Source organism: Falco peregrinus, chromosome 4 (assembly GCF_023634155.1).
Source record: "Falco peregrinus isolate bFalPer1 chromosome 4, bFalPer1.pri, whole genome shotgun sequence".
Classification (NCBI taxonomy): domain Eukaryota; kingdom Metazoa; phylum Chordata; class Aves; order Falconiformes; family Falconidae; genus Falco; species Falco peregrinus.
Window position 1 is genome coordinate 5,892,361 of NC_073724.1, and position 71,396 is coordinate 5,963,756.

At 42.1% G+C, this 71,396-nt stretch overlaps 1 protein-coding gene and 1 long non-coding RNA gene across 3 annotated transcripts; both read left to right on the forward strand.

Moving 5' to 3' along the window:
* The first annotated feature begins 2,851 nt into the window (after positions 1-2,851).
* Positions 2,852-21,936, forward strand: NSUN3 (NOP2/Sun RNA methyltransferase 3). 2 transcript variants are annotated; one of them, XM_055802582.1, is made up of 7 exons: positions 2,881-3,004; positions 3,743-3,821; positions 4,040-4,144; positions 5,775-6,118; positions 7,742-7,896; positions 8,370-8,491; positions 21,286-21,936. In XM_055802582.1, exons 3-7 carry the CDS (start codon positions 4,131-4,133, stop codon positions 21,554-21,556), a joined length of 906 nt encoding a protein of 301 aa, XP_055658557.1. In that variant the 5' UTR covers positions 2,881-3,004; positions 3,743-3,821; positions 4,040-4,130; the 3' UTR covers positions 21,557-21,936. The 2 variants fall into 2 exon arrangements, with proteins under 2 accessions (XP_055658556.1, XP_055658557.1); XM_055802581.1 differs by lacking the exon at positions 3,743-3,821 and having other exon boundaries at positions 2,852-3,004; positions 4,040-4,149.
* Positions 21,937-26,757: 4,821 nt separating this feature from the next.
* Positions 26,758-52,825, forward strand: LOC114012620 (uncharacterized). Its single transcript, XR_008747053.1, has 4 exons — positions 26,758-40,174; positions 40,575-40,676; positions 52,343-52,439; positions 52,713-52,825. It is a non-coding gene; the product is annotated as an uncharacterized LOC114012620 (long non-coding RNA).
* The last annotated feature ends 18,571 nt before the right edge of the window (positions 52,826-71,396 follow it).

The window sequence follows — 71,396 nt, forward strand, 5'->3', positions numbered from 1 at the left end:
TTTTAATAGTAGGTGTAATTTGAGATAAGTTTGTCTTAGGACAGAAGAATCTTTTCCTTGTTTGGTGGTTTTGTGAAGGTTTTTGTGGGTGGGTTTGGTGGTGGCGTTTGGGTTTTTTTTTTTCCCTATTTTCTTCCCTTACTGTTCATATAAGCTGTATTTTCTTAGGATTGCTTTGCCAATTGCTCTATAATAACAAAATCTGTGCTTTCCAGAACATTTTAAAAAAGCAGACCATGGAACGATTAGCAATCTATGTGTATTCCCCGGTGAATATGAATTTCAGATCACTTCAGAATCTCTTAATGCTGGGATGGTGGAAAGGCTGAGAAAGGAAAAAGTCTGGAGAGGATGAGTAACAAGAAATCAAATCCTCACTTCAAGCAAAGTATGTGGGTTAGACTTGTGAAGACCAGCAAAGCCAGGTGAGTCTGGATAAGGTAGCCATGCTACTGAAATCGTGATCCACTGATAAGCACCTAGATAATAGGCTGAGGGACTGAAGAGAAGGAGACTCAGGATTTTGAAATGTATACATACACATAAAACTTTTCATCAGAAGGTAATAAGCTTTGCAGACCTCAAACTGATGCTTGGTCAGTCTTCCCACCGTGTTTGCATTTGCCACTGCAAAAAGCAATGTCCTCAAATTTATCATACAAAAAATTAGTCTTTAAAAAGTTTCACGAAGAGTACTACATCCCAATAGCATTAATTTACGTGCTCTTCTAATCTACTACTTTTTTATCCTAAAAGTCATGCCGTCCATGACTTTCATCTCCGTAACACCTGGCAAGATTTTGTTGTCTGTCTTAACATAACAAACAAACAGAATATCGTTTGCTTGTGTATTTCTAAATTACCGTATAATAATAGTGAAGGCTCAATATGTGCTTGCTCCAGGAAACTGTAGACACCTGAAACTGAACAGTGGAAGTCACGTGAGTGGTCCATCTTTTCTGTTCTCTGGGCCTGGAGGATGTTGATGTGCTGCTGGTGGTATTTCTGATTACTGACTTGCTAATTTTAAGACATTTTAGTCATCCTCCCTCTCTGCAAGTATCTCGGCGCCATAAAGCATACACTGTGTCCTCTTCCTCTGCTTCCCTGAATGCAAGGACATGCTTAGAAAACACAAGTTTGAAATAAGGAAACTTGGGTTTCAAGGAAATCTGTTAGCGTCAGAGAATTGTGGACTGAGGTTACAGTGGGGATAACAATGGATTCTGCAGAAATGAGCTACAGCTTGTGGCGTAACAGGGCATCTGGGTGTGCGCATGGTCGCTTAACCATGGCAAGCGTAGTTGCTTTGGTGGCAGAAATCACATAATTTTGGATAACTATTAAGAGAAACAGCAGCCTGCCTTTCAACATGTACTGAAGCTATTTCCCCCCCGAGTCAATCCGTCCCTCCAGTAGCCCATGGGGGAGGTACAGGGTGCAGTGGCGTTTGTACTGGTTTGTTACAGCCTGCCTGTCTGTGGTGGTGGTGTTGCTAGTGAACAAACCTCACTGAAGTCCGTTCTTTGCTTCTGCCGTGTTGCAAATCTCGCTGGTTTCGGACACATTAAGCAACGCTGGCAGCACCATCTACAAGGGGAACATAGCCTGGATCTTTAGTGTACTGTAGTGGTACCACTTTTTAGTGGAACAGTGAAATTCAATTATTATCTGTATTTTCCTGTATGTTACTGGTCTTGGCAGAATTACAGCTGCAGGGAATTGTACTTTTTTTATCAGTTTTGTTCTGTATCTGTTGGTACAACTCATTTATCAAAAAGCTGTTTCTGGTTTCCTTCCGTTTTGCCTACTGGCTCTTCGTCAGGATCCCGATTGAAACTTTTCAAACAAGCTTTCAAGTTCGATGGTAATTTGCATGGGGTTTGCATAAATGTTCTCGGGCTTCATTATTCAGTGCTTGAAACTCAAATATTTATTGATAACGATAGCACTCCTGCCTTTACCTTTGCACCCTTTTCCAGGCTGGGGCTGAGAGGCCGGTTCCACGTGGGCAGGCTTTAATCGAAACTGTTGCTGAGCAAACTGGCCGTTTCCACAGGGGTTGTTCTTCAGCTGGGGGTGTCGGCAAATGCTGATGGATGCGCCAGTTTTGCGGGAGGGGAGGGGGTGACTGTTTCGCTGTTGCGATGGTTGCAGGCAGGGATGGCTGGTGGGGCAAGATGCCCTTGCTCAGAGGGGGGGTTGCAGGTCCCGGCGCTTCTGTTGGGATGAGGGACTGCCCGAGCTCGGCACAGCTTCAGGTTGTAGTGCTGCTCACTCAGTTTGGTGGTTCTGGTGGCCGTTCCCCAGGAACGGCTCATCTGGAAATGCACCTAAGACGTTTGTGTGAATAATTGTCACATTTCTAGCCGTTTGTTTTCGTTGCAGTAGCAGCAGGGTGAGCTAGAGCTGGTCTAGCTCTAGGGTGCTGAGCAGCAGCCGGCCGCCTGCGCTCAGCCTGGGCTGGTGGGAGCTGTTAATTAGCAGAGGCCTGATGGTGGTGGCGTGGGTGGCAGCAGCACCTCGCGCAGGCTCTGGGAATGAGGATCCATCTGTTTTATAAGGTGATAAACGGAGGGCCCAGTTGCTGCCTAAGCCCAGTTTGTCTCCTGGAGGAGGCAGGGGAGACTGGAGGACAGTACAGCCTGCCAAGGTGAAAAAAGGGAAATGGAAAGAGGAAAGGGGAGGCCAGGGAAAGAGGAAAGGGGAGGGCAAGGAAGAAAAACCCCAAACCAAACCAAAACAAAAAAACGCAAAGCCACAACCAAACAACTACCGCAACACAAACCAACCCAAAGTAACTCCCACCAAAGAAACCAGCCCCCGGGCAGGGCCGGCGGGCCCGGGGGGCGCAGCTGCCCCGTCAGCCGCCAGGGGGCGCCGCGGTGCCCCGGCTCCGGCCATGCGGCTCCCCCCGCGCTCGGCGGCCCGGCTGCTGCCGCCCCCCGCCGGGGCCGCGCTCCTGCTCCTGCCGCGCTGGGCGGCCGCCCGCGCCCCGGGCCAGGTGAGGCGCAGCCGGGGGGCGGCCGGGGCCCTCCCCGGGGCGGGTGGGCTCGGGGCTGCACACCGGGCCGGGGTGGGCCTTGCCGCCGGGCCTTGCCTGCCGGCGGGAGCGGGAGGCCCGGCTGCGGGCCGGCGGTGGGTGCCCGGCGCCCCGGGGGGGTCGCAGCTGCAGGGGAGCTCGGCGGGGCCCGGGCCGGCTCTGCGGGCCCCTCCCCGGCTGCACCGCCCGGTGCGTGTCATGTTAACGCGCGTACCGGGAGGGCCCCGCGCCGCCGGGAGGGGAGGCCGGGCCCGCCGCCTGCCGCCGGGGGGGGGGACGCGGAGACGCGCGGTGTGTAATTAACAAATGAAGGAACCGGAGAAGCGACTCGGAGCTTGGGGTGCCGCCTTCCGCCGGTGTTTGTGCGGGGGCTGCAGCAAGCCCTGCGGAGCGGAGCCCCGCACAGCCGGGCGTTTGCCTTCGGGGGTTCCTTCTGAGCAGCACAACTTCGAAGCCAAACTTTCTTCCTCTCCGTATCCAATACAAGATTTCCATAAATTAAAAAAAAAAAAAAGTGTAACCATTTTTTTTCCCCCTTACTCTTGAAGTATATTAGCTATCGCAGTGCTTTGCAGCTCAACTCCAGCTGAATTACACAAGGATTTAAATTAATTTCTTCCTTTTATTTAACTACATGGGTACAACGTGGCGGTGCGTGGTTGCCATCACACCTTGCTTATTTTGCTCCTGGTGTACCAGGGTCCCAGGAACCATGGTATGAGCACAGTGGGCACGGAGAAGGAGTAGTATCAGCAGGTTCTGAATAACCTTTTTGCAGGTAGGGACGAAGAGAGCGTGCTCGCTCAGCTTGTTTGTTCTCTGTGACATTTCTGTTACATCCTGATCACCTTTGTGGTGTGACCTGGATACTTGAGCATCCTAGTATCAGTAAGTTGTTTTAAATTGATAAAATCTTCTTTTAAGAATTCTAGTGAGAAGAAGGGAGGGTTCCATTTGTTTGTCTTTACTACTTTTATCTTCCTTTTCTCTCTGAAGCTGGAAAATAAAACAAAGGGGAGAATTGAAAAGCAGATTTGTCAAGTTGTTCTGGATCATTTTGAGAAGCAGTACACAACGGAACTGGGAGATGCATGGACCAGGGTCAGGTCTGTTTTTTCGGAGAGATGGGGGAGGGAGGGGAGAGGGGGAAAGGTTCTGTTATTTTTTTAAGTGCTTCATAAAATAACTTTTGAAAGAGTCAACTGTAACTTTGTTGTAACAACAGTAACAACTGTAAAAAAAAAAAAAGACTGTAACAACTGCTTCAGGTTTTTTCCAGTTTAGAACTAGCATAAAAGCATGAAATAACAGAAGTCTAAAACTTGGAATTTTTTAGGGTTTTTTAGTTGAGATGTTTCTTTTGGCATGTGAAGTTTATGTTCTCCTGTATGCATATGCACTGCAAGGAGACTACCATCTTATGTGTTTGTGACTGTTTTGTAAAAACATGGTCCAAAAAGCATCCTTTTATATTTAACAGCTGCTGTTAGTGTTTTTTCTACAGCTTTATAGTATCTTGAGAAACTGGGACAAAGATGTTAGAAGTACATCCCCTGATTTCTTTCCTTAGAGGAGATTGAATATTAACGCCATGTACTGAACAGTCTGTCACTTAATTTGGGCGTTGATCCTGCAGCCGCTAAAGAACTGGCTGTGGTACTGAGCGAAGACGTCTTCCCTTCCTTGCTCGCAGGGAAGCCAGCAGAAGAGCCCTTCTGGAGAAGTGCCTTGCTTAGCTTATATACTTTTCAACAGGAGTTTGAACAAAAGCAGTTGACTTTGACTTCAAGTGCATGACAAGTGCTCCCGTCATCAGTGCCATGTTATTTGGAATGAAAAAGCATCTTACGGGATCTTATGTGATCACAGTCTTGCAAACCATGTCGCTCCCGTGAGCGCCCTTTTTGGAGTAAAAAGTAGTTTAAAATAAGTGTCTCAGTTGTTTTAAGGAAAAGAAAAAGACCCATAGACATATAGCATTAGTTTAAGTGAATCAAATCAAAAACTCTTTTAGGTTGAATCAATGTGTATTTCATTTTTAGGCAACGAATGTTCCCGAGTAGTATTTTTTGAGACTAAATGAAAAAGTCCTGAGAGGAATTCAAATAGAAAATAGGGGAAATCCATGCAAGAAAGGTCTAAAAAAGTTAACTGAAAAACAAACAAGCCTGTTCCTACCATATAAGCACTTCTTTTTGACTGTCTTCCAGGAATATTTATTAGTTTAATTTCTTCTGGCCCAGTGTTTGCAGAACTTACAAGGAAATTTAGAAAAAAAACACTTGTAAAACCCGCATATTATGGTGTTGGCTGGAATAACTGTTGCAAAGCCAATGTGATTCTTTTTGTTGCAATATTTACAACTAATATTTCAGTTGGTCTTTGTCCCCAGGGAAATACTTTATAGTCAGGAAGAGCATCACCCTTCATCATTTATAACTTCTGCAGTTGTTTTGCTAAAGAATTAGGAAAACAGAGAACATCTTGTTTCAGAAGAAGTTAGTGCCTTAAGTACAATAATTAGAGAAAATGGTGGCTTGATTTTTCTCTTAAAATTATTTACCTGCATACTTTTCTTAATCTTATCTAATCAAAATATTTCCTTTTTGATTATACTGGAATCATCCAATGGTGAGATTGTTATCCTTACATAAGAAAAGGCTTCCTGTGCTGTGGAATGCTAATTTTATTTGTCAAGTTCTTAAATAGCTTTTTTGGTTTTTCAATTTAGAGACGTACTCACATACCCATTGTGCTGGCAGTACGCCATTCTGCTTAACAAGTTCAGCCAGTCCGCTGAACTGGAGACCACCTTGCCTGCGAGGGGATATCATCCTGCCTTTCCAAGAAGTTTGCCCTATCTTCCAGCATCCTTTAAGTGTTACATCAGGAGAGCCCCTGGGAGATTCCCTGCACAGAAACACCAGGCTGGTAAACTGAAAGAGTATTATCTGCTGAACGCTGCTTCGCTGTTGCCAGTGTTGGCGTTAGAAGTGAAAGACGGGGAAGATGTTTTGGATCTCTGTGCTGCGCCAGGGGGTAAATCAGTAGCTATCCTGCAGTGTGCCTGTCCAGGTAACGGAGCGAGGTGTGCTTAGAAGCTGATCCCTGGCTCTGTGCCTGGGCCGTTTCAGTTGTGCCTGTTGTCTGTGCTAGATTTGGAATGGGGGCAAAACCAGAACAGTTTATATTCCAGGTAGTTCCATGCTGTTTAGTAAGATTTTTATGAAGTCTTTTCGCTTAAGAGGATGAAAAATATGGTAGTTAAAGTATAGGTTACTACAGACTGACAGACAAAAGTGAAGTACATTACATGTTTTTCTTTCTCCACTGGTTCCCTTATTGTTAATTCTTGAGAAGTTTCTTAAAATCACATAGATTTGTTGGTACGTGGAGGTCAGTAATCTGCAATCTTGCAATACTTGTACTTTTTTTTTTTTTTTTCTCCTCTGCTACCTCTCTGGCCAGTGCTGTGCAGTAGTATAAGTAAATTTAAGTTTACTGATGTAAAACAGAGCATAACAAATTAAATATGCAAGATCTAGGCAGAGGGAGAAAGGTTATGATGAGGAATTGGTTTGTATCAGTATTTGATAAGCTCTGTGCCTCAATCTACCTAGATATTGTGGAGGGGCACTAAGATAATCACAGTGTTTAGAAGGTAACAGCAAGCAGCCGCTCAGTTCTTCCAGGCCAGGGAGTTAAAGCAAGCTGTGATTGCTGTTTCCAAGTTTATATGTTAGCTTGGGTAGTAGTTGTCTCAAAATGTTCACAGCACCTTATGTTCTTACTGATTGAGACCATTACTATAACCACTAGCACCTGTTGATTCCAGCTGGTTTTCCTTCCCTCTTCTAGAGGAATGAGGTGATGCCAATGAGATAAATTAAGTATGGATTTTCCTTTCAAAAGATTTAGAATAATAAAAAAATAAACCAACAAAACACTCATCTCATGGCTGTTTCTGAAGATACCAAATTGTTGCTAAGAACATAAGATGTAAGGAGGTTGATTCTTAATATACCTCAGCAAATGCTAAAATGTACTGTATTGTGCGTGGCAAATACAGTGTAGGACATCCTGTGGAGATACGGAATTAGAAATTTTTTGAAATTAGAAAATAGGACTAAGAGAAAAAAATATCACGCCGTTTTTTCCGGTCTGGGTACAAGCAACAGCGGTAAGGGATAATTATTCTGGCTACATTGTTAAAAGTAAGTGCAACCAGAAAGCTTTTGTTAAAACACTTCTAGCTTAAATTTCAAATAAGGGATTGAACTGCTCGGCTTAGGATACACGAAACTGGTGTTTTATTTGAAGGCAGTTCGTTAATTAATAAAGGGCATGTACCTCATATAGGAGCCCAGAAAGGCATTTGGCACTGGTCTTTGGATATGGACCATGTTTAAAGTTGGTTTTATTGTGGAAGTCTATTGCTACAGGAAGTACTTACTACTAAATATTTATGGATTGTTCGGTAGGAGCATGTTGAAATTTACTCTTGTGTATAAAAATTCAGCAGTGTTATAAAATGTGCAATAACATAAGCAGGTAAGGTGTAAACTCTGTGGCAGTCATGGCAAAACAGTAGTACTTCTGAACTCAGTGTAAATCTTTATATTTGTAAAAAAAAATGGAAAACCAGAAATATTGGCTTTAGGGTGTTTAATTCTTTTTTGTTTGCTTTAATTCTCTAAGGTCAGTTTCACTGTAATGAAAACGATGATTTGAGGTCAACATGGTTGAAACAGACAATAGAATCCTTCATCCCAGATCCTTTCATTAACTTAATAATGATCACTAAAATGGACGGTACACAGATTGGAGATCTTAAGCCTGAATTATATGACAAGGTAATGTTATTACTTATTATAAAATTATATTTCTGCATTCTGCTTCTTTCTCTTCCTATGCTGTGCTCTTTTTAGTTTTCTTTTTGTTTTCTGGCCCCCACAAAAATATCTGACCTATCGAGGGGAACCAAGACCATTCGGCCTTGGTAGTGAATTCTGAAGACCTTGTAGCTGTGTTCTTTGCATGATGTGTACTTAGGAGTGGGGGGAACAAGTGAGAGCAATTCAGATAGAGAATACTTTTGGAGCAGTAATTTCTTATTCCCCACCCCCTGATAGAAACATCTCAAAATAGTAATTAGATCATTTTTACCTCTGAACATGGACATAAAAAAAAATCAAATAAAAAAAGAAAAAGAACATGGAAAATAAAGTGTTGTGTTTGCAAAAGTTGAGTAGATTTTTTTTGTACACAGTGTTCAGAAAGTGAGTATCTTGTGAATTGTCTTTATTTGCTCTTATTTATGGTATAGGTACTGGTTGATGCTCCTTGTTCAAATGACAGAAGTTGGCTATTCTCTTCTGATATTCAGCAAGCTACACTTAGGCTAATACAAAGGAAAAAGTTATCATCTTTACAATTCCAGCTGCTAAGGTGAGAAGTGCAAAGGAAAGCTATTAAGGGAGCTTTTCATAATTAAGAAAAATTACATGGGGGCAAGATTTGTCATATTTAATAACCAAAACCAGGTTTCAGCATGTGAAAAGAATGTGAATAGTATGTTGTTGCAATGCTGTTTAGAAGAAACAGCTGGTCTAGGTTAATGTGAATATGGAAATTTGTATGGGGTAACATAAGCAGTAAGGCCCAGATGCTCTGCTACCTTACTGCTGTACAGTCCTCGTGAGTTGCTTATCCACGTATGTGTCCGTTTTCACATGACTCTGCACAGTCTGGTACCATATCAAAATATTTTTTGTAGGCACAGCTAAAATGGCTGTAGATATATTCCCCGGCTGGAGCAAAAAACATGTGCATTAACTTTTAGTAGTGTGGGGGTATTTTTTACTACCTGTGAAAATAGTCTGTAGACCTGCCCAGCTGGGCATTCTTCCCCACACTCCTTGTGGTGGTGGTGGTGGTGGTGGTGGTGATGCTTGTTCATAGAATTGTCCCTTATGGTTCTTTGTTACAGTCTTTTTAATAACTGAGCTGTAAGTCAAGACAGGTTACCTACCATCACTTAGGTCATTATTTAATGCTGCTTCAGAATTTGCTTTCTGGTCTGTTCATATGAAGAGTTTGAGTTGCCTATTGCACATTCTTACGTGCTGCTTGAATTTAATACCTGTTTGACTATTTGTGGCCCAGAAAGACTACTGATTATAATTGATAGGGTAAAAAAGTAAAAGATTGTGGGATTTGGTGGGGGAGAGAGGATTGTTTGTTTATTTTTCAATAATAATCCAAATGGACGTCATTATGTATTACACTTTTTCACGATACCAGCCATAGGCTAGCATTTGTGAAAGGGTTTCAGACTCTGCCGTTTTTCTTGTTGGGCAAAAAATAAAGTGACTTCCCAATAATACCTTCTAGACTTGAGTGTTTTTTGAAAAGAAACAGTCACATCCAAGTCCATCTGTCAAAGCAAATTGAGGGAAAAAATAACATATTACAAAAAAGAAAGAAAGTTTTTGTGGAAAGTTCCCATTGCAGCAGTTCAAGATAGTTTTGCATGACTTCCAGTTGAAAAAGGCCTAGCAGGAGCCAATGATTTATAACAGAAATATGAGTATCTTATTGCAGTAATGCATCATGTCACCCATTTCCTTTGAAGAAATCAATCACATTTAAAACACTGACCTGTTTCGGTTTTCCCTTTTCAATATTTGACATATAAAATGCAATTTGTGAACCCCTACCAAAAGAAAGCATATATCATGCAGAGAAATTTTGAGAATCTGCATAAATCATTCCAGATTGTAATCCTGAAGTGGAGAACTGATGACAGCATGAACCTTGTTTTTAAAGAAAGGAGAGGTTCCTGTTGGCCCAAATCAGATTTAATTAAATTATTATTAAATCAAGAACTTTGCTTTTGTTGAAAGTGTACTTTACTATAGCAACAGCAGTAAGAATTAGATTTGTAAGGAGAAATTCTTTTGAAATGTAAATTGAAGTAGAAGGATGCAAATTTCAGTTTCATTGCTCAACATAGGTTGGAGTAGTTCTGTAGATTGACCAATCTATTGTTATGTGCACTGGATTTCTTTTCCCCCCGTCTTGTAAAAGATTTTGAATTGTCTGAAATAAATGGTTAGGTTCAAGTGTTAGAGGTTACAAGCATTCTCAGTTAAAATATTTGATATATGCTTAGTAAATGGTATAGCTGTCCACAGTATTTTTATTGTGCCTTTTATCTGATCACTTTAGAATGAATTTCCAGTACTAAAGACATCTCAGATCCTGTGTCAGAAGGGAAAAAGGAAATGATAAAATGAGACCAGGAAAGCCTATAGGTGGTTCCTCCAAGTGCATTAGAATTTGGTGAAACTAAAATTGTGGAATGCTACCCTATTCAAGGCTTTGCTTTATGGCTACAGTGCCCAATTATAAATAAAATATTGAGTTTGAATCCCATCTCTGATACTTCCAGTTTAAATTCAGGAAGGCTGAACCTACATTGATCCAGCTGTGCTGCACCTTATGTGAGTCAGCTCATGCAGAGCTACCTCAGGTTTATCTGTTCAGATTACTTGGTACTTTATGCTCGTGGGCGTATCTCACCTTGCCTCCTGTATCTGTAAAACAAAAAAAAGTATAAAGCTGGAACCCAGCAATTTTGTTGAAAGTAGTTTATGTAATATTGTGTGATTTTAAGATGAAGCTTAAAAGTATGAGGACCAAGCATTATTGCTGTTCAGCAGTCGTATTAAATATAAGGATAACACAAAAATGAGAAAGATAAAATGCAAAGGGGAGTTCTATTTTCATTTCTATCAAGTGACACACAGCCCAGAATTTGAGTTTTCCTCTTTCTTAATTGAGGAGATGTTTCACTTGCAATCTTGTAATCTGTTTTTCTGGGTTTGGACATCAGAGAGGAAGCAGAGGAAGGAAAATTATTTTTTGCAACACAGTGTGATTTATTAAATACATAGAGGCTTCAAAGCATGAAGATCTGGAATAAGTATTGAAACTGGTGCAGTGATCTTCCTATGCCAATCTGAATAGAATCTGAAATGTAAATAAGGGGCATAAATTCTGACCAGCACATTTTGTAAGCAGTGAGGGCATCACTGATTTGAAGGAAATTGAGATTGTAATGTTTGTTAATACTAAAACCAAAGCATCCCCGCTGAGTGCTATAATCCGAGAACACGCTGCAAATCTTGTTATTATTCGGAGTGTTCATGCAGAAAACAAATTGCAAAGTAAGGAAGGAATGTTCAGTTCCTGATACTGAATGCTAGCACAAAATACAGTGGTTCCCATAAGAGAATTTACCAGTGTTGCCAGTTCTCAGATAGAAATTAAATTTTGGGTTAAACTTGAGTGCATAGTTACTTTTAAACTCTTATGGATGTCGTAATTATTCCTAGACGAGCTGCTGCTGCAGAAAGAAACTCTGTTAGGGTTCAGCTGAAAATAAATCCAACAGGATCCGATTTCGAAAACACAGCAAAGGCATTCAGACTACTGTAACATGACTGTACACAACATCTCTTAGTAATTAAACAGCTCTAATTGGTGGTTAATAGAGTTCTGGTTCACAGGAGCTCAGACTAGCTTTAAAAGATACACGTTGGCTGAGTTTCCTTTTTCACCGCTTTTTTCCCCTAGTAGTTAGCTACGGGGGAGGTTGTTTTGAATACCTAAGACGTGCACACACAAAGTTAAGAGATTAGGGGGAATCTGGGGTGCATGAGAACTTTGAAGTATGCTTTGGGTTACTGGTGGCAAAGCAAGCCATACGAAACGGTTGTTTTCTTGGTTGATCTCTTTTGAGTTGTATGGTTTTTTTTCAGAACTCTGGATGGAGCATTAAACTTGGCTTGAGAAATCCAAAAAAACCCTTTATTCTTCCTAGTTAACGAAATGTTTCAATCCCTATCTTACAAATACAAAGATTTTTTAAGGAACCACGTCTGGTTCTGTATAACATGCGTATATCTTTTTACAAACCCTATGCAAGTGGGGCACAGTAGTGAGATAAAAAGAACTTTTTTGCTTTGAATATCAGTTATAACATGGAATTTGAAATTGCTGATCTTGTTGAAGAAAATGTTACCAGAACTTTTGACGTTATGTTGGGGGTTTTTTTCTTTCTCATTGAATAGTTTGGGCAGCAGGAGGGTTGTGCACATGCACTTGGAAAGAAAAATAAAACAAGAAAAACCTCCACCCAAATATTCGGAACCTGTTTTTCCGAATTAAAGGGTGCTTAAACCATTAGTTAATATCATATATCTAAGTAACCAGGTGTTGCGCAAGTGGCTTCATAAAGCTTTTGATCTGTTTGCCTTGCTGCTTCGGTCCCCGAGCAGACTGCTGAGCGTGCAGCCGCGCTGTGCGCTGGATTAGCGGTCTGCACCCATGGGAAGTTGGCAGGTTGACAGTTTTCCTCGAGTTATCAGGTAGAATTGGCAACCGAAGTCTCTAAAGGTTAATCTACATGACACAGGACCTGCTTTATTTTCTCCGGTCCAGACCTTTGGAAATATATCTTACTTAGAATAAACATTAAAACTTCTGTTGGAAAGGTAGGATGCAAATGTAACAAACCTTAAGTTACAAGCTGCTCTGTGTTCTCTGGTATGTTAAAATTAGTTACATGGTTTTATAGAATATATATAGTCATAGATTTATTTGTTGAAAAAGAGTCTTTTTCACATAGCGTATAGTAAATGCTACAATTTGCTAGAAAGATCCCAATTCTCCTCTTCCCGCTTTCGGTGTCACCTTTATATTTTCACTGAAATGTAGTTTTCTACATGTACCTAGAAGAGGAACTGTGAGCTCTTAATTGTGGGGTTTGGGTTTTTTTTTTGTTGTAGAGTGAAGGCAAAAAAAATTTTTTATAACTATGCCATCATGTATTTAGTATATGGTACCACTGTACCATTTCTGCTTTGATTTAGACAAAAGCCTTTATAGCACATAGACATGTAATGATGAAGTAAAAAGATACTCGGAATTAGCTAGTGGTTCTGTCCAGGCCAAGTGATTCAGTTTTCTTTGTGACTTGCTACTGATGAAAAAAATCTCAGCTGTTAATGTTAATTGCAAAGGCAAGGAGAGCCAGTGTCTTGAACATTTTAAAAAAAATTACTGTTATAGAAGTTGCTTGAATTTTAGTGTCAAGCATTGAAAGGATGGCAGGGCTGAATGTTGGGGGGGGGAGGAGAAGCACAAGAGGGTCCCCCCAGAAACACGGCAGCTGTCTTGTGCCACAGGTTTCTGTCCCGGCATGTGCTGGATTCCTGCACAGGAGCTCCCTGGGTGTTCAGGGGCGTTTTAGAGTGACACAAAGGAGTTCTGAACCACGGTACTGGAGCTGAGGAAAGAAGTGCATGCCATGTTCTGTGGACAAGGGAAGAAGGCATGTAGAAAAGTGGAGGAAATCTTACTGAGGATTATTTCATCACACTACTCATCTCTTTCCCTGGAATTTTTCCCTTTGCTCCTCTGTAGCTGACCATTTAATACACTTGTTATTCATAACTGTCTAATCCTTTAACTCCACTGGGAACTTTTTAGATTTGCAACTGTTCCACTAGCAAATCTTCTGTGGGTTATGTGAATGATTCCCCCTTTAACGACTTTCTATCTTAGAAAAGCCAAATAGTTTATATAGGCTGGGAGCCCCAGGCTCCAAACTGGGCATGCTGTCCTGGGCGCCTTGCTGTGCAAACCGTGTTCCCTCTCTGTGCATCCTTGCCCCCGCTCCAGGTGAAACGGTTATATAGCTGCTCCCTGGACAAGGGGACTTGGGGTTTTGTTCCAATTTCAAGTCCTTGAATGTGGCACGTTTGTGCTGTGCCATTCCCCAAAACACTGTTGGTTATGTTAGTGGAGGTACGAGTCATTTTACTCAGTTTTTTAGACTCGTGGTTGGTTTGAATTTCTTCACGGTGAGTGCACGCTGTGGCCATTGTTGTGGCTCGATGTTGTCTTCCATCAGAGGTGTTAAAATAAATAGTTTCTGATTTTAAGTACTGCCTGGTTCCTTAAGCCTTTGGCAGTGCCCTGTGAGTCAAGTCCCTTACAATATGTTGCAAAACCAAGTTTATTGAATTAATAAATAACTGCACGAATAAACAAATAAACTACCCAGCAGCTAGACATTTGTTTGGGGATTACAGATTTAAATTAGAGCACAACTTTTGCTTTAATTCCACCTCCAGTCCTTTCTATGTGTACCCGTGTTTCATAAGCTGTAAGGAAGAACAACACAAGCTGTGTGGCAAAGTCTGTAGTGGGCTTCAAAGGTCTTTTGTTCTCCCTTCTGTAGCTGAGAAGGTTCTGCTTGGTTTATGTATGTTTCTCTTTTTGCAAATAATAAGTTTTAAGTTGGGCAGAGGGCTGGACCTCTGAGAGTATATGAGGTACGAAGGTAATTCTGGGATGACTAAAACGATGGAACGATTGAAGGTTTGTCACAGTGGACTACCTGTGGCTGCTGGAGGCTAGCCAGCTAGAAGCAGCCTTGCTGATAAAATGATGCTGAGTGTGTGAAGACCCAGCAGGCCAGCACGCGGGGCAGCTGCAGCGTTGAGAGTGGAAGCAAGATTCATAGGTGTTGCATTGGCACTTGTGGCCCTGAAGTGTGAGAACAGGAAATAAACCGATCTGTTCCCATGAGAGAGGCGCTGCAGTCCTGGTGTTGCAAAAGATGTCTCACAGCCCCGGTTAATAGCGTGAGTATTTCAGAAGTCATCACGCATCAAAGGAGAAAGCCTGATAATGTTAACCAAAGGTTTGATCTTTGCTGTGTAAGAATTGAAAATTATTGGCTATCCATATGTTATTTATAAGAATTTTCAGGACAGATTTTGGCTACAGCAGAACAGGGGGGGGTTGGGGGGTTTGGTTGGTTGTTTTTTGGTTGTGTGGGTTTTTTGGTGGTTATGCCCCCTTTTACTTACAGTCAGTCTAGTGCTGAAAAAAAGCAGTTAAGTCACTTCATGTTTCTCCTGTTGCTACTGTGTTATTCTGAACTGCAGAGTCTCCACCACAGGAGCGCAAGGAGTACATGCTTGGGGTATGGAGAGAATACTTCAACTAGTGTCTCTGTCTCCTGTGCACCTCTGTCACCACCCATCACAAAGAATTAGAAAATTGGTATTTTGACCAAGGAGGCATTTCCTTATCATTTTGGCTCGGTTTGGATAAATACAAGTAAAACCTTTTAACGTGCAGGCCATATTACCACAATGTATCTGGACTCTTGTAAGAGGAAGAAAGAAACGTGTGGTATCTTTAGTCAATAAAAATAATAGGATTGAGGATAAAAGCAAATGCATCTTGAGATGCTTTGTTTCTTGAATAGGTTATGAAAGGGTTGACAGTTTTTATTCTGATCAGACATTATCTCATGTATTGAGCAGAAATACATCCCAATTGCCAAGAGATGGCACTGTTGAAGTGTTGTATTATTTTAAAATTGCCCTAAAATATGTGTAATCTTTTTGCTTTAATAGTGAAAATGGTTGAATGATTAACATAATTAATGCTGACCCTTCCGATGGCATGCAACGTAAACCCAAGCACAGGAGGAGTAGGTTGGACATGCAGGTGCTAGCTGTAGTATGAAATATATATTTATTGTCTGCCTATTTTTAAAAGGATGTTTGAGACACCGAGACTTTTAGAATGAACAAAATGTCACCCTGTCACGTTTAATTTTCTGTAAGTGTGAAAAATCCTCTTTTTGGGTTATGGCTAACAACATTTTACTTGCATGTAAGAGTGTTTTGGTTTTAGAAGTTCTCGTGTGGCTCTGGACTGGTCTTTTTACACTGAGCTATTAAATAATAATAGTGCTGTGTTTTCGCTAATTTATTGTTAGCATAGTCTCCATTGTTAGGTTTAAAGTTACTCTTGGGAAATAAACTAAATAAAACTCCTTTAAAATAATATATTTCTTTAAAAAAATCTAATCCGGTACTCTTGTAATATGAGGTGTTAGATTGCTGTAAATCATCTTCTGTACATCTGACTTCCATAGCACAATATGTAAAACCTAATTTAAAACGAGGAGGGGAGCAGTCTGCATGTGTTGAATTGTTTCAGAGTTCTTCCTGAACAGGGTGAACATCAGCCACCCTTATTTTTGGATTACAGATGTGTCTTGCACTAATGTGGTGGAAAGATTGAAGTGTGGATTCAGTGGCTATAAACTGATTATGTCAGTAGTTCAAAGCAAGTGTGGAGAAGCATCCCACAAGTTTCTACAGAATAATGTGCCAGTGAATCTCACACTATCTGCAGTTTTCCAGCTATTGGAATTCCAAGCTATTGATGACATTTTCAAATCATCAAAATTTTAGACTGTTTGATGTCACTGAAGTCTCCTAAGCTGCGATCTGCTGATACATACTACAGTTGTGTGCAGAACCCCAGAGAAGAGCTGACTTTATTTTTTTCTTTGATTTAGCATGTACGTTGTCTTGTAATGTGCAATAGTACTTGCAGTTCTGTAATGTAATTACTACTTTTGCACACCATTTGGTGTCATCTCCTGGAAGAACTAACCTTGGAGATCTTGTATATAGGCCATCATACCTGATCAAACGGGCATGGCAATGGATTGTCATGCATTTCACTGATTTTAGGCTTTTCTGCTGTGCCTTGACTATCTTACGGCGCTAAAACAGTAACCTCACACCTGCAGTGGTGTAGTATGATAGCATGCAACAGAAAAGCTTGAATTACACATATCGGGTGCCGACAATGGTGCTGCTTTAGGGTCTTGATTGCAAGTACTAAAGCAAACATGGTTGTAGGGAAAAGGGAACAAGTCATGAGTATCCCTTCAGGAAAAGTTTTTTGAGCTTTTAATATTTGCTCTTATGCTTCTTTATATGAAGCTTGAAACTCTGCAATATTAGTGCCTCTAACATGTAAAATTCATTATGGTAAATGTACATGCCTGAATCTAAAATTAGGAAATTAAGTACAACTGGATCTGTATTTAAACTGGAAGTTGTAGTTCTTTAATAAACAGGAACGTCGTCTGTACCACCGAGAGAATAACTGCAGATTAATTAACTTTAAGTAATGTATTTTATTTTTAAACAATGGATCATAATAAGAGGAAGGTGAAAAAATATTTTAGGGTCGTTTGCCCTAGCCTCATTTTTAATCGTTCCAGATTTAGAGACCATTTTTGGAAGTTACAGGGTACCTTATAAACAGGCACCAGATTCTTTCAGCTAAGAGCTGACCTTACACTAAGAATTTGGTGTGAGGATAATCAAGATACCAAATGTAAGAGGAATCTTAAGTTCTTAGCTGATGCAGTCATAGTAGCAGTGGGGGGTCCTGTTAAGTGTCCGTTAGTTATACTACAGCTCCGACCCATCCCTTGGATAAGCTTGCTTCCCTCCATTGGGTACAGAGGAAGATTAGTTTCTTAAATTACTTGAACAAATTCTCTTTTGAACGAATTCTCTGTCGTGCTGATGACGGGGGGACCAAACTCTGTGAATCTGCTTAGCCCAGCATGGTATCACCCTGTGACTTTGAGCCCAGCACTACTTCACTTTGAATTTTGCAGCTCGGTGCAGGTTTATCAAAAGCCAAGCACGGTTTAATCAAGGATGGCGTTCGGTTGACTTTGAACACAGCCACTGAAACAACTGTTGCTGCACTTGACAAGATGGATAGATACATTGATTAACCTTGCAGCATAAAGTAATCCTCCTTAGATATTTTAATTCATAACTTGGATTCAGAATAAAGATAACTGCACTAGGCAGCCTGACCTTTTTGGGTCATGGGCCGGTGAAGATTCCCAAGCTAAGGAGGCTTAGATTTAGGGGGGGGGGGGGTTAATGTGAGATTTTCGGGATTTCATTCAGAAGAATCCTGTGCTGCTCTTTCCTCTGAATCACTGCCCCAGTGACAGTTGCAGGAGCGTGGTGCCTTTGAAAGTGTTTTCTTGAATGGTTGTTGCTTTATATATGGTAAGAAAAGGACACTTCCCAAGTGTCTAGGCTGTTAATCCTGTAAGCTGTAGCTATATTTACATTCTTGCTATATCCCTTTGCCTTTTACCTTTTCCACTTTTACATGGTAGGAATACCTTCTCACTTGTTTAAATATTCACATAGAATCCATCTTACAGGTAGGAAAGCAGTTGCCATTATCTGCGGCTGTGGGTAAAGTTATCATGCTAAAAGTACATCCTGATTGTTATGCAAAAACACTTTCACATTTTCAAGTCAGCTAGCTGTCCTTTCCTGGCTGGGCATTCCTGTATGCATGGAAATGGTGTAGCTGGAGGGCGAAGCTCCACGACAAGGAGTAAAGTAGGTGATTTCTAATAATACTGTGAAGATCAGCTTACCTTCATGAGAGCCCATTTAGACTTCAGCCCTGTTCACTTCGAATTCCACTGTGAAAGCTAGAAAGCAACTCTTTGCATGGGGAGGGGGGGGGGCGGCAGGAAAATGGTTTTATGTTTTCTGGAACTGGTGTGAGGTCAAGGAGACAAGGGATTAGAAGGTTGTACGTTCCTGTTCTGCTTTACAATAGTTACCGTCCCGTATCTGGGCTCTCTGTGGTTGCTCGGACCAGCCAGAGAGCAGCCCTGCCCTTTGAAATGGACGGCGGGACGGGAAGGGAGCTGGAGAGACGCGGGGGCAGCCTGGAGCAGCGCGTCCAGTGCTGGTGCTCTTGTAGCCTGCTATGGAGCGCCTGCGTGCTGGGGTGCAGAGGGGAAGAAGGATGTGCTGGGGTGCAGAGGGGAAGAAGGATGTGCTGGGGTGCAGAGGGGAAGAAGGATGACTATCCGGAGGCAGGCAATTCAAATGCGTGCTGGTAACTCTATGAAGTTTTAGAAAATGAGGTCTGGAAGGGACATTAGGATGGCACCTGCTCTGTTGTACTGTCTCAGGGTGGCATTGTAGATTTTTTCCTATATCAACCTGTGTCTAAAACGTTCTCAAACATTTCTACAGCCTCTCAAAAGCTGCTCAAGAGGTCTGAGAGAAGCTTGTGGGTTCGTGATGGCTTTAGTTAATTTTGGAAGTATCCTAGAATGGGTCCATTACGCCCAGTTAAACTGAAAGTATTCAGACTATCAAAGTACTCTGTAACCTGCTCTTTACCTATAAGAGGCTGAACTTGAACTGCTCACTCACTCAGGCTAAATGTGCTAGCCATCTGCTCACTCTCCATCTTTTTACTGAAGATTGATACAACAAAGGCATTAAGCACTGATTTTTCTTTGAGCATCATCAGTTGAGAGGGCTACGCTAAAATTGGAGTAGTATAGATTCCAGTAAGATACGTACTTGGCTTGCTGATTAATGTAACCGAGATTCATAGAAGAAACGAGCGTGATAATGTGTACTCTCCCCAGAGAAACAGACGGGGTATGATATGCAGGAGTTTTCACCTGGGAAGGTGAACGGAGTTGTATTATCTCTGGCTGAAACAGTCATTTTTCCTGGTGTTTCCTCATTATTTCAGACAGGACTTTCAGAATAGCTTTGATCTGTGATCTTCTTTGATCCTGCTTGTGATTAGGCTTTTCTTTATTGATTCTTTTCCTGAAAAGGCCCAATCCAGTTAAAACGACTTACCTTTTTCCCCTTCTATTTTCTTCTTTTCTTTTTTCTACTGTTTTTGTTCAGATATCACCCTTGGCAAGTCCTCAGCCTGTCTCTGGAGGAATGGCTCTTTCAGTGGCATTGTGTTTGTTTATCTGGGCTCGGAATCAGGTTCACTGATCGAACAGTGTTTGGGGGATGCACACCTCAACTGGTTTGAGGATATGTTGTGCGTTTGGGGTTTTTTTCCCATAGATTTTTTTTTTTTTTTTCCTAGGGGGCAGGGGAAGGCAATGCAGTATTGTCAGTACTATCTACCAATCTAGGATTATTCAGTGCCTTTCCATACAGCATGACTCTGTGTGTCATTGTGCTCCCCAAATCCATGCTTCCAGTATCTGCCCTGCCCTCGTGCACCTGCTGAATTCCCCGTGACACACCTGCAGTCCCTCGAGTGTCTATCTTGTGCTCTCTCTGATACTCACAAGCTGAGTAACAACATGCACTTGTGCAGATTCTCTTTGTTTTAAACAAAAGAAGTTTTGTTTAGGGAACAATTGTATTTTAGTGTATTATTTGCTTCAGCGCAGTAGTATCTGTTTTCCAGAAGCAGCGATGTGTCTGAATATTAGCTTACAGCTCAGTCTTCGAGCCGTTATGTCCTTGAAGGCTCCAAAGTGTATGATTAAAAGGGATTATCTTAAGAGAGCATTTTAATGGCAAGTGAACCTTTAGTGCAGCTGCCTCTCTCTGTTATGTGGTGGTACCAGATTTGAAGAATGCTCTTCTGTGGTGCCAGGTGTAGGAATTTTCTCCTTACTCTTAATTTGCAGTAGGTGAATATGGATGACATATCTCATTTCTCTACTCTCACAGGTTATATTTTATCTGTCTGAAAAAGGGCCTTGCAGGTCTGTTTTAGTGGCAAGTAAAAAAATGAAAAGTTTGTTTCAACTCAGTTTCAGTGGGGAAGTGAAAAAGAACCTCTGTTCTGTCTGTCTACCAGTAGTCATGAAGCTTTCAGGATACTTGAAATCTTAAGCCACTATTTTGCCTTTTAGTCAAAATTTGTCAACAGGTAAAGGGCACATAAACAAACGGTATGGTCCGATACATCACACTTCATTAAGAAATCCGGTTGAAAAGTAGTGGCTCAGTGAAACCCCCAAGTTCTCTTACCTGCTAAATAAGCTGCAGGATTTGCAGAAATGTTGGTAGAATTACAGCTCAGTAGTTAGTTTGGGCTATTACTGCAGTTGGACATTCTGATACTTGTTCTGCAAGCAGCTAGCTAAGTATCTAACTAGCACTTTTGATGTGGTGTAACCCATTTTGTATGCACAGTTGTAGCATTTCCACAGTTGTGCTGCGCATATGAATGTTTGAAGTATGTACTGCAGCTCTGAATGGATGCTGCTTTCTTTGTGTCACTGTTCTATAAAAAATACCTTCTGTTAACTGAGATTGAATTAGTAAATGAGAAGGGAAAAATGCATTGCAGGTAGTTTCCTGAACTGTCAATTATATACTGTTAAGATGCTTTGATTATGTTATTTATCTTTATGCCTATTTGTAATGCTAGATTTGTAAGTCTTCTCATGTTCCGCCACCCCCAGTATGTTGCTTCTTACGTTGAATTTTTTTTTTTTTTTATGTTATTTGCAGGTCTGCTATTAAAGCATTGCGTCCTGGTGGATCGCTGGTCTATTCTACGTGCACTCTCTCAAAGGCAGAAAACAGTGATGTGATAAATCTCGTTCTAAATTCCTGCAGTGATGTTATGCCTGTAGACATAAGTGAACTGGCCACAGCTGTTTCTCAGGAATTTGCTTTTCTCAGTGGTATGCAAAAGCATGAACTTCTGGTTCTCCCAGAGAAAGGGAGAGCGTGGGGTCCAATGTACGTAGCTAAATTAAAGAAAATTTCGTCTGTCTGATGCCTGTTAGTTTTTTATAAGCGATATGTGATAAATTAATATTCCTAGTACCATATGTGTATATGAACGTGTCCAAGGGAACTGAATTTAGAGTGTTGCAGTTCGGTATAGCTGCTGCCTGATCAAAAGGAAGCTAGACACCTGATTTTGTTTAACTTAAAATACTGAATGTCTCTTCAAACATGGACTTGTGGGCCTCTGTGAAGTCCTTATGAAGTCAAGGGAGCTTTGTATTGTTTTCAAGGTGATGCTCTTAAATGGATTTTTGTCCTGGAATAGGGGCCTAATGTGATGGGTTTTGCACAGGTTTTTTGGGGTTTTAATTTCTAATTTGGTTTTAATACAGTATGGTTTAAAATAAATGGTTTCAATGGTCTGAAGTCAAGGAGCTCCTGCATTCTTTCTGAAACACATATAGAAATCTGTTTTTCTGTAGGAATCGATTTGTATGCAGAGTCTGTCATCTTAAGCACTGACTATTCCAAGCACTGGCAAAACAGGTTTCATATTTGCTAAGTTGTTTACTGGTTAAAAATTGCCTTTTGTTTACAGTTTGCAAAGGTCAGTGGCTGTATCGACACCAACTTCTTCTTTTTTTTTAATATTTTTATATTTTTGAGCTTACAAAAATACAATTTGAGAGAGTAAATTATGTTGAAATGTCCTTAAAACAGGAGATTTAGATGTGTTTAGCTTTGGTACTCAGTTCGTGGCATGATGCAGTATATCCAGCAGTCTCTAGAGCACATATTTGAAACAGAAGCAGAATGATTAATAACCGCAATAATAGCACAGTATTCGGAGAGTTTTGTTACGTAGTGACAGTCACGACAAGCAGAACGGACAATCTGGAGTTAAGAAATGAGAGAAGAAATACTACATGGATTCGTCATGTTGTATCTGTGGTGTGTGAGGGAAGAGTGGCAGTGAGAAGGTGTACTGGTGGTGTTTGTAGGTTCCTCAATTCTGCTCCACAGTGCTGTGGATATAGACATGTGTGCACGTGTTCACGCATATGCATGTGCCCTCTTACATCTTCCTGTGCCTATCAGTGGATCATGTAGTGGGGTATATATTAGGTCAGATGCTTGTCTTGATGTAGAATGGGCCCCTTTCATCCCTCTCCGAGCAAGGAGTCCTTTCCCTGATAGAAGCATATAATAATTGCTTTTTAAAGAATCGTGGTTTGTTTTCTAGTAGATGCGTGGCTCATGGAAATGTGTGTGAGACTGTGTACATATATATATATCTTTCATATGTTTTGTGTGTACGTATTTGAATATATGTAATTGCACATTTTTTGCAATCACAAATAGGACTCGTTAATGCAGGTTTTTGGTTGGGTTTTTTTCTGAGTACAAAAGAACATCAGCTTGTAAATACTTGTTGAGAAAGGCAGGAATAATGTTGGTTGCGTGAGGCCATCTTTAAGGAGCTCCATGTAACCATGCTGGAAATGCAGTAAACTACAGATTCTCCAGTGATTCTGTTGCCATGAGCTCACACGTACTTATTACAACCGTGACTGAACTGCCTTTTGTCTCTGAAAAATTCAGTTGACTTATCACTGCCTTTATTCTTTGCTCACCTTGTGACGCCGATGGGGCTCGACTGCGTTCACAGCGGTTCTGGCGGTACACCCGTGGTCGCAGAGCACTTGACATTTGTTCCTGCTCTGAACGTTGTGGCTGCGGGGAGGGTCCTGGCCGTAGCATCTAGAGCAGTGAGAGGGCAGCGCTCAGAAGAACGGCCCCTGAACTGAAGAAAATAGTAGTTGCCTAAAAGCAGATGCTGATCATGAGCAGTAGCTTTGGTTCTTCAGGCTTCTGTGATGAAGAGGGGGATGGGTTAGGCAATTCGCCCTCACAACAGTGTCTCGCCGCTGCACCGTTTGCTGCAGGAACTAAAGCATGATGTACTCTGCCCCATCGGTGCGTGAGCTTCCACCGTTATCACTTCCCCTTACTTTGTGATGAAAAATGTTTGAGGTGCCCCTGTAGTCTTAAATTGTCAGCAATGTCTCTGAAAAGAGGATATAAAGCGTATGCAACTTGAGGCACAGTAGTTACTAATGTATGCAGATGATACTGTGTTCCTATGAAAAGACCTAACAGCATCTGTCCCAGAAACATTAAATGTAATATCCAGATTTGGAGTCATCTCAGGCTACTGGATGAAATAACAATACCTTTGTCAAAATGCTTTCCATCAGTTTTATTTGCCCTGTGGAAATTGAAATGGAAAGCCAAGAATGTAACTTACTCAGGAATGGAATTAAAATACGTGGTTAAACTGCGCGGCTGAGGAGAACGTGGGCTAGGTAATCACAGAAAGAACAAAGGGATCCTGGAAAACTGAACTTCTCTCAGTCGTAGCATATGGGTGAGTCCCTGTGAACTGCATTGCGTTAGACCTAAATTATGCAGCGAGGCCTCCTGATGGATGTAAAAGCTGCACTGAGTTCTGCATAACCCTTTGCTGATCTCCTGGAGTTCCTTTTCAACTAGTCTAAAAATGCACCCAAAAAAAAAGAGAGGAAAAAATGAGGCTAATTAATAAGTGGTACTTATTTTGCGCTGTAGCAGATGAATGCTAGTCCAGAGTGCTGTGGAGTTTAATTTGTTCTGTTCTAATCGGTTCTGACTGATGACAGGGATTTAGTAAGTACATGTGGAGGGAGAGGGGGTGAGAAGGGAGAAGCAGAAAGGATGGGGGCATGCCTGTAGGCATAAGGGGCAAGCTGCGCACGTGTTGGGAAGCAGCATCCACTGAAGGGTACTTCTTGAAAAGGTTCTGTGTCCATTCAGGTACCTCTTGGATACTTCTGATGGCGTAAGATGACTCCTGTTCAGCAAGGCTGCAACGTTTTCCCTTTTCACACCTTTTTCCCAGGGAAGTGTAGTTGATTTCCTTGCGGTGCCCTGCAGCACTGATGAGAGCGGGGTAGCAGTCAAGTCAGCCTCTCTATCTTTAGAGGAAATTGCAGCCCCGGGGAAAAGGCAGGTGAGCAAGACGAGGGCAAGGAATTGACCGTTTCTGGCGGATTGTGGAGTCGCCAGAGAAATCTTCATGATCTCTAATGAAGGCAAGCAGCAGAGTCTTTGTGCAGCTGCTCATGATCATACGCGTAGCACACACCAGTGCCAGCGTACCTCGGAGGCAGCAGAGATAACTGGAGCTCAAATACTCTTGTGCTTTTTCTGCCGTTCCCTTTTCAAACATACAAAAAGTAATTTCCTTGTTAGGTTCAAGGGTGGAGGGGGGTGGCGGTGACACAATAAGAGATGAAGGCCTTATATAAAGGCAACTTCAATGTTTGCCAAATTTTATCCTTTATTCAGTGACATCTGACACAATTCAATTATGGCTTGTCAAAAGCATTCTCCACTGTGGAATAGAGTGGAAAAACAGATTACACACAAATGGCTGTGGACTGTTACAGTCAACTAGGGGACTAATGAACTCTTGGCTTCCTTAGTAAGATGTGCAAAGAGAAGGTGAAGCACGCTGTAAGAGGAGTAAAATGAAAAGATCCAGACAACAGAAGTGGAAGAAAAATGTGAAAGACTGAAGAGCAGATGCCGTGGCTTGTAGCGTGGAAGTAGCAGCAATGCGGCACCCTGCACGGGGAAAGGTCTGTGAGTGTCTGGGCGCTGGGGGGAGGAGCGGGGGGAGAGCCACAGTTATATGGTGTATATGGATAATGCTGGGCTGGGAGGATCCCCTTAGATCCTTTGGCTATTTTGGGAGAAAAATCTCTGTAGAGGGTATCCATCATGAAAACAGTGGGGGGCTTGCTCTTAAATGTGGAGGGTGTTTAAATTATCTATAAGCACTTAAATAGAGTATGGCTGCCTGTTTCTTGCAAAATGAATGTCTCTGTCAGTGCAGTGTTCCCATCAGAAAAATTGGTTTGGTGGGATGAAATTTTGAGAATCTGATCTGGCTTAAGTAGTCTGTTCTGTAGTAGAGTGTAGCTTACCGGTAAGCTGGTTTAACTGTGCAGTGCTGTGTGTAAACGAGACTCCTCCGGGGGAAACATGAACAGCACATACTGGTAGTCTCGTAACTTCCAGGTAAAAGTGAAACTTCAAGTTCTCAGTGACCGGTTGTCAAACTCGGATCAGGGAACCGGGGGCAATCGCAGTCCCTAGTCTTAGCTTTTAGATGGTGTTGCTGTGTCCCCACCACATGATTTTTGACTAAGGTTAGGTTTTTATAAGGCAGATCATAGCAATCATGAAACGTTTGTCAGAAAATGCTTTTGTTGGCTGATCTTCCTGGCTGCCCCCTAAGATTTGAGGTCAAGCTCTAATGGCCTTGGAAGGTTTTATTTTCTTAGTAGTGGTACATAGTTTTCAAAAGGGGCAAACATCAGAGAGCTCCCATGTCTCCATTTAAGAAATGTGCTTCAGATGGTACCAAAATAAAATGCCTCGATCAAAAAGTCGCAACTGCTCTTGAAAGGAAGGGATAGAATATAAACCTGGGGTTCCTGCCAGTCTTTGTATTTTGCTGAAGAATTTTCACTGCCCTACGGCTGTGTTTAAGGTGGTCATTTACAGAAATGTTTTCTCACTGCTTCACATTGCAACGGTCCCACAGATGTGGCAGTACTGTGGTCACTTACCAGCGTCATGGATGTAACTCTTCGTGGGTTTTGGGGAAAGGAAAAGATCCGCTATCCTAAACCCACAGGTCACAATCGGTTCTACAGCAACAAGTTGGGGTGGGTTGGCCCTGGCCGGACCCCAGGTGCCCACCCAGCTGCTCCATCACTGCCCTCCTCAGCTGGGCGGGCGAGGGAAGGGGTACGGAACAGCTCGTGGGTCGGGATGGGGGCAGGGACGTCACGCGGCAGTTACTGCCACGGTCAAACAGGGGAAATTAATTTATTAGCATTCAAATCAGACTAGAGTAATGAGATATAAAACCAAATCTTAAAACACCTTACCACCACCCTCCCATCTTCCCAGACCCAACCGCACCCACAGGGCCGGGGTCAGTCCCTCACAGCTGTCCCTGCTGCCCCTGCCCCCCATGGGGGGCTCCTTGCCCCCTGCCCCAACCCGCCTGGCCGGGGGCTCCCCAGGGCTGCCGGGGGGGCTCTGCTCCGCGCCTGGAGCCCCCCAGCCTCCCCCTGCCCCGCCTGGTGCCCGGGGGCTGGGGCTCTCACACGGCCTCCCCCCGCGCTCCGGCCGGGGCAGGGGGATTTTATTTCCCCCCTCGCACCCGCCGCCCCCGAGGCGCTGCCACCGCGGCTGCTGGGCTCGGCCCTGGCCAGCGCTGGGGCCGGCTGGGCTGGCACCGGTGACATCGGGCACGGGGGAAGCTTCCGGCACCTTCTGGCAGAGCCGCCCCGTAGCCCCCCGCTGCCAACGCCTTGCCCGCAGACCCAGTGCAGAAGGGCACCAAAAGTTGTGGCAGAAGTAAGAGTTTTGTTAAAGAAGACAGGAGCGCTAGAAGGCAGCACAGCTACCCAAATTTGAACGATGCTAGTGCTTCAGCTCATTAGTGCCATTCTTACCTTGTTCTTTTCCAAAATGATGCTCCCCTGATGTATGGCTTTCATCTTTAATGACCGTAACTGTTTGGCCTGACCTTACTTCTGACAAGGCTAATCAGATAAAGCAGTCAAAACAGGCGAGAGGCTCGACTGCACGCAGCACCAGAGTGGCTCTCAGCCATCCGACAGAGATCTGGGGTGACTGTTGCTGTGTGTCGGTCCCCCAGGCGGTTCTGGTGCCATGCCGCTGTGCCAGCACCTGTGTCAGGGTGGGCCCTGATGCGACCCCTCCTCATTCTCCCGCTGCCTCCAGTAACTTTCTTTGCTGTTGGGGAGATCTCTGGAGGCACGTGTCTTGCTTCCGCGAATGAACGACTTTCAAACCAGCGTTCGAAGCGCTTCAGTATGGCACAGGGTAACGGGGCAAAAGTTCTGCCTCTGAATAGGTGTTTTTGTAGCACCGTAGCCTCCTCGAGGTTTGAAGGTGCATAAAAACATAGCATGTATTTTAGATGCACTTTTCCCCTGTTTTTAATGTATTCAGTGTTTATTAAAGGTCGTACCCTAAAAGAGGCAGGAGGCTGTGCCCTCTGCCCTAACTGAAGCCGGGTAAAGCCCAGAAGTGCGATAAGGCAGCAGGGAGTGGATGGGCAAGGAGCAACATGAAATCAACAACAGCATGATGGCTTCATTTTTTAATGATTTCAGCCTTATTGAGAACTGCTCTCAGTTCTTGAGAGGATGGGCTTAAGACTTGTCGAGAATTCTATGTGCTACTGAGAATTCAACGGTGGTTTCTAGACTAACTGGTTTGCTAGATTTTGCCCAGGAATAACCGTGGCCCCAAACTCCCCCTTCAATCTGGCTGACAAAATAAGGGCTGCCTGTACCGAAGGCTTCGGCGCTGTTATGAATGTATTATCAAAGAGGCTCTTGCTTGTCGCCAGCTCCAGTTCCCTGCTTCAGCATGTCTCCAGTGTGCCTGCCATACAGTGCTACAACTTTACCACAAAGGTTTCGGGGTTCTTGTCTCCACCGGAGCGTAGTTTGGGAATTATGTTACGTTAAATTCAGGGAACTAAACGATCGGTTCACCTTCCTGCCTGCTCCTGGTGTCTGCCCTCACGCCAGTAACTAGTGAGCAGCTACTACAGCCTGCGTTTGGATATGGTGGGCTATGAAAGGCAGGGAAACATGTAACTGATAGAGTTCTCAAAAAGTATTCTAATTGTCCCAAAGTGAAATAAGATGATCAGAGCAAATTAAGAATGATATATCAAGTTTGGTAAGGTTGGTTTGTTGGTTTTTTTTCCTTTGTTGATTTATTTTCTGGGAAGAATCTAGCTTGGCTGAGTGTGCGATTAAGTAGCTGATGGAATAGTTCTTTACAGAGAGGAGAAGATGCCAGAACATTTGAGTGGTGTAAAACTAGACTGCACAGAGGATTAGAAAAGGTACAGGGAGGAATAATTTTGTGTTGGCAGGAAGTAGACTTAATAGTACTTTTTTATCTGTAATTTTTATGATTCTACGGCTAACCAGGGAAATGTTTAATGTTCCTGATACAGCAACTGAAGGTGGAAGAAGGAAGACTGACATACCCAGCACTGTTATAATTCATTTCATTACTTCACACAGGGCTGTTATATTGTCATGCCCATAAAGCGCCAGTGTGTGTGCTTATAGCCAATTCATCTTTATATACTGCTGCTGATCCCATTGAAGCGAATGGCAAAACTCCCATCAATTTTAATGGCAGTGGGATATGGCCCATTTTGTAGATATACAATGTATATTTCCTGCACACACTATTTTTCGTGTATAACGTGCCTCTCATCTGAGGCTCAGAGAATGTTTTATAAAGTGGCTAAGTCACAACCATTGATGTAGTCTCCAGCTGATGAGATAACGTGATCTGTCTTCAAAACGAGATTTAAAGGTTGACATTTATTTATCTATCTAGCTATCTATTTATTTATTTATTTTGGGCACGGTATGCATGTAGAAGGTCTCCATGTGCCCAAATAAATTGCAGGAGGTAACTATGTTGGAAATAGATGTTACACTTGCAAGGTTAACATTATGCTTCAGCGTTTGAAAAATAGGAAGCATCAAAGAAAATTGAAGGCAGCATGGATCAGTGAGTTAGTACATTACACAGCAGTCTACAGCACCAGAGGCTAAAAATGTTCCCATTTGGAAAGCTTCTGTTTGGATAGCAACTCACTCAATTAGCAAGGTAGAAACCAAAAAAAAAAAAAGTTGAAAAAAAAAATATTGATTCTTTGGATATTTTAGCAAGTGCTTTTATTGAGAAACCTTTTAAACAGCAGTCAGGTGTCTGTTGCATCCAGAACACATCATCCTTGACCCTATTTAAAGAAAATGTACGATGTATGAGCCACATTTTAGAAGACGTAAACCCTGTTGGTTATGCGTTGAAAGATCTGGATTCATAGCAGCATCCAGCACGTGTGTACTGGAAATGGAATTGCTTGACAAGCTGATGTTTTCACTGAAGAAGCTTCCTTTCTTCTCAATAATGCATGCTGGCGAGCGGTCACATTCACAGCTTAATGAGAGAACAGGGGTTGTAGAGGACGCGAATGGGAAGCTTGCAGCTTAACTAAAACTCTTTAGAATGTAGCTGTGAGTTATGTACCAGTAGAGACTAAATAATTCAGCTGACTGCACTGCAGGTGCCGGATCACCGAGCCCTACTGTACAATACACTCTTCCGCTCGGTGCTGGCTGCCGTCACAGGTCCTGGCACGGGGTTGTGGAAAGACTAATGAACTCATCCCTTGACTGGATGTACGCAAGAGTGTGTCCAGCTTGTTGAAGTACACTTGCCTTAGTTAGCGCCATGACGTTGAGGAGTATTGCTTTATGAATGCGTTGGTTTAAGTAGCTGTGCTGTGTTGGGGTGACGCGGTAACGGGACAGACACCACCATTCTGAAGGACATCAGCATCATCTCAACGTACCAGCAGTCCACTTCTGTCCGCTCCCTTACAGCCACTCAAAAATCGTTCTCTAAGACACATACGAATTAACTGGGTTTGGTTGACTGGTTTTCACCATATTAACATTTTCAGAGGTTGGATTGTTTTTTTTTAAGTATTTAAGTAGTTTTCTGGGTTTTGTTTTTAATTATTATTATAGATACAAAGCTAACTTGAACTGTTTTGTCCTCAAAGTCTCCAGGTCTCATCTTTCTGTTAAGAGTTACATGTTTTACTCATGGATATGATGTGAGGATGTGAGCCACACAGATCTTAGGGCAACAAAAGCCAAGCCTGGCCCAGTAGCATTTGTTTACTCTGTAAAGGTCTGACTCCACCAATTTCCACAAGCTGACTAACGTGGAAATTTCTTTTTTTAAAAAAATTATGAAGCTGCTTTTTAATGAGAGCATCCATTATTTTTGCTGAGAATATATGATGCTTTAATAGCAGAGGGCGGGGACGAGGAAAGCTTTTTGCCACAGATTTTCTTCCCATGTCCTCTCTTAAAAGACAGAGTCTTGCAACCCACGGCAGCTGTCGGTAGTCCGCAAATTATTTCTGCCCTCCCCAGCAGATGTCACAGTGGCAGTTGGCAGTGTACTGTGAACTCCAGAGATGTCAAAGACTAAAGTGAGAGAAAATTGTTAAACAAAAAAGATATAAAATGTTCTTTCTGAGACAAAAAAACATAAATGTCTGGGCTTCTGACAAAAACCTGTCGCCCTAGCATATTATTTTTGCAGAATACAAAATGCTCTGACTTCTAAACTTGGCTTTGCTTTAGTCTGAGGTATGCTGCTGCTTTTTAAAATTATTGATGCTTGACCCAAGAAACACAAAGGACGTGTTTTGTTTTTTCTTGGAGCTGCATCATACAAACTAGCTCCCAATGCAGAAGAGGAAGTGTTTTGGAAAAGCATTTACAGTTGTGGGGGTGCAGAGGCAATGGATGCCGAAAGGGGGGTTATGGAAGTTCAGTCTCTGAAGGCCACTCTGCTGCTTGAAGCAATGCCACCTTTTGTGGCTTTTGGAGTTGATTTGCAGCAGAAGTGGGTTTTTTTGAACTGGGCGATAGATACTAGTTCTGACAAGAAGCAGTGTCTGAGGAGGAGCAGGAGAAGAGATGTGTTGAGCTAAAAAGAAAAATAAAATTATCAGACTTTATGCTACATTTAATTACTATGGTTTTAAAAGTATAGAGGAGCTATGGTTGGAATGAATATTACGCAAACTGGTAAATAGAAAAATATGTGTAAGATGGATTTTGAGCCCCGAATTTCCCACACTGGAACCAAAATACTGCAGAGTGCACCAACTGTTTGGAAGAACAAGTAAAAAGAAAATTAAGATAATTATCATAATGACTGGAATACCAATTTGTCAGTTATTTCGAGGTGTTTTCAAGTGACAGAAAACTTGAATTGCTGGCTTAAAATGAAAATAAGTGTTTGAGGGACAAAACAGAACTCTGAACTGCTGGGTTTGTCCCCTTTCTATGGTCTGATTTGCAGACATTTGTTGATATGGAGCTTCTCACACTATACAAGCAGCAGGGTCTTCATTAAAATTTGGGAAACTCCACGTTCAGGAAGTTGAGATGCAATGCCCGTGTTTCAATTGGAAGGTCATTTTCACAAGATATTTCTGAAAATGAGGGTGTAATAAGCTGTGACCCAGCACAGACAGAATTATTGTTACTGGTGACCAATTTTGGATGATCTGTTTTAACCACACGCATTGGGCAGGCTCTTGGAGAACCGTACGGAAGAAGCCAGCAGAGTTGCTCTTTGCCGGCTCTACTGAGCGGATCCATGTTTTCCTCTGAAGTACCTGACCATGACTCTGCAGAGACTCAAGGTTGGACTAGATTGGACTGTGCAGGGTTTGGTTGATGCAAGAAGGAAATATCTGTGTTTCTGTGAAAAATGGTCCAAACAGAATTTAAAAACAATAAAAACAGAAGCTTCCCACTACACACACACGTACACACATGCAGAGCCTTTTAGTTTAAGCTCTTCTGCCTGAAAGTTACAAACAGCTAGAGTGTGATTGAGTTTGTGGGATCGGAGATAAGAAGTGAAACCTGATTAAATGCTTTGGGGTGTGATTTGTTTTGTCTGTTTTATCGAACCTGTTAGATTATTAATGTCTTCTATATATTTTGAATAAGCAGAACATTTGGAAGGAAAAAAAAACCTCTGTGCTAGGGAGAAATGCCTTAAAAATCTGGTCTTCCAAAGTTGTTTTTGGGTTTTTTTTTTGTGGTTTTGGTTTTTTTGATTATTAAAGAAATAAAGGTGGCAAAATTGCTATTTCTGAAATAGGCTATAATACAAGGAGAATATAAAAGAGCTTTCCAAGAAAGCACATCCTCTGTTATATGCCACATTAAAAGGAAAACAGGAACTCTCTTTCATACCTTTAGTCTGCCTTAAATGGAGTAAGGTTAACAGTGGCTATGTGACCTATGTCTCAAAGTCATATTCACTTCCTTGGAGACTTTAGGCTTTCAAAATCATTTCAGCACTTTGAAAACGTTATCTTAAAGCTCAACATGGACAGAGGTTTCAGATAGTTCCATAAGGCAGCTCCTCCTCCTCCCATCCTGATTACTTCAGGTACACAACTGCTATTGCTGATGGTGAATGGGAAAGTGCATTTGATCTGCCACAGGGGATTTTAATGAAAATATTGTATAGACTTGTTTCGGGGGGTGTGTGTGTGTGTGTGTGTGTGTAAGGTTAAATTGTGTTGGAATACCTGTAGCTGGTTTGCACTGATCATGGTTATGATGAATAAAGCAGGACCAGGCATGAATGGGTGCAAAGTTCTGCAGGAGCGATGGTGATGCAGGCAGAGCTTAGAGATGCCATGGGAGCAGTTCATCTCTAACAGCCCCTACGTCTGTGTTTTGCTCAAATTATGTGACAGGATGTTGCACAGAGGATACCTTTTGGAAGGGAGGGCAGCGTGAAGATGCCTGTTGTTGGTATAATGAAGGTAATTTCAGGCTGGGAACCATTCCTTGGGCTAAGGATGTTTCCAAAAGCCCAGCTGATGTCTGCATTCGGGCTCAAAAATGAATTTGGGCCCTGACAATCCCCTTTCCAGGAAGCTGAAGGTTTGGGTCTGGGTGCAGCTGAGCCCGTAGAGGCGCACAGATAGGTTTCACCTTCAAAAGAATGTAAAATCCATTAGAAAAGCCCCATCCCTTTGGATAGGAAGTTCCTCCTCATGCTCTGCTGCCAAGCGACGTGCAGCCCAGCAGAATGATCGGTCCCTCCTCCAGGGCATCTCCACTGCAGCGGGCACACAGGGAAGCCCAGCCACCCTGAGTCGCCTTGCTCCCTTTGCTGCTGCTTCTTACTGCTCTGCATCACGTTGCACTTGTGCAGCACCCTCCGTGTTTGTGAAGAGAATTGTTTTGTTTCTTCCTACCCAAAATTTTAGGGGAGGTAAAAAGAAAACCTGCAAGGAGTGTAGGAGAGGCAAGAGCAACTCTGGATGGAGCTGAGCAGGGTGGTGTGGTGGGAGAGAGAAGAGAATGAGTGCTTAAGGCGGTTGCATTAGCATCCAAAGTAAAGTTGTTCAATTGGAAGCACTGACAAGGATGATTCCTATGATTTTAGGGAAGCCAGAAAGCATATGAAGTGGTCTCCTCTTGCACTTTCTCTCCCAGCAGTCATTGTCTGCTGTACTGGGGGACAAGGTATTGCACTAGTGATGGGTCTGGTCTGATGACATAGGGCAGGATTTAGGGGGTGTCGCAGTGAGATGGCTCACTGCACAAGCTCCTCCCCCCCAAAAGGTAATATGTAAAGAAAATTAAATAATCCTTAAGAACTAGTCTTATTGAATTTGTAGTAATATAGTGATCCCAGGATGCTTTTGGTTTTCAAATTTCTGTGGGTACGTAGTAAGCGTGAAGATTTTCTTTCAAAACAGCAATGGTACTTCTGAATCAGCAAAGCGCGTACCTGGTCTTTGCCCTTCTTTCCGTGGTGTGCTCCCTTTCTGAAAGCACTGGGTTAGAGCTCTGATAAATCTGAGATAAGCCAGCCCTAGGCACAGCCAGCTGGGCAGCAGCCTGTCCTGGAGGAAGAAGTTAACACACGTAACAAGTGATACTGCCGTATCGCTGTGTTGATGCCTTCTGATGTTTTATGCGATATATTTGTTCAGTGAGCCTGATGAGGTGAGAGTGAGCTCTGACCCTTTCCCCTTCCTGCCTTGAACTCGTGATGACAAGCCTACGATGACTTCTTTGAACTTTTGCTCCTGTACTCAGACTGGGGGGTGCATACCCAGTGTTGACCTTTTGTTTCTCAGGGGCTTCAGGTAGGAGTATGTTCTTGTTCTACAATACCTAAATATTATTCAACTGAGTAACTGATTTTCTGACCTGCTCCAAAAGGTGTGCTTACATAAAACGCGAAGTCTGTAATGAATGCCAGCCCAGTAAATTTACTGCAGGGTGGACAAGAGTGAAAGTGAAGTGGTTGTTTTCTTTCAAGAGTCCATGCAAACTGGAGTAACAGTGAAGTTAGACATCAGTCCATTGGCCTAATTTATACTGGATCTGAGCTACTGCAGCCTCTCCTGGAGAACTGTTGTCTTGGCCAGTATCATGTTTGGACACAAAGTCAGCTCTAATCTCGCTTAAGTTTCACTTCTGTGTTTCCAAGGTGAGTCAGCGGAGCCTTGCGTACAGCCTGTCAACCCATTTCGGGTCACAGCTATTTCCCAGAGCCAGTTTTATAACACATTTATCCCATAAACCTCCTCCATTAAAGGACGTCAATACATATGTTAGACTTAAAGATTTCCTAACTGCTTTTACCTTGTAGCGGTGGCTGTCGCTCTGAATCTACGTGCTGAAAACATCTCCTGTCTGTGTCAGCAGGTCCTTTGCTCTGTATTCTTTCCCTACAGACCCCCTGTACTTTGCGTGCCGTATTTCCCCTATGAAGGCTGGCAGGTATGCTCGCAGCCTTGTAAAGGATTTGTTAAGAAATTATCGGGAGACCCTCGTGTCTGATGCAAATATAAACAAGTGAGCTGCAGCTTTCCTGTTCCACAGGAGATGGCATAAAAGCAGGGCTTGAAAAATGGAGGAAAACACATAGTATGTTTATATGTGAAGGGAGACAAGCCTTCCTGGGATTGCAACCGCTGGCACTGTTACAAGGCAGCAAAACCCTGGAGCAAATCCTTAACAGGCATAAATGTTCTGTGGGACAAACGCTCCGCTGGTGTAACTGCTCGCAGTTTCAGCAGAGCCGTGGTAGCAGACACCAGCGAGGGGTCTGCTCCGTCCTTTCAGAGGGAGAGGCTTTCTGCAAGGTTTTACTTGCAAGTTCCAGATGTTCACAGCACCTTGGCTTAGCAATTAGTTTCGGACTAGAACGCCTGGGTGGCCTGGGGGTACCGGCCTAACCAAGTAAGCAGTGTGCTTTGAGCCAGGACAGCCCTCTGGAGGTGGGTTCCCTCTCAGAGGCAAGGGAAGGGTGTCCCTGGGCTTCCCCCCAAGCATGAGCTTTCTGAAGATGCAGATGTACTTGTAGCTACCAGGGCTTTGCCTGGTTATCCAAAATGGGGCCGGACTGGGAGTACACAAAAAGTAAGAAACTGGTAAACAGGGCTTAACGAAGGGGAGAGAGACCTGAGACCATGAGTAACAAGCTACTGACTGGCTCCCCTTTTTGCACACAGAGTTTGCTCTAACACGCTGTAGGCAAACCCAGTCCTATCCTACCTAAAATTTTCTGTCTTTATTCTCGAAGTAGCAAAGACTTGTGTGCTGTCTGCTTGGTGAAAGCTACTGCACGTGGTTTATGCAGTGCTTGCGAAGTGCAAGTTTTCTGTCTTGTCCTATTTGAATACCTGGAGCTGTAAATGAGGCTCACTCAACCTTTAGTGTCTAGAATGGTAATAAGTTGTGCATGTATATATACATATACATACATATATATATATATATGTATACTGGTACATATATTCATGGGAAGAATTTATTAAAATGTAGTGACACAAAAGTAATTTCCACTTCAATTTCAGAGAATAAAGCAAATCCATCTTTCTGTCGGTCATACTTCTCCCACGTTGTCTGCCTCAGAGAATGGGATTTCAGTCGTTCAAATGAAATTAGAATGTCATGACCTTGACCTGAATAGAAAAAAGAATAATAATAAAAAAATAAATATTTATACAGAATATGCCTATCTAATCTGTGCGGTTTCTAGGGCTGTTCATTTGTGAGCATTGTTAACTCGGCAGCAATAACCTCCCATATTGGTGCAGCTGAATGTCAATATTAACACGCAGTATTACATGCGTTAAAAATGCTCCCTTTGCCTTTCTTGGGGGTGGGGTAGGGTTGTTTTGTAGTGTGTTTTTTCTTTCCTCCTAACATGCATGATGAGTCTCAGGTATAACACTCTAAATTTTTTATTATATTCAGCCAATCCAGATCTCATTACATTAGACAAACACTGTACAGGAAAAAAGTGGATCACAGAAATGCCACTAATATTATTCATGAATTTTCCTACTGCAGTAGGTTGGAAACATGCTACAAATAGTCTCCTATAAATGACTTTGTTTAAGTTCTGTATTGTATTTCTGTATTTTTTCATTACTGTTTAAGAGACTTTGATTCATTTCTTCACATAAAATTCAGCGCTTCACTGTTGCTGTTTGTTCTCTATCGTCGACGATAATGTTCATCTCTCTCACCTCCTTTCCCCCTTCCTGCTGATCTCTGGGTATCAATCTGTACCACAGACTGGAACTTCACATTGCTGTAGCTTTTTCTAGAATAGGGATTCCCTTTTTTTTTGTTGTTTGTTTTGGTTTTTTTTTTTTAGTGTGCTTCGAATCAGCCATAATTTATGACTGCTCAATACTGTTTCAGCTACTGTAGGTAATAGTTTAATTACCCGTTCTCTTCTGATGTAATGCTGTTTGCTTACTGGTAGTTGCTGTTTTATGTTGTGTTGTAAAACAGCCCAAAATATGGGAACAGAAATAGATTATTTAGTGCATATATAAAACATACAGAATTATAACTTCTATTATATATGTGAAATATATAAGTAAACCCAAATAATATTACATAAAACAATATGGCATGCATATGGACTAGGTCAATGGCATGAAGGTCTTTTGGAGAAGTCTTACTAACGGAAAAGTTCCAATCATAAATTGGACCATGCTGTAGTGTTTAATAAAAATATTATATGTGAAATTAATTTCTATATGATGTTTTAGAACAGTTTTGAAACAAGATTCTATCTAACAAATTCCATAGGTTTGCAGAATAATTTCTGTATAAATCCGTGGCACTTCTATAGAGTTTTATTGTTTCAATTATTCCTTCTTTTAGGTTGCACAAAACCTTCCCGTACAGAAGCACAGTATCTTCTCCTTGTGGTTGGATAAAGTCCTAGGGCATCCTGTGGTATAAAATGCAAAAATAATATGCTCTTGACAAGAACAGGTCTGTGTTTATTGGGAATTGTTGATTATCTGAAAAGATCAGTTGTGCATATTAATTCAAGAAAGCTTTTCTGCTGGTTATGGTACGTGTATGTTGAATGCCTCTCCTGGTCTGTCACTGAAATCGAGAGGGTGAGGATGCACGAGGCTACTAGTAGGTTTGAGCTTCAAAAAAGAAAACGTGGTGAAATGGAGCAATGGGAAAGGCCATGAGTGCTGTGAGTGCTTTCTCGCGAGACTACTGCAGCTAGTTCACAAATCGTCCTCTTCTGTTGCTCTCCTGTCTTTTTGGGAGAGCTGGCAGACCCTGGGTGCTGCGTCATCTCTGCTCTTTGTCACCCTGGTTCCATTCTCACTGCTTTGGGACCCCCCTGGTACTGATGCCAAAATGACACAGAGTAACTGCTCAGAGACAAATCTTGTCTTTAAGCAGCAAAGGTATTTATTTCGTGCAACGTTGGGGAGCTGGCTGGTTCGCGCCGGACAAACTAGCTCCGAAGTTTTCAGTGAAAAGTTAGGTGATTTATATAGTTTATGTGAGAGGTTACACAACGTCTTTACATACATACTGATTTGATTTTGACAATCATTCCATTCACAATAGGTGGGATCTAGGTGGAATAAACCTTTCAATTTTCTTTGTTCAAGGATTTCCTGACTTAATGGTCTCCTTATCTCCTTCAGGTGCCCACCTTATCTTTTCTAATTATTCAGAGTACATTCCTTTCTCAACACAAACAGAGCATCACCCAGAGCATTGTAACAAACCAGCCCTGACTAATCTTTTTATTTTAAGACCTTGTTCTCTTTCAGTACACTTCATTGTTCACCTGGCAAGGCAGTCTTGAGGGGTTTCTCCAGTGGCGGTGACATTACTCACCACATAACATCTCTGAATACTGCCTTCAGAAGTTACTGGCAAGTGAGCATTTTTTCTGAAGAGTTGACCTCTTGCTTGACCATAAAACTTCAACAACATTTCACAGCTGTTGTTTTTTGTTGGGTTTTTTTCCCCTTCCATGTGCTGTGGAAGGAAGGGCGAACAGCGAGCTCTGCAGGGACCAGCAGATCAGATGACCCTGCTCCTGGCTCTTTCATTTGTTGACCACAAGGTTTATTTGTTGAAGTGATCAATTTTATTTATTATTATTTTTATTTGTTTATTTCAGACAGGTGAAGTGATGCATGATTCGGAGTCATTTGGCCAAGCCGAGTCTCTGTGAGTGACAGTGCGCTTTTAATAGCTTCCTCCCGTAATGATTAGGCCAATGTAATATAAGCAGTGCTTGAACTGGTATTACACTCACATATGAATATTCAGTGACGTAGTATTTTTGGTGCCAGAGCTTGTTTTCTGTAACTGTAGAAGGCCTGCTTGTCAGATAATACCAATATATCGATCGCTAGAAAATGGCACTAATTAGAGAAATCTGAAAGGTCTAGAGGGTCAGAGATGTGCTGCTATAGTTGGTGTTTATTTCTTTTGACTCAGCTGAGAGGTGTGAACTGGATTTTTTCTAACTCGGTGGTTAGGGTGTAACAGTCTTCACTTTAAAACAGAGTTGCCATTGGTGCTGAGTTGCTGTAGTCTCTTTTCTGTCCTCTCGTGTTTGTGACTTCTGTTCACTAAAGTTATTAAAGCTCTTGTGCATTCTGGATATGAATAAAAAAATAAAAATAGCTATTAGTACATTCACTGTTTACTACCAGAAAACTGCTCTCCACTCCCCCCCACCCTCCCCCCCAGCAGGTTGCTGCACAGAATACTTTGAGTTATAGCTTTATTTACCTTCATCCAAGAATTTTGCAGCAAAGGGGCTGTTAATAAATCTAAGCCAAAAGGGAAACACCGGTGAAAATATGGAAGCATGTTCAGCCTCAGTCCCAGGTAAGCTCGTTTCGGGTTTAATGCAAGTCCTCTGACATAGGAACATGTAAGAGAGACAGGGAGGAGCGCTGACAGGGGTGGCATGGGGGGAAACCCCAAGCATTCACATCTGGTTTGTCTGTCTTATTTCCTGAGCTGTATTTCATTGCCCTCATTCTCTCGCTGTGCTGACTGACCAAGAAATCGCTAAAGATTTCCATGCTCCATCCTGCCGCAGGTTGGTCAGGCGAGGAAGCCGGGGGGAGGGGGGGAGGGGAGAGGCATTCTGTAGCCCAGGTTGTGGCATCAAAGACTGTACAGGATAAGGCTGCAGGGCACCTTTTCACGAATGTAGTTCACATTTTCATGAATGTAGTTAAGTGAAGACAGTGCAGCCCACAGGACAGCCTGGGTGTGTTGCAATGTTGAGGAAAACCATTCTACTTTCTCCACACAAACCAGTAGCTGCCTCGGTATTCCCATGGGAGGCTGTGGCACCTGAAACCCTTCATACCTAGGGAAATTGCATACTCCTGAGTATAAGCAAGCAGGGTTTGAGGTCAAACCATTTACTGTGCTGAGGGCTTTCCAGGGCAATAACTATCTTGTCCTCCTTTTCTTGTATTTCTGCAAGGTCTAACACCATCAAGTTCTGGTCCACAGCCACACACCTTAATGCGTACTGTGAAATATACACGAGGTGTAATACACGTAGTGGGTTCACGTTCATGTGGAGCAAGGTGAGCGTTGCCGTTATCAGCTGGGTTTGGAGGGTTCTTTTTCCCCGAACAATCCCAAACAATCATGTAAATTCCAGTGAATTTACATAGAAAAAGATTTTGATGCCTGTAGTTAAGAATGCAACATACTGAATCCTGGTATCCAAGCTATTTGAATCAGATTTCTGTTAGACAAGGCAATTTTTCATACTGTGACAACCACCAGCCTAATAGGAGATTTCCCTTTCCTTTTAAAGGTGCTACTATTATTTTTACTAAAGGAAACAAGGTCCTTCCAGGATTTAAAATTCGGAATATATGAAATAGGCTTTGAAGCTCAAAGCAACATGTGATTTTTATAAAGTTATTTTTTTAAATATAGTTATTTTTTGATGTGGCTGCAAATCATGTTTTCTCCTAGGCGTATCTGAACTCAGCACAGACAGGAACTCAGCTTCTGGTGAACACCCAGCCCTCTACATGTATCAGCTACTGATTGATGCTCTGCTTCCTAATTACATGGGTGAGTAGGAAAGAACTAAGCGTGTTCTGTTATGTTCGCAGGCCAGAGAGACACCACTGCAGTAGTCTGATCTGACTTCCCCCCCAACAAAGGCCATTTGCCAACACTTGAAGTAACACACATTTTCATGAATATTGGATCTGTTGTTTCCTTTTTTAATATTTTGTCTATGTCAAGCAAGTGTAAAAGGTATTAGAAAGGAGCTTCAACAAGGAGTAAAAACCAGGAGAATTTGGAGTCCAGCCATTAGGGCTGAGAGAAGGAAGAGGTAATCTTGCAGTTCAAAGCTACTGTGAGAGGCAGGGAAGAGTTTTGAGCAGCAAGAGGATAAACAAGGAAAAAGAGATGAGAATTTCCATTAAAGAGAGCAGAGACCAAACAGAATTTTAACCTTGAGAGGATGACCTAATACAGATTATATTTTTCTTCAGAAATAGAAAAATGCAGACTGTGTAATTTGTCATGCTAAAAAGTATTTATCTGCAAGACTGTCTATTCTGCCTTTTAAAGTTTCTCCCATGACCAGTTCTGCACATTTATGGCTTTGATTCAATATCCTTGTCCTTTTTACAGCCGTTAGCCAAAAGCCAGGCCTGTTGTATAATGGGTTGACACATCGTCGTGGAGTTTGTTCTTGATGATCCAAGGCTTTACAGAAATAGGCAGACTTCAAACTGGTATCTCCTAGGAACAGCGTATTTTTCTCCACCTTACCTTGTCTTCCCCACCAATTTTTTTCAAGTAGTCTGTCCTATTGTAAGTCAAGACCATAAGGAAAAATCTTTTTGGGAAAGAGACACTGTTTTAGGAGAGACTCGTGCAAATAGCTGCACTCTACATTCCCTTGGGGTAGGATCATGTCTTAGGTTTTTGTGGCATAGCATGACTTGGCAAGCCATATGGTCTCATGTTAATATATGATGCAGTGCAGCACTCCCGTGTGTCAGGGAAAGGCAAACTTGAAGCGTTCTGGGAAACTAGAGCTCTGCTGATGCACAGGCTTTGACCCTTGGGTTCGTAAATGCAGTTGGGTGGGTGGATGGATTCCAGTCCGCTGCGGAGCTGCAGCGGAATGCAGCGGTGTTGGTTGCATTAGCAACGTGTTCCCGCACCGAAGGGCTGAAATAGTGCGTGGCTGTAGCTGGAAAAGGCTTGCTCAAAAGACACAGACCGCAGAAAGCACCAGGGTCTCAACGAAGCAGGGTTCGTGACTACTTCTGTATTACCAAACACCACTGTTAAACAGAACAGATGTCTGCAGCAGGGCAGCTGGGGCTGAGGACCCTGCGCTGCGTATGTCAGCAGCTCACTCGGGGTCGGCTGTAGCTTGGTGCTGTGACCTCGTGGCCGGAGACCTTTAGGCAGACTCTTGGAGCGCACCGTCTGAGTTTCATCCGAAAGGAATCCAGTTGTCACACTCCAAAACCACCCTGTAACATGAACCAAAAGTGTGGCAAGATGGTGTTGCTCCAAAAGCCCAATCCTGATCCAGGGCAAAATACTGATGTACACACATCCCTGGGAACACACAGGGAACCGAGCGACTGGGAAAGAGCTGTGGTGTGATCCTCCTTCCGCTTAACCAAAAGCCATCCTGTGCTGGATGAGCTTAGAAGAGCTGAACCTGCTCGGTGGCAGGGAGACTGCCTGGGCTTCCAGCTGCGTAATCTCTCTTCCCTTCTGCCTGCCCTTTGCTCCCTCCCCAGCCTCAAGCTGTCAGCAGTTTGAGTCGGCTAGACTTCAAAAAGAGAAGAGTGAGTTTAAGCCTTCTTACATGTTTTGTTTTTTAAAAAAAACCACTTGAATATTGGTTTCTTGGTGGATTTTCAGTTCTTCAAAGTTGATGTTTTCAAGCTTTACGCTGCACTTGTTCTAATACAAATGCCACTAACATTTTCTGTGGATCTCTGATCCTTCAGGTTTAAGATGATGAAAGTAATTAGCTAAATGGTTGTTCACTAAATACAGGGAAGCATTTTAAGTAAGGGCATAGAAAGAATTAACCTTTTTTCTCTCCCCACACACCTCCTAGAGACTTGAACAATCGATTTTACATAGGTAACAAATGAAAGTTTAATAGCAGTATGATGAGTACATTTCAGTTCTGCAGCTTATTTCACGTGCTCCTGAAAACCAACGCCTAGGCACATTGTCAACAAAGGACAGGTGACATTTCTGGGAATTGGCATAAACACGGAGTCTGTGGGGCTGTTTTACTCCTTTAGCTGTTGGTTGTCTTGTTGAGGTTTTTGTTAAGGAGAGCAGACTTTAGAAAACCCAAATGGCATCTATGAAATTGGAACGTATATAAATATGCAGTTTCTTTAGTGGACATTTCCAGCAAGAATCCCATCTTCTTCCTGGGGCTACCAACCACCTGAGCCTGTTGGGTAGTTACATGTACCACTAACTAAATAATATGGAGATACTGCAAAATGAATTCCAACTACTAAACCTTTTGTGTCTTGGTAACTGATTTTGGAAGATATTTAATGCTCTGTAGTCATTAATGTCCCTTGGCTCAGCTCACCCTTTCCACTAATTCTATGTCAAGGTGATCCAACACTTTATACATCATTCCCAATCCATCCTGACATAAGGGAGAAGGCAAGGAGGACTCCTGCTCTGTGTTGTATAACAAAAACTATGGAAAATGGTCTTCCGTGTGATCATTTAGAATAGCTGACACTTTTCTCTGAAGCTTCAGTTTTGCAAATGGTCCACAAAACCTTGTGAACACAGATTTTTATATATAGTTTTAGTATATATTTGTTATATAGAAATGGAGAGGGCATGGATTTGTACAGCTATTCCCCATGTCAAGACCTGTTTTCATGTAATTTTATACTGTATTCTGAACTAACCATGAACAACAGTATTGGGAAACAGGATAATTAGTTTTGAGGAAGAGCTGCTCACAGGCTTTCAGGTATTTCCAATCTCAGTCTGCTGTACTCAGGCGTGATAATGGATAATTCATTTGCTAAACTAGAGTAAGACTTCACACGTAAAACGTCTTGTCAGAAAATTTGTAAACTGAAGCCAAGAAGTCAAAACACAGTGAAAGCAGTCATGTATGTCTAACACAAGACATGTCTGGCTTTTAAAACTCATGAGCATAAACCTATAAATGGAAACATTCTAAATGGTAGAAAAATCCATCACTGAAGGAATTGCCATTTAATACAGGAATTCGCTATGCTGGCTATAGAATCCTACTTCGAGAATTGTTAGAACTAGTTATTCTGTACAATTAACTTTTGAATGCGTTGCATTGGATATAGAGATCACAACCGGAGATACGATTTCCGACTGAGCTGAAGCTCTCCACTTCTTTTTTCATATGCATATGTATATGGTTCATATACAACCTATGATTAAACACGTGCTTTGTCTTTTAGAAAATCAAACACGTAATGTGTGATCTAGAAATGGCTGAATCAACAAAACTACCGCATTGACTTTAGGCATCTGCTTTGATGTATTAATGTGGGGGTTTGGCACCTTCTGAAAATAAAAGATTTTCCTTTGTCTTTTGGTACTCTATGATATTTGTTCCCTTCACCAGAACGTAAGTCTTTGCTAATTTGCAATGGTGAATGAAAAAAACTTGTACGTTAATGAATTTTATGCACTAGCAAGTAAACCATTTTACAAGGATGGCGACCTCAGTAAACATCTCCTGTTTCTCTTTTTTGTCAGTGTTAGCATATCCTGATTTATGATGCTTCATAGTATACTAGTCAATGTTCTGTCCTACGCCTGCAGAAATGATGAAACGATAATAGTAAGACTGCTTGCCTGCAGCGTATGACCTATCTTTGAAAGGTGAGAACAGTCCACAAATGCTGCTTTCTTCAAATAATAAGCAGTGCTATTTAGGAAAGTGCTTATAAACAAATGTCTTACAGGACTCTTACGCGGCATCATTTTAAAGGTTCTGCTTTTGTCAGAGAATTAAGCTAAAAACCATCTGCTTTCTGTCTTAGAAACGTTGGACTAAATCCAAATCAGGAGATAGTAGCCTCACTTGCAATGAACTAGATTCACTTTAATACTAATTGGAATACCAAGAGCCTGTAATTGCCTCCCAGAGCCTGTGAGAAGGGAGCAGCATGATGTCCTTCTCTCTTCCCCTGCTGGCCAACAGCTCTGCTCTGAAAGCGATGCCCAAGGGCAGAAGCCAGAGTAGAAGAGTGACCATGGGCTTTTTGCCTGGCCTAGGTGTCTTCCCGGTGTTCTTCCTTCTCACCTGCACCCCCCTTGCCTGTGATGTTGTTGTCTCTTATGGTCACCCGTGGAAAATTTACCTTCCTCTCCTTTGAGCTCATGTAGCTACAACCCTCACCAACAGTGTCCTTTCCCAAATTACTCACTCCTCGTTTCCCAAACCTCATGCTCTCTGCTGCTCTTATTTAACCCTTTCTTCCCATCGACATCCATTGGTTTTCCGTGCACCCTCACTTTTCCTGTACAAAGGCTTGCTGCAGTGTGAGGCTACACACCGCTGCTCGAAGCAGTAGCTGCGGGAAAGCTGCTTGTCTCAAGCCCACAGGACAATGTCACCCCAGTGCTGACACGCGCTCCTTATACTGCTTTTGAAGGCAGGATGGGGAAATTGCTTCTGCAAGGAACGCAAGACACATGGCTGTGAGTACAGCAAGTACTTACTTGCCGGAGGGAAATAAAACCTGTGCCTATTGCACCCCAACAGATTGGTTTGAAAGGGTTCCATGCAGTTTATAATCTCTGACCTGGTAAAGAGAAACTTATTTAGCATCAATGGCTTTCCCCCCCTTTAATCCTAACTCTTTCAGTGGGAAGAGAAGGTGCAAGATTATAAGTAGTAGCTTGGTAGCTATAAGCAACTGGTTTAAGCATCTTAAATCACTTTCTCTGTGGGCTATGTGGAAGTTGCAGGATGAGGAAATACTGGACGTGAGAGACAGTTGTACTTTTCCATGAACAGAAAGGTCAGAAGAAAGAGCTTGTCAGCCAGGTAGCAAATAAACATAAATTTTGCCTTGTGTGGATCGATATAAGGTCGTTGTGTTCGTAACTGATTACCTTAGATGGATTAAGATATTGGATATTATTAAGATCATAAAAGACAGGTTTGGCATCATGATGGTACTTCTTTGTCCTTGAAACTCTGCAGCTGGAGAGGTTCCCATTTATGGATGCCAGATGGTTCTTGAAACCTGGTTGCTGAAATGAGGGAAGATTTCTCCCTGAACAGGTAGTTTTCCTATTAGGTTTTCTTTGGATATTCTCTACTCCTGTTTTTATAGTTCTTCCTTCTTTTGTATTGTTTTCATCCTCAGTGTGTATCCATTTTCTCTCTTCATGTTTTGTTAATGGCCAATTACTAGCAAGTAGCTTGGTTCTAAAATCTTTTTGTTTTTACCAGCCAGCACATCTGGGTGTGCTCCGAGTTACTTATATTTTTTCAGTAATCTCCTTGGAATTGGGAACATAAAAGTGGGAAGACAGATTTTACTGAATGTCAGCTAATGTATCCATATCTCCCCACTTGCTTATCTGTTTTGTGGAAGTTAAAACAATCTCCAATAGTCTGTTTCCTCATGAGGATTACTCTATAGGTTATTTTTTTTTCCTACTGTTTTCACCCTTATGAAGGGATCCATTAGGCTCTCATCCCTGCCTTTGCACTGTTCTGTTGCAATGGAGGGCTTCCAAGAAATAGCAATCCCTCCTTTCCACGGCACCTGAGAAGAATCCCTGTTCTGTAGGGCTCAGGCTTTGCCTCCATTCACACAATGGTAAGTGCAGAACGACAGCAAAGGGGTCGGGCTGGTCACTCTCAGTCTGTACTGGTGCACAACGCCAGTCACTAAAGCCCAACTTTGCCATTTAGTTTTTTGGGGTCCATCCCTTGTGGAAGTGTCACTGTCAGGACATCGTTCTCCTGGGTGATTTTTCTTAGACAATTATTTCAGGCTACAGCTGTTGTAATTGATCTTGCCTGACGACTTTATTGTCCCATGCTTTGTTTCATCATTGCTTTTGTTTTTTGGTTGGTTGGGGTATTTTTGTTGGTTGTTGTTGTGCTTGTGGGGGTTTTTTGGGATGTCTTTTGGATAAATTCTTTTAATTTCTTTTAAGAGTTTACCTAAGTCTTTGCTTTTCAGTCTATATGCAGTCTGTAGTTTGAATATATTTTTATTTTGCTTTATAGGACATCTACTAACGTCTTATTATAGGAACAAAGATGTTTAGTTTGAGCTTTGTCCCCTTCTGATTGAACCCCTGCTGTAGTAGCTAGTGAGTTTCATGTATCTCTTCTCAGCACTATGCCTACATTTTCATAATACGTATTTACCATAAAAATGTTAATATTAAATATTGATTGAAACACAGTATTATCCGAAGCGTGTGCGTCCTGGCACAGCAGTTTTCCAGTACCTGTGTATAAGTACTTCTGGTTTTTTCTTTGCAGTCTCCCGCACTGAAATCCTGACAGTCATTTATGATGAATCATTTTAATGACACCATGATTAGTAACACAGCATTGCTTTAAATCCCGCATGCAAATTAAAGTCGCTTGCTCTGCAGTCTCTGATAGAAATGAGGCATTTGTTCCACTGAGTAATGGGGTAAGATCAAAATACCCAGCACAAATCAATATTAGATACAGTCCAACATCACCCTTAGCTTTGCGCTGCACTAGAGAAGTCAACATAAGATGAGTCACCCGTTCCCTGGCTTGCTTTCCCCTCGTGTGTGGGACCAGCTCTGACCTCAGAGGAGGTGGCGGTGTTTGCTTGCTTGTTTGACTTTGAAACTCTTTTATCTACGCTTACAAAACAGAACTTACAGACCAAAGCCCTAAATGTCTAAAGATGGGTAACCCCTCAGGGCGGAATTTAGCAGATGACAGTGGCTGAAGGCAAGGAGGTTTGTCTTTCCAAGGAAGGGATGGATATAACCAGGGTGACCTGTAACAGCTCTGTGTGGCTCTGGCTAAGAAATGAGAAGTGGCGGTATCAGTTAAATAGCCAAAACGGCCTGAATCAATCTTAAAGCAGCTTTCACCTTGTTTTGCTGCCGGCAGACCCTGTGAGATTGTTTTAGTTCTCAGCACCAGTGGAGAACACATACCTGTCTGGCTTTTCCCAGAAAACAAGAAGCTGGGATGCTGGCATAAAAACTCTTCTGTATGCCGCTGCTCTCCAGGCAGCAATCTCATTTTCTTTTGGTTTGCATATTCCACCAGGCAGTATAACTTAAAGGGCTTTTTTGCTTTGGGTTTGTTTGGGGTTTTGTCAGTAGCTGTGCCTAGTGATGTACCTGAACCTGAGGGTGCCTCGGCAGGGCGCTAGCCGTTGTGGGAAATGGACGGAAGGCAACTGACGCAGCGTGGCTGTCAGGCGGGGGTGAGTCTTCGTATTTCTGTGAGCAACTCTCCTTTATTACTTCAGACTATACAATGAGTGTAGGAATTAACATACAAGATTAGATCAGCGTTTCAGATACTTAAGTATTCTCTCATCTTACTCTCCTTTGACCCTGGACGCTTCATGGACCCTCCAAAGTGTCCACGTTGGTGATAAACTGGTGTAGAAAGTGGGTGGTTTTTTAGTTTGGGGCAGTGTGTGTGTGTGTGTCTTTTTTAATTATTTTTTTTCCCTCCTAAACAGTGATCAAGGTTGACTAATTACCTGAAAAGTGATTGTTAATGGCCCTTCAAACTTCTGGAGATTTTGCTCATGTTTCTTTATTTTCAGCATGCTTTTGGATGTTCTTGAGAACCACGCAAGGGAGAGCTGCTTTTAACACCCTCATTAGGGAGCAGGAAATATTTTGCTTCCAAAAGCCTGTTCTGTTGTTTTTTACTGCAAGTTTAAAAATAACAAGCTTGGAAATATTTCAAAGTTCTCTGGAGAGTGGAGCCTGGTTTTGGAGGCTGATGGCCAGTTTGTGCTACCAGGTATGATATAAATCAAGAATAACTCCGTTGATTGCAGGGCCATTACTCCAGCATAACCAGGAGCAGAATGTGACCCTCAGTTTAATTTCTGAAATGGCTTCTGAATTTATTGGAGCTATGCATCTCTGCAGGACCTTTCATGGCTTTGCTGCAGTGGTAGCATGATGTAAATCAGTTTTCCTTGCAGCTGAGAACAGTGCTGATTATATATGAAACCCTAATAATGTTTGCTGGAGTTGTGTGTACCTAGGACCATCTCAGGCATTCAAACAGCTTACCCTTCTGTCTGTGACCTGAAGAAAGAGGAAAGTGTTTTACAGTAGTAATAAAGAGATTACATTAGATGAAGTTATTTTCAGTAGCTATATCAGGAAGATTGAGAGTCAATTATCCTGGTCAGGTTCATCTTTAGGACACAAGCAAAGAAGAGGGTTGAAACATTTATAGTGTACCAGCAAAAAAAGATTTAAAGATGGTGTGTTCACACCGAGTACTTGGGCCTTATCAGTGAGAACAACTGCTGAGGTCACTGATCATATTTTGGGAAGCTGGAGGGTATTGCCTCAGTCTCCTTTGGGGTGCTCCTTGATCTCTTGGGCTCTTTTACTCAGCAGAGGAAGCGAGCTGTGTGGCTTTCATCACCTGTAGCAGTGAGTATTTGGTAGGGAGAACAGTGCTGAGGCTCCTGGTAGCATTTCTGGCTTCTGTTTTTTAATTTCTCCTGTGTTGCAAAATCTTCTCTGATTTCAGAAAGCTTTCCAGCATTGTTCTCTGCTCACCCTGCCTGCACTCTCACATCTGTATGTAAGTTTTACGTACATAGTTTCCCTACAATAAGATGCTAGCTGCTGTTTTTCTTTTTTGTTTGTTTGTTTTTTTTTTTTTTTACTTTTTTTTTATTAATCCTTACAAGATGTAGAAGACAAGCTTTCCAAAAGTAGCTCTGCTATTTAGAGACCTGGCTTTATTTATTTTCTTTTTAGTGAAACTTAGCATCCTGTAAGAGAAAAGATACTGCTGCTTCTCTTATGTTTCATCTGCAGAGGAAAATCTTGCTTGAAGAAAGGCCATATGCAATGGCACATCGTTCCACTATGTATTTTGAAGCATTTGCATACCCCCCACTTCTTGGAAAGAAAGATGTCTGTTCTGAGAATGTGACAGCTGAATCGGTACCTCTGCCTCGCACAGGTACAAGAAACTGATGACAGCTGATGGGTGGGAGGGTGCAGCTGCAGGGTATGCTGACACAGAGCCACTGCCCAGCTTACTCAACATGTGCCCCAGTTACTCTGTCCGCAAGACTTTGTCTATGTTTTGGCACCCTTTCGTTATCTTGTCAAGCAGCCACTTCTTTCTCTGCATTCATTTGTGCATTTACTGCAGCTTTTCGATATTAAAATTTTGCCCGTGGGAGCACTGAACTGTGTTTTTGATCCAAACAAGATGTTTGATACCTATTTGACGGAATGATGGAAATACTTCCAGGATACAGTGGCATCATTGCTATGTTTTCAACAGCTTATGGTGCACCATTGTTTTCCCTTTCTAGCCCTTTTCCTTCCTTTCTGGGGACTGTAATGTGCTTATGATTGTGGCCGTTTACAGTGGGGGGATTTCAGTTGGGTTTCATGTCCCCCCATTAACACATTAACATTAACACAGAGTTAATCCTGGCAGGTGAGCACCTTTATGTCCTCACTTGTGGCCCAAGTTAAAATGGTCTGCTTATCCAAGGAAAGAATCTAAGAAGTGTAATCACCACTTGATCTGCCCTTCTGAAGCAAGACTGTCTAGTAACAACTCAGTATTTTATTTTGGTAGTGTTGATTCAACAGAATTGATTGCATTTCACTGAGCAGCACACCTATTTCTTCTTCAGTCTCTCTACTCAATGGCCACTGCCTTAGTAGTGGCTGATCTGCTAAGGTAACTGCTGCGGAAAGTGGGGAGACATAGGGAGCTAATCTGGAATAAAAAAAACCACCAAGCACCAAAAACCAAAACCAAAATGCAACAACCCTCAAAGAATAGGCATTACCTTTACGTGGAGCAGCGCACTGGAGCTGGTGGGTACCAGTGGAATTCATCGACATTTGCACACAATGGGGAGAAGTCACGGAGCCAAGCAGGATGTTTTTGTACCAAGATCCAGAACCTGAGTATGATTTATCCCTCCTTTGCTTCTGTACAGCCGAGCTGCTCTGTTAGCTGCACTTAGTGGTCTGTGGGGTATCCTGTAAATATGTTTTCCTGGTTCTGTTCCCAATTGCTGTAAATCAGAAGCTGTTTCACTGATCTTGTTACTTGAGTTGTGTAATACCAGTGCAGATGAGGAAAGAATTCTGCTTATTAGACAGTATTTTTGGCTGTCAGCAGCACATTCCTATTTCTGGATGTATTACTCTTCCCGTACTTATAAACTATGAGAGGGTTAGATGGTGCTTTAGGTAATGCCCAGAGAAGTATCCAGGTAAAATTGCTCAGGGAAAGGTATCTTCTGTCATTTCTGGAGTTCTGGCATGTAACTCCCCTGAATCCAGCTGCAACTTGCAGAAGAATGTCTTTCAATAGCTTTTGTAATTAACAAAACTGCTGAGAAAGAGTAAAAAGAATGCCCCAAACTTCTAGAGTCTCTCTGAAGATGCAGCATGCGGGTGGGGGGAGAAGAACGGTTTCTCCTGCCGTGGAGAGGACATCCCCATACCTGAGGGAACAGGTTGCTGGCAACGGGCACACAGACCCCCTCCATTCCCCCTTAATTCAGGAAGCTGCGCACCTTTGCGTGCTGGATTCTGGCCAGAAAAAAAAAAAAAAAGTTAAAATGGTCTCATTATTCTAAATTGCTGCCCTGTGGTTCACAGCCGATTCGCAAGGCTGCCCACTGCTCTCTCCTGTCCCTGCCGAATCTCACCCGGGTTTGTTCTCCCCTTTCCTCCCCACCGAGCCGGTTAGCTGCCTCCTGGAGGGCAGCTCTTCCTGGGCTCCAGACAGATGGAACTAAACCAACAAAATTAGGAGGTGGCTGTCTGACATTCAGGTGTTGGCAAGAGCGCTTCAAAGATCTGGCGTGACTCTGCAGGGTTAGAAGACCATACACTTTAAACCAGCTTATGCTTTAAAACAATAGAATTTACATGCTTCAGAGGTTTCCTATCTCCTTATCTTGTCCGTGAGGAATTAACAAGTTAAAGGCATTCAGCTCAGAGTGGTGGCTTGGTTGCATGCCTTTTATTAAGTAGCTGAAGCGTGAGGAGACTTTAGCTTGATCTATTTACACACACCACAGCTTACATACGTGAAGACTTTTCTTTTGATGCACTTTCTTTAATCCTCTGCATTCCGACTTAGCCAGAAGGTGATAAAATATACCTGTCCATTGCAATAAAAATATTACGCTTTTATGTGCTGACTTATCCCTTGAGATCCTCAAAAACTTTGTAAACCTTTTGGCTAAGCTCTTGTGAAGGGAGTCTCTGTTCTGATTTCCTGCTTCAACAAATCAAGGAAGAAAGGAACGAAGTGATTTGGCCAAGGTTAGTGTGTGAGTTGCAAGGCCTAGAGCTGCATCTAACCCATTTCTAATTATGTATAGCAGGAACTCTTTCGAAATGTTTTAGGTTGTTTGGGTTTTTTTTCCTTAAACTTAAAAGCAATTGTCACTGACTTTTGTTACTGATTTTTTTTTTTTTTTTTTTTTTTTTTTCCCCCCCAGGAAAGCATTAGGGACTTTTTCAAAGAACTGGTTCCTCATCTTGCAGACTTAAAGTTCCAGGCGCAGCAGCTTTCATCTGATGCTGGATGTTATGCTGGTGAGCAATGGCTTCATTGCCATGTCTTCACAGAGCGCTTCGACTGGTTGAGACCAAGCAAAGGCTGATTTTACAGTCTCAGACTCCTTTCTATTTAGGAACCAAGCCAGCTATTTCAACAAAACATGTAACTTCAAGTCTATCTAAAAGAATTTCTTAAGACTATGGAAAGAAATATAGGGTTTTTAGGCACCAAAGTCTGAAATGCCATTCATTGTTTTATATATCACTGATTCATTTTATTTTATTTTTTTCTCCTTTTGGCCTGTTCAGTGGCTCTGAGCCTCCTAGGGATTGGGAGCAACATGTTCTTGGACAACAAGAGAACAAGAGAATTGTTCTGCAGATACTTCTAAGGACATATCTGAGCCTTCAGGTCTTCTGAATTTAGATGAGTGTGTTTGTGGTAGGCCCATCGATTTCCAGGAGTGTTTCAGATTTGTCCCTTACATCGCTAGTGGTGTAACTAATGCCATTGACTGCTGGGGGCATGTTCGTGGGGTTTGTTCTCATCGTGTTGCCTTTATTCCTGTCAAAGAAAGGTCAGAAATTAATCATTAGAAATTTAGATTGTTCTACTGAAGTGGCTCACTTGGGAACAAAGTAGAGGAACCCCCAAACTTGTAAGATGGCAAGAATAGATACCTATGTAGCCTGCGACATTTGGAAAAATGCTTCTGGAAACAATCCATGGAAAAACTGTGAGTCCTGGGCAACTCTAGGCAGGCTAGTGAAGATTGTGGGTGTATAACCTGGTGAATTTTAAGATTTTTTAAAAATATGACTGACCAGTGCCCCAATACTGTCATTATTTTTTAATACCTATGTATTTACATGCGGCGAGTGAAGAGACGGGACGCAGCTTGATGCAAGCAAGTTGTCCATTTATTAGTGATTTTCTTACAATTATATACGTTTCTACCTTCTACATATTACACACTGATTGGTTAAATCTTAAGCGTAAAAAACACTGATTGGTTGATATTTAAGGCACACCCTTAGAACAATAGGAACTTATTAGTTTACCTTGACATAGCAACAGTTTCTATTCCAAGGTTAGGGAGTTTCTTTCTACTCGGCTTTCTTAATTAACAAAGTTACATATCGGCGCCATCCGTTCCCTTATCTGGCTACTTGTTTCTCTGTCCGTCTGGCTGCCTCCTCAGCTGTGACGGCTCAGGGGTCTGCGGTTAGCTTGTTCCTTTGCTCCCAGGGCTTGTGCCCTGCAAGTTCTGACAAGTCTCTATTCATCAGGCTATCAGTACTTGGACTCTTGTCCTTGAGGCCTTGTCCTACATTTACATATTCACCTAAGCCTACAGTGCCATGCTCAGGCACCACTCAGATGAGCAGGTTCGCTGCCAATACTTTCCATTTTTTGGTAGCACTTTCTGTCAGATGCTCCTTTTCCATTTTTTCCCCAGTATACATAGAAGAGATGGTCTGCCTGTTTTCTGTATATAGCTCAGGAAAAGCAGTAATGAAAGGACCGTGAAATTCATTTATGTTGGCATTTCATTTGGTAGATTTCTTTTTTTTTTTCTCACTGGTAAATGAGAAACCTGAAGAATTGCCTGTATCATCTATAAATACAGCAATTATCAAGTAGTGGTCCACTTTGGCTTGTTCATGGATGTATTTTGAACAAGAATTTGTACAAAGTTGGTAATTCTGTTTGCTTTCAGATGTTGTTTCACATGTTAAAGGTGATCATTGATGTTTGGGATTTTTTTCCTGGCGCTTTGTCTTTGAAATGATTGCTCTATAATAGAAGAGATGAATATATAGAAAACCTCCATGCTCTTAATAATTTCTTGGTTCTTTTCCAATTATTTCTTGATTCCATTCTTACATATTTGGACTTCCCACCTTTCTTTATCTCTTTCCCCTCGTTTTTCTCTGACTTTTGACTCCTCCTGCTACCCAGCCTGTGTTCCATTCCTCTAGTTTACAGAAAGCAGGAGCAGGATTGGAAGAGTAATTTGTAACTGTAATGTTTTAGTGCTTGCCTTTTCTTTTGTTTTCCTCTGGAGACTACCTAGTGAGCATGGAAAAGAGGCAGAGGCAGGGGAATACAGAAATACCTGAGCACAGTTCCCTGCCAACTGAGCCCAGTGACTTTGGATGCTTGGAAGCCGACTACTATGAATTCTCTTTTGGTTTGCCGAAGTGCTTTGGCTGAGTTCAAATATGTGTATCAACTTTCCAGTCCCAAATATGTTGCATGAGAGATTTAGAAAATCTGCATATAAAATTAAATAATCACAAGACATATACAGATAATTCATAAAAGTAATTTTAAAGTGCTTTTGGCTTCTGCATTTATTGTAGTCAATTCTGTAGCTGGTGTTTCATGAATTTTTAGTGCCAATGTAAGTTTTCAACTGTAGAAGCAACTTTAGGACTAAAATGGTATATTAGACTACCACCAGCATACAAGTTAAGTAATGAAATAAACAAAATTTTGACCTGTAGAGGAGGGATGTGCTGTGTTCATCTAGTCTAGAGCAGCTACAGTTTATGGTAGAAGATATTTTGCGGCTCGTGTCATAAGCAGGAAGGCAGAATCTTGAGGCAGAAATTAGTAGTGCCCTCCAAATGAGGCTGCTTACATAACACGGGTTCAAGAAACTGCCCATCGGGTAAGAAGGAACTGGTAGGCGCTGGATGTTTCATGACAGCAGTCTCAGGAAGTGTCTGCAGTGAGAAATGCAAACATTTTAAACTCGAAGGTAATGTTGCTTAAATAATTTGTGTAGTTCTGTATATACATGTTTGCACAGCAGCAGCAGTTATTGGAGCTGATGCTAGGTATTTCGGGTGTTTTCATTTGTTGTAGGGTTCTGCTACTTGTAATCTTGAGATGTGATGGCATTAGAAATTTTTCAAACACGTGCCAAAACAAGGAACCTGATAATTGCTTTTTTTTCCTTTTCCATTGTTCTTTGTTATGGTAACTGCTTTAATGCTTTATGTGTTTGCACCAAATTATTTTTATCTGTACTGTTTTTTAAAAGCATAAAAGATACAAACAACTGATAGAGCACACTTGCATCATCCAGCAAAGCGTCGCACTAGTATCCTTGCATAGCTTTTCTGAATCATATTTATATTGCTGTGACTGTCTAAAATAGCTTTCTGTAACTGTCTTTTTGCTCAACGTGATACTGGAACAATGCTGTTATAGTCAAGAAAAAACAAACAACTTGGCTTTCCTGGAAGTAAGATATTTATAGAGAAAAAGCAGGTGTGACGTCCACTGGCAATTCTTAAAGCAGAGAATTTCATTGCAGAGTTTCATTGCCATCTTGGGACGCTGTTCCAGGGTGTTGCAGGCAGCAGCGATACTCACAGTGTTCACAGCCACGTTCTGCAAGAGGGTAAGAGCCGCACAAGCTGTTTGCGGGCTGTGCGAGGTCCTCAGACCTACAGCCTGGCAGAGCCCTTGTGTGCAGCTGGGGTCTTCTTCAGGAATGGGGGCTTCTACTTGCAGAGCTCGGTGCCGCCGCCTGTTCCAGCCCTGTGTGTCCAGGGGGCAGGGGGTTTTGTGGCCGCAGGGGAGCAGACCAGCTGCCCGCGGGGAGCTGCGGAAGGCAGAGGGGTGGTGGTGCCCTGGTGCACACATGAAGCACAGTGACAGGGAAGGGAGAGGGCCTTCCCTGAGCACCGCTTTCCATACTTCAAATGGTAGTCTGGAAAAAACCCTCAGCTCTTGCTCCTCGATCTGCTATCTTGTGAGAGCCAAAAGTTGGTCTGGTTAAATTCAGGTCACTTCACTGGCATCAAGAGAGGTGTGTGGATCGGTGCCAGAAAGGGATCTTGTCTATACAGCCATAACATGTGAAGGGTAGACATCACAGCACATAGCCGATTAGAATGTACTCCAAAGTTAATTGCTGTCTGATTGATGATGTAGAAAATGCCAGATTTTGAATTTTCTGTGATGGATATAATAACACTTTATCATCAAATGTCCCTCAAATGCTAATCAAGGCAGAAGAAAGAATAAAGCAAGAATCTCTTCAAATTAATCTGGATCAAAAAATCTGTTCAATTAATAAAACTGGCAAAGAGTCTAGGAATGTGGGATGAAACGAGAAGAATGAGTAGTTTTACATCTCAGCACCACTGGTTCACCTGTTGCTGAAGTTAGGGAGAAAGTGATTATTAGGTGAGATGGGGACTTTGCTGGGTCTTTCCCTGTGGGAGAGGAGGATAGAGAATGTCTGAAGAGAGAAGTGGGAGAGGAGTACGCAGAATGTCTGACCATTACTGATGGCAGATAATAAAGAGGAGGATAGAGTCTGAAGAGAGGTGTATGAGAGGAGGATGGAGAATGTCTGACCTGGCAGGAGATGAGAGAACAGCTGGATATCATGAAGGAAAGTAAGAAAGATAAACACGGTTATCTAGTAGCATATAGGTGTCTGCATGGTGTAGTGACATATAGCTATATGTAACTGCATGAATGGTTTCTGCCCTGAGCCTGGTGGTACATACGGCTGGAATTTGTACCCGGGCTCAGAGAGATAAATATGAGCTTCTCTGTGCAATGGAGTGGCTCTGGTTGCACCACAACCGGAGTCTGTGCCTTTGTACGCCACATTTCCCTGCTCTTCGTTTTCTGGAGAGATCAGCATTAAAGGGATTAGGGTTAGAGTTGTTTATGAGGGAAGAAAATGAAAATGGTGAAAATCCCTAAGGTGGTCTGAGAGTGCAGCAACTACCAGATCTTCACAATTTCTCTCCCCTGACAACTAAAGCCCACCCAGTACAGGAGAGAAAAAAGAAATAGCATATAAGGTTCAGCTCTTGAGGTGGTGAGGGGTGAGGACGCAGGGGGTCTGGAGAACACCCACCAAGGCTCCAGCCCCCGTGTCGGAGAGCTGAAAGGATCTATCCCATCTGCAGGTAGCTTGAAAGTTGAGGAGGTAATATCAGCCCCTCCAGCCTCAGTGCTTGGCACGGAGTCTTGTTGGCTACAGGCTTTGCATTTATACAGGTCATTTGTGGCTTTCCCCCAGAGAAAGCAGATCGATTGTAAAAATCCACTTGAGAACAGAAAATACGCGGCACTGAGCTCCCATCTGCTCCCGTACACAGAAATGTTCTGCTCTACGGTAATGTTCTGTAATGCTGTATTAACACAGCTGAAAGCTGTAATGGATGGGCCAATGAGTGCAGGACAGTGGTAGTTGTTTTTAATAGGCACTTACATGCTTAACACGATGTAATTGTTAACATAGGATTTCTACACAGAAATAAATCCACTTATTAATAAAGCCTCTGGGAGAACTGACCCAAAAAGATATATTGATGATTTTCAGCAAAGCGTGTTGGTGGTTTTTTTTAAGGCAGAAAGCAAAAGATCTGCTGTTTAGCAGACTCGAGCCTCCTCTAAGAATTGCTTAAAACAGTAACTGCCCTCCTGGTATAGGCGGAAAGAGTCACTAGAAGTCATTGACTGAACTGGTACCGGAGGGACAGAGATTTGATACCGTCTCTTTCTTTGTCATTTAAGAGAGTCCCTGTTTATGTTAAATAGGGTGGCTGATACAGAAATTGCTCTGATCTTGTTTTCCAGCTCACTCCCTCCCTCCAGCCATGACAAGGAGCTCAGGCTAGCAGTGCCTGAAGGAAGGGAAGTACAAGATCTGAAGATCATAACCCTGTCACATTGCAGATCACGGTGGAGGCTGGCCACTTATACAAACTCATTCAGATGCTTCTTTCAAGATATATTTACTGTATCCTACAAAATGGGGCTACGTAGATCTTGCGCAGGGCAAGACTGGAAAAATATGTGTATTTCTCCATGGGACACTACAAAAAATAATCCTATTTGCAAACAAAAGATTTTTTTTTAATTATTGCAATATAAACAAAAAAGCTCAACATAAAAAGTAAAAAAGAAAAAATAACCTGTACTTGATGTAAAATTTGAAATAATGTTGTCTACTTCAAAATAAAATTTCACTACTGCCCGTTGCAGACTTGGGTTTGGTTTTAGTGGTGATGAAAAAATCATGCATGAAAAGGGACAATCGTTATTTACCATATCATCACCAAAGCCTAACAGAGGATTTAATCCTATTTGTTTAAATTTTTATTTATTTATTTATATATATATTGATTTATAAAAATGTTTTTTAGTTTGCTGAACTGCATAAATAACACAGCAGTAAATTTAGCAGAATAGATGATGAAAACTGATAACTATATCTATGTTAAAATGTCTGTTTTCCAGCTGCAGAAGAACCGTCATTAATTATATTTCTTCCTTGGAACTTAAGATCAGATCTTTAATCTTAAGCCAGAGATTTAGCTATAAAATTTGTATGGGATGAGGAATTGCACCTTACTTGAAGTCACCACCATCATCCAGTTAAAGATGCCAGTAGAATGAATCAGTATCACAGGAATGAAAGTTTTGATTGTGCTGCCCCTACATCCAGGTATAAGTTGCCTCCAGGGAAAATCAAAAGTGTGTGGTTGAACATGGGTGAAATGTTGGCTGAGTCAAACAAATCGAACATAGTTTTCAGAAGTGGCATGTCAATAGTAAACATGCTAGGAAATCCCATCCCCAAAATGTGATGACCAAGAAAGAGTTGACATCAGTTTAGTAAATCCTGCTAAAATGTGTTCTTTAGTTGCAGTGGTTCCTCTCTGAGAGGGTGGAAGCTCCAGTTCTCTCTCTCTCTCTCCTGACCTAACTGAACTATTTTGAGACTTGACCTGTCCAGTATTCTGTATGCAAACAATTGCACCATATTTATTAAAAGCGGAGTGTGGCAGACCCTGTTATAAATCTTATTAAAAATTTTGACAATTGTCATCGCTTGGCAGTTCATGAAATGATGTGTTAAGGAACGTAACCTGCAGGCTGTTCTGTCAGGAGTGCTCCCCTGTTAGTTCTGTGCGGTTTCAGTCCAGTTATTCTTTTGTCTGTTTATATGCAGACATAAGACTTAACAAGTGATAATGTGTAAACAAGAGGATGCATTGTGCAGATAAATAGACTCCTACTGTTGAACGGGTCCTTAGCAGTTTGCATTAAAAATAAATACAGATGCAAACTGGAATGCAATATTTATTTTAACAGCAGGACTTTATCACTGGCAACATTCCCTGATGTTGCCAGGATTAAGTAAGTGGCTTTTAAAAGAGATTCACTAGTCCAGAAGTTCAAAACGGTTTAAACCTTTTGTTAATAGCCCCCAAGGGAAAGGTAATAACAATTAGCCGTTCACAATATGAAGAAATACCATCTGCATTAAGTGACTGAGAATTGCTGGTTTCATGCAACCAGAAGTCTGTTTACCTATTGCTAAATGCAGTCAGAAGAGGTGAAAGAGAGAAGGCACAAAGATGTGCGCTGATCTCAGCATATTGAATAATATAGAAGAGGTTTTATTTAAGACACAAAATAGATTTGTATTCCATACTCCACTGAAAATTTAGAGGAAAGAAGTGTAACTGTCACTAGGCTGTTAAATATTTCCAGTATGTGCTTCTATAATTCCAAAGGTGCTTAAAAAAAACCTTGTCAGAGGTTAAAAAAAAAGAATATGGTGGTTTCTTTCCTCAGAGCATCATATCACTAAGCTTGCCTTCAGCAGTTATTCTTAAATGCTAGGCTCAGTCCTGTTCCCCAGCACTGCCCTCCTCCTGTTGTTTTTGATGTGCTTTAGGTCAGACGGGTAAATATGGGGTTCAAGGGATCAGTGCTGGATGACAAAACAGTGTTTAGCTCCAAGTTCTAGATTCATGTCAAGCTCAGATTGCTAAAAGTGCCCTAGTGAAGAGCAATCAAATAATAATGAGCAAAGCAAGGGGAGTGCAGCAGGAAATGTTCACAGATGTTCCTTTGAATAAAATTGTAGATTCACTTTCCTGTTTGATTCACTTTTGCATTGAAAGTGTTACAGCAAAGAGGTAAGAAAAGCACTGAAAACACCTGGACAAGAACTAGTTTGACTGTGTCCTGTGTTTCACTATGGATGTGGCTGTGCATTTTGTCAGGCTACCCATTTAAGCATGTTTTCTCTTGCTCGACCACCCAGTTCAGTCATTCCATGACTTGGGCTACTAGACATACAGTGAGAATATTCAATGTCTAAATCAGTGCCTAAGAAACAGTTCTGAGGAAGGTCACGTGTTGTGATGGGTTTTTGAAATAGGTGTGATCTATAATGCTGAGCAGAGACAAAATTCACAGAGTGACTGAACAACAGCAACATCCAAGCAGTAAGTGCACTGGGTAAGTTCCCCATTGCTCATCATCCACTCCAGCATTAAGAAGCTTAAATCCATTTCTTTGAAGATCAGTAACATCCAAATCACATGAAATAGCTTCACAGTTTTGTGAAAGATAAACTTGTAAAAGCAGTTACAGGATTCATGGGTTCAAAGGTCATTTTCCTCCTTCTTATTTCTCAAAATGAATATGTAACTTTAGTCAAATCTTTTAAATCTCTTGCTGTTTCACTGTCCCTCTCCATCAAAGGGAATGATAATATCGCTGCTGTATGAAAGCTGCATTGCTTGTGTAATCCGTTAAGCCGGTAGAATGCTTCATATTTATATGGCTTTCTTCCATCACGGTATCTTGGAGAAAAGTTTTATTCTTTTTATTGGCACAAAGGCAAAGAAGGAATTTAGTGGAGTGGCCCACTAACATATCGTGTTTTGGCAGCTCTTTCAAAATAGAGCAGCAGAACCATGTGTAGACACAATAGATAAACTAAGGTTGAACTGCAAATTGTAGCTGATCCTTATTAGAACCTATCTTTAATGTGAAAGTTACTCAAGTTGCATATTCTGTTGTTCAAAATTTGGCCATTCTTATTGTTTGAATACTCAAAAGATTATGTAGGATACAAAGGGATATCTTGCATGCAGGAGACCTACTTTACTATAGAAATGAAGACTTGCCCTTGGAGACCTCCCAAGGAAGTCTCTGATGCTTCCCGGCTGAGAATTATTCTGCAACACCAAAATCACACCAAGGGTTTAGAGCTGAAATCTGTCAGGCAGCTGTTGTCCGACAGAAAGGGAATGACTTAAGATAAGGCAGAACTGTGATCCCTCTTGCTCAAATTTCTTTATAGTGAGCCCTGGAATTGATGACACTGGAACTAGTGTGACTTCTCATATCCTGTTTGTATATAATTATTAATGTGCCCTGTATATGTGCTATAAAGAACTCCATAACATACATGCTCAGACTTACAAAATCTCTATGATGGTGAAGGCAGACATCCCAGCCATCTTTTTATCTCCAGTTCACACTGAACGTTCAGGTTAGTAAGTTCAAGCTTAACAAAGAAGTTGATTAAGTCTCTTCAAAGACCTGCCCAGAAGACACTGTCTGTCCTGGAGGGTTGGCAGTTGAACATTGTGGAGGCTGTTGACCACTGAAGAGGGTTCATCAGAAGCTTGCTGGGTGAGAACTCCTCTCAGCGGGCAGCGTGTGGGGCTGGCTGGCCACAAGCTCTGAGGGAACTAAAGAAAGAAATTGGGGAGGGCAGTATGGTGTACTGCAAAACACTCTAAATCCCAAATTTGCAAAAGTGTAGGAAACCTAAGGCAGGGAACGGTGTTCAGGTGTTGCTGTAGTCCTGCCTGGCTGCAGCTATTTCTTGAGCTTTATGAAGGGAGAGTAACTGAGCTACACCCAGGTGCAAAGGGTTGGCAGAGAGCTGGGAGAGGCATTGTCAGGGGCCTCCTGTACTTGGCCTGGGAGCTGCGTTGAACTTGGGCCCATCCATCATAGGTATGTTATGTGTCCAGCCATGTGCTTTGCTTATCCCAACCTTGCCTTGTTGACTTGACTTCCCAGCTTGACCTGGGGCCGGCCTTATCACTGCAGAATTGCCTATTGATAACTTGGTTCAGCTGATCCTGGTTGCAGTTGCTGGACCTGCTCTGGTCTTCTCATGTGGCTGCTGTGGGCCCGGGCCCTCGCTGGCCTGGTCTTGGCATCTGACTCCGCTTCCCTGCTAAAGCAGTGGCCTCACTGCCGCCTGAGGAGGTACAACAAAACGACCATGAGTTTGGGAAGGAATGTGGTGAACTGTTGGGCTAGAGGCAGTAGAATCAAAAAGCCGTTTTGTGAATATACAGAATTTCTGGGCCCAAGAAATTTGCCGGCAAGAATGATGGAAATTAGCGTATCAGCGTGAAGCCTCACAGGCTAACAAAACATTAGAAGAATGAGGATCTGTGGAGTCTGAGCCATCATAATTGAATGAAATTAGACAGGAGAGTGTGACTTGGGTCACAACACGTCCAGGGCCACATTTAAAAATCTGTGGAAATGTTTCCGCTAACATAAGCAAGGGGTTAGGATTTTACCCTGCAGAACTCAGCAGATGAACGTGTTGTTCGAAGGCTTAACTACAAGGCTTGCTGCTTTGTTCCCTCCGTTCCCTTAGTGCACTGCAGCATATGGTTAACTTTTCTGTTGGATTGTGGTCTGTTAATGAAGCAGACACTTGTGATAATTATACTTCCATCTCCAGACTCCCTGATTTGCCGAGCTGATCCATCAGTATTCTGGGGGATTGCAAAGGTTTATTTTTTTGTTTCCTTGGAGCTCATCGTACATGAAAAGGAGCATATTTTGATTGGTTGGCAGTCAAAAGTCCAATTGAATGTTTCAAAACCTGGAAGAACTTTTGAAGGCATTCCTTTCCTTTTTTGGTGGTTTTATTGATCTTGGCTTTTAGTGGCTTTTTTATTTATTTAACGACAGCACAAACAAGTTTAATGTTTCATTTAGATGATGCCAGCTGTCCATTGTGAATATAAATGATGAGCCTGTGGAACTGCACAGTTGCCTTGAATGAGTAAGGGAAATGGAAGTGTGTTGTCACACATCCTGCAGGTACCTCTGCTGTGGGAATCTATTCACTCAGGGGACATTTAGTTGTACAGCTGGTCAAAGAAGGTCTTTAGGCTGTCTGAAAGTTTTCACAGGAAATTAAATGCTTTGGAGTTTGCTGCAAAACATTATTTTATAGAATTAGTCTAATTTTGACAGTCACCTTTTTAGACTGCTAATTGCAGACCTGTGCCTCTCTCTTCAACTTGCCTCTTTTATTCTTTTTTTGTGAACTATATGCAGTAAATTTATGCCTTTAAAAAAAAAGAAAAATGGTGGTTTCCCCCCCCTCCCCCCCCCATCCTAGGATACATATATATGATATCTTTTAGTCTGTAGCAGGAATCCAGAGAGATACCAGGAAAAGGCTATGCTGACTCTCTGTAGTAAAGCAGAGAACCTGAGGACAAAAATAGTGTTGCTAAATCTGCTTAATCCTCTGATTCAGGTGGGCTTTTGACTATTTTTCTCCATCCCAGGAAGCTTTCCGGCTTAGGGCCGCCGGTTACTGAAGTATGGTTCTTTTTCTCCTCACTCTTTGTGATTACCTTTCTGTCTAGTCAATACAATTTCTCGTGGATGTACTTGCTCAGCCTAAACCACACTGGAGGATGTGCTGGGAATCTGTGCACTTCTGAAAACTGGGATGCTAGAGGAGTGTGAGATTCTCCACCGCCGGGCAAGGGTTGCTTGGAAGTTACTCAGTTACCTCCACTTTATACAGTCACCTTTATATTATTTATAGCGTATGCTGGTAAAGGTCTGTATTTACCACAGCCAAAAGAGAAGATATGCTAACTGTAGTCATGAAAGACTTGGGTAAAGAAATAAAAAAGAAAACGTGCTAAATCTGCTCATACTAAAATTAAATTAAAAATGTTTTCTTTCCTTCCACATACCGCTTTCGCTTGTTCTAAGTAGTGTCATAATTAAGCTGGCTAGAGATTTTCTTTTCTCATGAACCTTATGTCCCAGGTTGCATTCCTCAGAGAGAAGAAACATGCTATGGTAACTTCTATAGGTTTTTTTGAATTTTTGAGGGGCTCCAAACAGGCTTAATGCACCCCCCTTCCCCTTTCAAAAACCAGCATCTTACCTGCTTCTAACTAATTCAGAGCCTTGATAGTTCCCTTACCAGTCCAAGAGTCTCACCTCTGTGACACATTTCTGTTTCCAGTCTTTTGATCTGTAGATTAAAGTCTTAGAAATCATATGGATGCTTTGAATTCAAAATACAACATTATACCTTGGTTAAAAGCAGAAGAGAATACAGTCTTAAGAAAAAAGTGTAAAATTAAGTAAAGCAATGCTCCTCTTTTTTTTTTTTTCTCACAGCTAACCTTTGGAAATTTGTCTGTGTCCAGGTAGGTCATGGTTTGTCTTCTCCTACCTTGAGCAGACCTCCCAACAACTCAGTTTCATCATAAAACCGGTGGCCAAGACCTTCACCCTCCCTCTTGTTTCCTGTGTTTCCATGAGGATTGTTTTTGTGTGTGTGTTTTGTTTTAAGGGTGTGTTTCATTTTAAACCGTTTTCTCATTGGCTTTCAAATGTTTCCCTGTCAGTAACATGCCAATTTCTTGCAAAGATTTATGAAAAGAGGAGGTAATTTTCTTGTGAAGTGTGTGTATGTGTTAGAACATTGCTTGCAGAGTCCAGATGGACCTATACAAAGTCTTGATACTCAGTTTATCTAGCTCAAATGTAGATGCGTGTTTCATTCGCTCACATGCATGTAGAAATGCCAGGTCTTCTAGGTGCTTGTGCCCCACTGAGCAGTGAATATCTTTGGAAAGAAGTCAGACTTGGAAATTGTCTAAAAGGTAAAGTAAGATTAAAAGTATTACATTCATTTCACAAAAGCATGACAGACATTCTCCATAGTTGCAACATTTCTTTTTCAAATTCTTATTCAAACAGCTGGGGACAGCCAGGATGTGCATAATCCAGAGGCCAACATGCCAGCTTGGTTATTGTTCATGAGGCTAGGTGTGTGGATGTGAGGGGTTTGTTTGGTGTGTTTTTTTAAGGAAAATGGAATATATTAAATGGGCTAACAGCAAAGCTTCTGCGTTGCATTGCTTTATCAGCGACGTGGTTAAACTAGGGTTTGCTAGTGATCTGACAGCAGATTTCCTGGACCCTGCTACAGCATAAAAGTACTGTAGATACTCCAGACAGCCCTCCTGGACTGGGGCTTCAGTGGGTTTGTACAAAGGTGTGTGTTACCACAACAGAGTACTTGGCTGGGACAGAGTGAAGGGTACACGTACCTTGCTTGCAAGCCTGGTGTTGGCGGCAGCATATTTGGTTTAGTCTAGTACAGGTGCAACAAGGGGCAAGTCTCCATGACCCCAGGGATATTATTCTGGCCTGCTCCTTCCTGGAGGAGATGATACTTTATCTTTCAGTTCTTCAGACCAAAGCTTGATGCTCTTGACCATTGCAGATGTTCTCGTTCATGTCCATGGTTCCCTTCTGCCTGCCCTCCATTCCTGGCTACCTCACTCCTGCTGGTGTCTTGACCGCTGTTCTCCTCCTGAGATGCTAGTTGTCCATCTTTTCCTCTATGGCCAACTCATAAACAACAGTACCTTTTTGTTGGGACACTGAAAAGGTCATCTATCACTATAAGACAATCTTACTGCCTGATACGAATTGTCTGTCTAAGAAGGTGGTTGGCCTCGTCCACAGAGTGTAGATTTGGGACTTAGCCAACCTAGTTGCAATTGCATCTGTGGATTTTTCCTCTGAACGTCAAAGACAGGGAAGATATCTGACTTTTTCTTAGAATGATAGTGTGAGAATAAACTGTTCATTGGGAACTTTGATGTCCCAGGGGTTGGTAAGAACCCATGAAGCAGACAAAACTTAGGCCCTTGATTTGTTTGGTATGTGCACTTTTTTTTTTTTTTTTTTTTTTTTTTTTCTGCTGCCAGGCCCCCTCTTTCTCTGTCCTTATTCTCCAAAAGGCTGGAAATAATTTTCTCAAGCTGTATGGAGATGCCAGGTTTTCAGCACAGTGTATCCCCAGAAAGAAAACATAAGTTTGCAGTAAGTTGTAAGTGACCAAGGAAGCACTTTTCACATGGTCTCGCTTTGTGACTCTTGACTGTAGCCATTGCCAGCGCTTAAGTAATAATGAATTGTTTGCACTCTGACCCTTTGGGTCTTTACTAAGTGTATGCTGCTTCTCGCCCTAATATTCTGTGATCTGCAAAACACTTTTTTTTTTCCATCCTAAAAGCCATTTTTAGATTTCCATTCCAAGGATACTTGATACACCATGACAGATTAAAGGACACTAAGGTAGCAAATGTTAAGGGGTTCTGCAGCTTTTCCTGTACCTTTCATGGAAAATGTACACTCTGCTAATTACAAATGCATTTGGAGGACGGCAGATTAAAGTAACATAATATGTTCTTTCCAGCTCTAATTTCATCAGAATGATTAAACATGCCTTCAAATCCTTTTGTATTCAAAATACGTGTGTTCTTAAGAGCCACTGAGTTTCGTGCAACTTAAGTGCATGCCTGAAGTTAAACATGTTCTTAAAACTTTGAATAGAAAGAAATTTTAAATAAGTGCCTGAGTTCCTCACAGTCAAAGCTGTCTTGCAGCTTAATTGAGAGCAAGTTGGTTGACAAGAACAGCGCAAGGCATGAACTCTTAGAGATCACGCTGAAGAAAATAATTACAAAAACAACTAGCACAGTCAAGTCAAAACTTGAAATACTAGAAAACTCCCTCCTTTCTTAGTCTAACCCAGGGGGCAAACCACCAAACATTCTCAGAGACTGGAAGAGGAGAAAAGGCTGGTGTGAAAAAGAGGCAGTGACTGCATCGGATGGGTTTGCTGGTCATGTAAGGAAGCACAGGACTCCACAGAGAGGGCTTTTTGGTTTTGGCATCATCACCCAATGTAGGATGCAATGGCACATGTTTTATGTTGGTGATCTTTGGCTGAAGCCTAATGATTCAGAGCAAAATAGAGCAGTCTTCAAAAGCTCACAGATTTAATTTTCAAATTAAATATGAAATCAATTAGGTGAGGTAGATGACTTCCCGCATGACATCCGGTTTGGGATACAGTATTTTTCTCTGAGTGAATTCAATAATTATGGTGAAAGAAAAAATCCCTACATTTGCAAGGATCTCAAAGCACTCTGACTAAAATAAGCAGGGTGAGCTGGGGAGACAGTGAGGGTTTGGGGGAGCTACACAATTCCCAGGGGTGGAAGAGAGGGGAGGAAACATCCATATCTTTCTCTGCAATGGTTCCAGTTCAGTAGGAAAGCCCAGATTGACCTTGCCTAAATGTGGGGACAGAAGATGACATAAGGAAGTTCTTCAGTATCTTATTAGGCACTCGGATATTTGTAGAAGGGAAAGGTTATGCAAATGAGTCCTTTTTTTTTTTTTTTTTTCTAGACTGCTGACACAAAATGCTGATGAGATTTGGGGGAGACATTTTAAATTAGAAACTTGGGAAGAGTTGACAGTTGCAGAAGGGTACTGAGGTCACCCAAAGACATCTGGTAGGACTGTCAGTCAGTAACACGAAGGCAGTTTTGCCAGGTGTAGGGTAGGACAGAAAATTGAGCTGCATTGGAGAAGGAATAGATGGAGGTCAGAGTTGAATTCTCAAAAAGTAACAAGGTTACAGATGTGAACTACACCAAATTAGGCATAGGTCCAAAAGCACGCGTTAGAAATGCTGGTATGCACAAATGCTTATGAAAGTTTGTATAATTCCTGAATTTAAACATACACCAAGTCAGCAAAATTTGCAGGAGGAAAAGAAAAAAAAGGTACATATTGAGGGTTATCTTGATTAGGGGTCTCCAGCAGACAGTGAATATAATCACCTCTGTTTATTGGGGTCTCTGTTTTTAGGATGCTGTCTGATTTCATTCCTCCTCCCCTGCATGTGTTACACACTCCACCCCCCCCACCCCCCCACCCCCCCCTATTTTCTGTGTTTAGGATTATTAGCCTTATTCAGCCCATGGATATGAATTTTTTTTTTGTTTCTCACCATTTGTTTTGTCACCTCTTTTTCTGACTGTTAGCAAAGGCTTTGCTGATAGCTTCCTGGTGAATTTTAGTGGTTGATATTGAGAAAACACCTAGAGATTGCTAATGTATTAAAAAATACAGGGAGTATTCTTACTTTGTCCATTGCTACGCTGACTTCAATGCATGGCATCGTTTTGTTCAATCAGCTGAAGACCTGCCTGTCTTGGAACAGCTGGTTTGCAAAATGGGGCAGAAAGTGGTTCAAGGACAGATCTTTATGGAACGCTGAACGGACAAACAAATAAACCAACCTGCTCCCTGGCACAATGTGACACATAAAATGAAACCCAAAGAGATACGAGAAAAACAAAGCTATGATCTAAATGCTGGATTATAGTCTTTGAGCAAAACTACAGGTGGTTTCATTCTGTTGGGTTTTTTTCCTCCTTGTCTCAATGATCAGACTCTGTTTGAGATAGTCTTTAAAACTAAACCAGCATGATCTAAAGTGCTCCTCCTGACTAATTAACCTTAGCTTGGTGATATTTACAACACTGAAATCTATCACTGCAGAAGCGTATGCAGCTGGGCATGGGCCCGGCTCAAACCCCACATCTAAGCATCTCCACGTTTGGGGGAAGCAAAGCACATGACACAGCCTTCAGTACAGAGCACTGCCTTTATTGTGAGCTCAGGTAAACCTCAGATCCAACCCCAAGCAGCATCTGAGCCGTTGTCCTTCAAAGTGTTTTATTAGAAGTGCTGGGCTGTGGCAGCAGAGGATGAATTGGATAAGGAAACCATGCTGACAACGAAGAATTTTGCTTTAATCCACAAACACCTTGGAATTCAATCCAGCTAAAACTTTGACATGGCTACAGTGATATTTCTCTAAAAAACTCCTGGCTAAGCAGTCATGCATTGACACTTCTTAGGGAAGCAGAATTCTTGGCTACATGACGGACCTTGGTATTCACAAGGATAATGCAAGAAATGCAGACTATAATGGGAGTGTGGAATAACTATAAAAGACATGTAGGAGTTTGTAAAGAGAGTGTTCTCATTATGGCGGGACTAGTTACCCACTTTTTTGGAGGAATGGTTTTCCTCTTGGTTATATGATAGCCAGGTTTTGGAGGAGGATTGGCATGTTGCTGTGGAGATGGCTGTGCTAGGTGAACCAAGAACTCCTCTTGACCTTTACTGCTTAGAACTGGGCAAATCCGGAGCAAATAAGGTACTCTGTGAAAGTTTCATATATGTAGACAGTTACCTGTGAGCTCTCCCACTGCCTGGACCTTTATCCCTGCCCCTTTCCTGGGATGTAGTTCAGTGGCACTAGTACAGGAGGATGTTTGCAGGCCTTGCTGTCCTGTTGGGTATCCCAACAGGCTGTCCCACTGGTCCTCTTACCCTGTCTTCCATGCCTGCCCTGTCTCCAGTTTCCCTTCTGTTTCTAATTTGAGTAAGGTCAGGGTTATATGTATATGCATAGGACTGTGTTGGCACTTTTGCCATATGTACAAGTTGGGCCCAGGTTCTTCAGTTATTTGCTCTGATATTATTGATGGAGTTGTATTGCGATTTTTGTCCTCACCAACAGAGTTCTCACTCCTTTTCCTTTAGGGAGCTGATAGTCAGCATTCAAAGGGGGAGGATTCCTTATGTGTGATGTAGAAGTAGGTCCATGGGAGTAAGGTTACTGGAAGAAGACAGCTCAAAAATCACGAGGTGGGAAAAAGAAGTCTGGCAGAGTTCTCACTAGGTCATGGCTTACACCAGCAGCCGCAGTGCTGGGGGCTTCTAGTCCTTCGTGCTGGGCACCAGGCTGCAGTGCTGCCTAGTAAAGATTAAAAAAGTGTTTTCCAATAAACTCAAGAACATCAGCGTGTGCCAGCAAGTCTGTGAATGTTAAACCTGATGGTATGCGCGCCAGTAGCTATGCATGGTATGAATATTAATACTCCTAGTTTCTACTTTTGACACAAAGTGTGTGTGGAGGGAGGTGCACGTTCCTTTCCCAGCTACTGCGCTAAGGTGGTACTTCGCACACTCTGCCTGGTTACAGCGTTGCTGAAAGAGGTACCTGGTACAAGTCAGCTGGGATTTGGCATTTGTCAGGTACCCTAACGTGTCAATGGTACAAAAGGTCCAAAGCCTCATGAGCTGCAGGAGGATTCAGATTTGCAAGACCAAACTTCATTAATCCTCATTTCTGATTTGCTCCTGTAGCCCAGCGATTTGTGATCCCCCAAGAAGCGTGCAGACCAAACAGGTCTACTTAACAGAAAAAGGCCTATAGAAAGAGAGAAGCCTATACCTGAAGCTGCAAGGTTGTATAGTTTAGGGAGGAAAAGGTGGGGGAGGCTGGTCCTGTTGCTGTTTTGCTCAACACAAAGGTTCAATTTCCTTGACAAATGATGGACACTGCCTCCAAAATTGGAACTCTGATCCCAAAGGGGACCTGTGTTATTATAACATAAAGAATGGTTATTAAACTGTCAGAGGGTTAATAGTTTCATCTTAATAATCTTGATAGATGGTGCACATTTCACCAGTGCTCCAAAAGCCCACAATGAGCTTTAAAATATTTTACTATTGGCTTGCCCTTCATTTCCCAAGGAAGTCTAAGGAGAACTCTTCTTGCTAATAAATTCTTTATCATAACTTAGCTGGTTTTCTCCTTATAGAGGGGAAATACATCCTTTGCTGTGCTGTCTGATTAATCGGTCTAATTTTATCAGGAAAATTAAATTCTCTTCTTTATCTAGGAAGTTATTTAAAGAGGTCTGAGCAAAATCTCAGCCCATGAGCCTGATGACTGTTCTGCATAAGCGTCTTTACGCTTTATTAACTTATTACTTTTTAAGTGATTTCTGTCTGAAGGATTCCCTTCAACTTTGAGGGCCATTTGTCTTCTGTTCTCATGATTTCAGTATGACAAATGGGATGTCAGATATGACTTACTGTAAGACCTTAAGGGATTCATATAGGGTAGCTCTTACCCTTTCCTCAAAATGCTCTGTGCGAGGGAAGCTGTAAAGCTGGGT

Bases quoted from the DNA above. Each gene is read 5' to 3' on its own strand.
- NSUN3 (XM_055802581.1), top strand. From the start codon at position 2,903: ATGCGGCTCCCCCCGCGCTCGGCGGCCCGGCTGCTGCCGCCCCCCGCC. The intron at 6,119-7,741 runs GTAACGGAGCGA...TAATTCTCTAAG, and splicing joins CCTGCAGTGTGCCTGTCCAG to GTCAGTTTCACTGTAATGAA. The intron at 8,492-21,285 runs GTGAGAAGTGCA...TGTTATTTGCAG, and splicing joins TTACAATTCCAGCTGCTAAG to GTCTGCTATTAAAGCATTGC.